The sequence below is a fragment of the Ostrea edulis genome, chromosome 7 (assembly GCF_947568905.1).
Source record: "Ostrea edulis chromosome 7, xbOstEdul1.1, whole genome shotgun sequence".
NCBI classification, from domain to species: domain Eukaryota; kingdom Metazoa; phylum Mollusca; class Bivalvia; order Ostreida; family Ostreidae; genus Ostrea; species Ostrea edulis.
In genome coordinates, this window is record NC_079170.1 from 65,410,753 (window position 1) to 65,471,700 (window position 60,948).

General features: G+C 34.9%; 2 protein-coding genes across 3 annotated transcripts in view; one reads left to right on the plus strand and one right to left on the minus strand.

The window, feature by feature from the left end:
* The window catches only part of LOC125655207 (uncharacterized), a 13,033-nt gene extending 2,182 nt beyond the window's left edge, over positions 1-10,851 (plus strand). The window contains exons 2-3 of the mRNA XM_048885402.2: positions 9,569-9,985; positions 10,289-10,851. Of these exons, the coding sequence (XP_048741359.1) occupies positions 9,586-9,985; positions 10,289-10,725 (837 nt within the window). The 5' untranslated portion in view covers positions 9,569-9,585 and the 3' untranslated portion in view covers positions 10,726-10,851. The remainder of the gene's footprint in view (positions 1-9,568; positions 9,986-10,288) is intronic.
* Positions 10,852-31,509: 20,658 nt separating this feature from the next.
* Positions 31,510-59,647, minus strand: LOC125653770 (hepatocyte growth factor receptor-like). Of its 2 annotated transcripts, XM_056145105.1 has the most exons (20): positions 59,220-59,647; positions 52,856-53,900; positions 52,529-52,723; positions 50,852-50,977; positions 48,125-48,289; positions 47,658-47,797; positions 45,791-45,929; positions 45,263-45,387; positions 42,755-42,961; positions 42,322-42,418; positions 41,551-41,775; positions 40,747-40,908; positions 40,219-40,510; positions 39,018-39,170; positions 37,019-37,102; positions 34,766-34,944; positions 34,161-34,270; positions 33,537-33,696; positions 32,873-33,009; positions 31,510-32,524 (listed from the first exon to the last, which is right to left on the minus strand). In XM_056145105.1, exons 2-20 carry the CDS (start codon positions 53,879-53,881, stop codon positions 32,284-32,286), a joined length of 3,963 nt encoding a protein of 1,320 aa, XP_056001080.1. In that variant the 5' UTR covers positions 53,882-53,900; positions 59,220-59,647; the 3' UTR covers positions 31,510-32,283. The 2 variants fall into 2 exon arrangements, 1 of the variants encoding a protein (XP_056001080.1); XR_008797213.1 differs by lacking the exons at positions 31,510-32,524; positions 32,873-33,009; positions 33,537-33,696 and having other exon boundaries at positions 34,625-34,944.
* Positions 59,648-60,948: the final 1,301 nt, after the last annotated feature.

Here is a 60,948-nt window from a genome sequence, read left to right on the forward strand (position 1 = left end):
AAATATTCTGTGAATTATGGATTCATTGACCTCAAGTGTTGCGATCATCACTTTAAAGGCCCATGCCTTTAACCACACAGCATCAACATATCAAATGGGCATAAACTCTCTTCAAACTTTCGTACCAAATACGAATTCCAGCTATGTTGGCCCCCACTAGTTCACCAGTGTATCAACAATATTGCTTTCTTAAGTGCCACCTAAATATTGTTTTCAACAGCTACGTGCACTAGTTAAAACATTCAGTTAGAGGGCGGTATCGACAACACAAAACATTCATAGTAAGCTAAATCCTACAGGGATTCCATAGGCTGAACCTAATAAAGTATGCCCGTTTCCCTATCACTCTTCGTATACTGAACCTAGTTAATATCTATCCTACCAATAGTTTGTTCAAGTTCATACGAAGCCGCCACGTTTCCCATCGCATTTCAGTTGGCATTTGTTGCATTGTTGCAGGTTGTTACTAGTCATGCCGCTCCTACACTATTGTACAATCACGTATCAATAGGCGATGCACATATTTCGTTGTTTATAACTGGCTCAAAACACCAATGCAATAGGGGCTCTACGTTGCACATTTCACTCAACTCACGAGCAGATTCATTGTTCAAGCACATGCACAACTTTTTGTCCATTTGACCAATCACGTGGCCCATTTTACTGCCACCTTAATGTCAAACCCTCACAAATATCAACTTGCATCATTATTGCACAGGCCTATTGAATTCATCGGTCTAAATCCCCAACACGAAATTGAGGCTAGAGGCAGATGGAAACGTGAATTATTTAATGCCTTTATCAGAGCCTAAAATTTAAATTAAGTAGACCTGCAATATTGTGTGTCCTAATTCAATACTACTCTCTGGATTATTGCTCAATTGAATTAAGGCGTCCCATACAAAAATAAAGTAAAACAGATGCATAAAATGGCCTTTCGTGTTTTATATGGAAAATATTTAATGGAAAATATCCGAGAACGAAACGACGTTTAAACCGATACCCAGTAGGCTTCCATATATTTTCATCGAGGCATGTGTTTATCATCACGAGACTATCACGTGACATTATATATTTAGAACCAACAAAAATTATTGTGATAATTACAAAAGTGCAACGATATCGGTTATATACAGGCCGACCCTTTTAATATTGAAAAACAGAGCCTCCTTTACATTAACTGAAAAGTTTTGGGAGCAAGTTCTCCGATAGAAGGAGGGAAGTTTAAAATGCATCTAATGCAGCATATTTCTTAATTTTCGAGAGTATGCAAGAGTTTATCAGATGCGGAAAGGGGTTTCTTTTTGTGTCAGAAGTTGATCTCAACACTTTTCTGATATATCAATGTAATAAGCATATGAATATATAAACATCAAGCACCACCATACACTGTACATCGTTGCAGTTTTACATTTACTGCAGCTGGTCACAATAATTATGTAAATTAAACGCAGTGCTAATCCGAATCAGGGGCGCGTTTTACAAAAGACCTTACGATTTACGACCAACTTTACATACTGGAATTTTCCAGTTTATTGTAAAATAGTTCACTCCAAATGCAAAAGATCTTTTTTAAAATGTTGAAAATTAAGCCTCAGAAAAGTTTTACTTCACTCACTCAAAGTAATAACAGTGTAATACAATTTAAGACTTGCGACTTTGTCGTAAGTTGTTTTGTAAAACGGGCCCCAGGAGAATATGTAGGGGCGATTTCAAGGTAACAATATAAAATGAACATCACCTTCGTGCAAACTAGATATGATAAATGCAGAGTGATTTGATATGAAAAAAAAAAAATATGATTATATGATAAGCATTTGACAAGAAAATTTTTCCGGTATACTGCTTATCACTTGATAACGGTAGTAAATAACGACATACTATTATGACACTTTCCCCGCGATACAACTGTAAGAACTTGTACGTCGTGACGTACGTTTTTATTGTGACATCATATGGTGCGAAGTGCATCAAGGTACATTTATATACAGCACTGTAATTCTTCTCGGGAAGCCTTAACTGAACTGAGTGCCTCTTCCATTATTCATTATCCTGCCCGCCGTGTATGTATTTACTACAGCACATCTTTTTTGTGTGGTAAGAGTGGTATGGTGTGGAAGGAGGTGGAACCTATTGTTGCACAAAGGGGCAAGCCTGATGTTATATCAATTAATTAATTGGGGAGGGGGCCATATTGGTACCATTGGCTAGATTGCAAAAATTTCTGAAATTAACTATTGTCAGGATGACTATTTACAAACTTCTTCCACAAACTCGGTTCATATCGTCCCAGATCCTCCCCAGGCATTACGATACACATACGTTCTCAATATTGCAGCAGACAACACACGTACGAATATTATCAAATCTTTAGCTCCATTCGTAACATCACACAATGCCGAATATATAAAATACCTAGGTCTTCAACAATGCTCTTCCAAATTTCACAGACACAGTATGCAATGTCTGATATTGCTCAGGTTATGTTTTTAAACATTATCCGGGATGTATTGCTCAGCTTTGTCCAAAGAAACGCTACAATATTTCCTTAACCTAACTACTATTTAATAAACAGTCTCCCTGTCATGGCTCGAGCAAAATTTTGCCCGCTTGTGGCGGATTTCTTCATGTACGTTAACATTTCTTATACATACATGAAGACATATGGCCGAATTTTGCTAAGCCTGCCACGGATTTTGTTTCAGTCCAGGTCCGTTGCCAATAATTGGGCTTATTGACATTGAATGATTGATTGATATATTGATTGATTGACACATTTGTGGATTGAAATATTGATTGATTGATTGGAAATATTGAATGAATTATTGATTGATATATTGATTGATTGACACATTGGTGGATTGAAATATTGATTGATTGAAAATATTGTGTGAATTATTGATTGATTGACTCAGACATGCATGGACTATTGATGCTACAACATAAGTATCCAAAAGTTGTTGTAGATCATGCATTTCATTACAGAGTGTATATGATATACATACTAATGGTTTGTATTGATATGAACATTGTCGTTGAATTGGAAATATGTTTTTATTAAGTAAAGCCATGACAAAGACTGCCAATACGTGTTATCGTTCTGTTCTATTGAATTAACCCCTGTCACTTCCAAATACACACCCATGATAAAACGATCATAACGTTTTCATAATAAAACTTTTACGAGTGAAAATTTGGAATTAGTTTCATATAATGATTACTGGATTTTAAAATTTATTATTTTTTTATCATTTGCTGCTAGTAAAAAATCAATTTCGTTGGAATGATTGATACATCTAACTTGGGTAGTATACAAACACCGTATTCACTAACACAGTTTTGGAAGCTGTGTTTTATGCTCCGTTTACCTGATCAAGATATAGGGCTTGCGGCGGGTGTGACCGGTCGACAGGGAATGCCTACCCTTCCTAGGCACCTGATTCCACCTCTGGTGTGTCCAGGGGTCCGTGTTTGCCCAACTATCTATTTTGTATTGCTTATGGGATTTATGAGATTGATCACTGCTCGTTATCTTCACCTTTATGCATACGAAATGTGTCCTGTGTATAAATATTCTTTATTGCATCATCTATGCAAAATTGTTATTTCTATAATTTTCAACGATCTAAAATCATGTCGCTTTAAAAGAAGTGATAGTGATATAAGGTTGGGCAAGTCCTTCGTATTACAAACTTGACTTGATTTTATGACCTTTTTGATAAGAATAAACAGTTCGTATGTAACGTACGTTGTAACATGACTTGATGACATTTGCGATACGAATTTGGGATACGTCGGTAAGGAAATTAGAATCTTCAACATAAAGACTATAAAATGGCATTGTTAAAAGACTCATTATAGAAAATGCACTTTTGGTATCAGTTACAAATTGAAAATATATATTTATGTAGTAATATTTCATTATGACCTTTAAAATATTATGGGTGTTTATATCACCTGATTCGATACGCAAGAACTTGCTCTACGTATGGCAATGTTTTAAATCGAGGTAGGTTACTACTGACGAACAAGTTCATGTTACTGGGGTTTCAGCAGTCTCGTTTAAAGTCAGCAGTTCGCAAATTCTATCATAATGGTCGCAATAACGATCTAGTTTGTCAATGCAACCTGTCAGTGGGTCAAATGTTGTCTGACGTGTTTCATGTAAGATCGTTTGTTACATTCTGATTTTAACTACGAATTGCTCTGTTTACTTGATCCAAATATATGACTCACGGAGGGTGTGACTGAACGACAGGGGATGCTTATTTCCCCTTGGTACATGACTGCAGCTCTGATGTATCCAGGGGTCTGTGTTTGTCCTTCTCTTAATGTTATATTCCTGATAGGAGTTATGAGATTGATCACTGTTTGTTATGTTCACCATTGCATTTATTTTACTTGGATATTATGATTTAGTGATAATCATAGTCACAGAGTAGTGTTCATGAGAATTATTTACGTATGAAAATTGAAAACAAATGCATGTTTCAGTTGATTCGATCCCAATACTCATCGAATAGTATAATATTTTGTAGATTGTGCAACACGTCGTTAACTTATGAACAACTAACCATGGTAGCTCAGTGGTATAGCGTTCGCTTCATAAACGGAATGTCGTGATTTCGAGCCCCGTTCGTGCCATGGCGGTCAAACCTTAGACGTTAATATAGGTAGTGATTGTTCCTTTGCCAAACGCTCGACATTTAGAAGTGAGAATCATGGGTCTTTCGGGTATGATCTTAAAAACAGAGGTACTGTGTCACGGCAGGAGTTGGCACGTTAAAGAACATTCACTGCTACGATCGTAAGCGCCAACCATAGGTCTAAAGAACCAGAGCCAAAGTACTAAAATTTGCCCTTTCGCCAAAATAAATGATACTTTCACAGTTGATGCGCTCGGATTTATAGGTTATAGAACAATTTATTTTACAACTATATCTTTTCTAGTTTTCGTTTTACAGTCGTTTAAACTTGGTGTTGTTTTTCAACAGAAAAGCTATATAACGTCATGATGTTGACGTTATGAGATTCACAGTGTAATGCACAAATAATGGACTCATAGGTTAATATATATTTTTGGGGCTTATTCTGGTTGTTAATCACAATTGTTTAGGAACTTGTATATTTTCTATCACGATGTTTAAATTTGTGATATATCCCCCCTCCCCATTACATAACACTTTACAATTTTTTCCCGCTGTATTGGACATAAGTGAAAAATCGTGATCAAAAATTAAAATTCCTTGCAGTGAGAGGACCACAGCAAATAGTATTGTTTTACCGTCTATCTCAAAGACGAGTTTATATTTTCAAGTTGCATATACATGTATCTATTCGTATCAATTTCCATTAAAATTTATATTAATTAACGATAAAAAAAAAAAGAGAGACAACTATATAATTTTGGTTAAACTTGAGTAATTATAGTAACTAATTAGAAAAATGGATTTTTTGAACATCCACCTCGTAAACCATTAAAAAAAAATAAATAATAAAACACGGTGGACCTTTAAAATTGTCGGCACCTCTGAAGTCTTAATTTTCTGAGCGAGGTAGACCTTTAAGTCTACGGAGGATCTAAGTGGATATCTGACATATGTGCCTCCTTTGTGCCACCGTGCACCTTCGTGTGATAAATAAATAAATAAATTTATACTAAACGAAATATTATAGTGGGTGAAAATTAAAACGTATAAAACAGCGACTTGTATATATTCATATCATTTAATGATGTATATTATTGTAAATTTGAAATAGTAATTTCAATTTAAAAAAATGTACCTTCACTGTCTATCTTTAAAGAATTATCATACTGATTTAATACCTTACTTAAATTGTTTACGTGTTGGAGTTTGCTATTCGAAACAATTCATCTTAATTACTCTTAAGTTATGACGTTCGTTATGTATTGATTTTTCACGTTTATATGTTTGAAGCAGATAAATTGTTTTTAAAACCCCCAGAAATAGAGTCGACAGTGTCGTTAAATGGATTTTAATTATCTCTAAGTAGAAACCTCAACATGTTTGTATATCGGGATTATTTCTTGTAGATAGATATATCAAGATATTGATGCATATCCGTATGCAGACTTCCCCGCAGACGTTCACACTTTTATGAAACGCCCAAATTCTCGACATCCCGTTCACAAACACCTGTACGTGTTAGTCGGCACATAGTTTCACAGCACGAGCAGCACGAGTTCACCAAATAAGAGAAGGATCATTTGACTTTGAAAATGAACAAACGAATATCACATGGTATAAATTGGCAATGATTTCAATTTGATAAATACATGTAGCATGAATTATACTAGGTCAAAGAAATGTGGACCATAAAATGACAAATAAAAGCTTTGAGATTTGGTCCATTGTGCTCTTTGTGGACTGAACAGCTGAATATTTGTTATCGAAGATGGAAAAAATTATTTTAAAAATGCCTAGATTTTCCGCTTGCAAAAACATGCATTACGGTGGTAAAAAAATTCTAGTAAATCCAATGAAGTTGTAGTAATATAGATTATATATCTATTTTATTTTTGACTGAGAGAGCGTTAGATAGCTAGGCACGTAACATCGGTTTAAAAAAGAGAGGGGGCAGTCCTAACTTGCGCTAGCCGAATAATAATTTAACACGGAAAAAAGGGAAATTAAATATATCAGAATGAAGTGGAATGGTTAATTAGAATATTGTTCATTTCAAGATTTGATTAAACTTCCCGTACCTCTCTCTCTCTCTCTCTCTCTCTCTCTCTCTCTCTCTCAATTATAGATTCAGTACTGTTGTATGAATAGAAGCAATGCAAATCATCCAATCATTTTGTCTATATATATTTTTTTGTGTGTAAACTAGTTGCATTTGACACCGAGATTTCGAAACATCCTTACAGCAGACTTGGATGGGTCGATGTGGCGATCTATCCACTGGACACTTAAAGAAATTAAATTCGGGAGGGGGATTGGGACAGTTTGAGTGGATGAAGACCACCACCCACCACCGCCACCACACACATGTACATAATTTAAGGTTTTGAAGATTAGACAATTTAAGCACAATTTCCTGTTGCAGACTGGATTATTAAATTAAGATATATTTATTGGCAAAACACATGTCCAGTTTATTAATTGGCAAAACATATATAATATAGCATTCAGCCCGTCTGTCTTAATTTAATTTTACTTGTATCACGCAATTTGACTTGTTGAGCACGCTGAAAAAAATATTTGTTTATATTGTATAAATGTAACTTGGTATGGGGACACACCTCCTTGACAACCAAGACGACACTACTTTTCCTTTTCTAATTTTGCATTGGACAATGGAACACTGATACGTTGATAGGCCTTCGAAGTAGGCCTATGAAATAGAAAATCAACGAAATTAAACATGCACAATAAATACTGTATTGTCTTATCCCCCCTCCCCTAAAAAAAAAACAACAAAAAAAAAACAAAAAAAAAAACAACAACCGCATAGTCTTTGTTTACAAGTAAAGTTACATAAAAAAAATAAAAAAAACTCTTGACATGTACGACGATATCATATGTGAAATTAAAAAAAACCACCCAGTATATCGAGTATTTTCATAAGGGGGTTACTTGATCCGCCTATCGAAGCATATAATGCGTCATGAATGTCTTACAACAGATGACGTCATGTCTCATCGATAACATGTGGATTGCTATAATTATATCTATGAATTGCTTACATAATTTACTGTGTCGGATTTAACTGGCGGCAATGCTGCATGTTAAGGTAAGTCATATTGTAGTTTAAAAATGTTATTTTGAATTCCTTTTTGCCTGACCAGGTCATGCTAATATTCAGCCCGAAACTTGGATGTACTGTAAATCAAAGAAGGACTCGCTACCAATGTACGTAAAGTTAGGTTAAATAAAGCAGTTATTTCGAATGTTGACAGTCTAAAGCTGCGTAGTAACAATTTTGTAAAATAAATAAAGCAAAAATTATTCGATATGATATCAGTACCATACAAGAATACTTACGTGAAGCCTGAATATTTTCCGATATATCCCAAACGTGACAGAAGACGTCATGTACATTTCAGTCACTAGGCCCAGGCCTAACAGTTTCGGTAACTCGTTTCGTTCAATGATAATGTTTATGATAATAATGTAAAACTACCAAAAATTGTACACAGTTTTAAAGCAACGATGCAATGAAAATGCTTTGTGAACGACTTTAAAAGATGAAAACAACTAGGTATTGAAAATGAACATCTATAACCTAGTAAAAGGACAAAACAAGCTACAACCGAAAACTAGGCCATTAGGTGAGGGAATTTCCCTTGCTTTAAAAATAAACACCGAACTAAAAATGACCTATATACATGACACGAAATAAAAAACGTAGTTTCTTTCTCCATAAGATACTTAAAGCAGCCATATTATCTGTATAATTCAAGTTTAACACCACCAGCGCATTATAACCGTGATATTTTTCAGCAATCTGGAAATATATTTTTTTGAAAAATAAAAATAGTGCTCCTAGTTCGCCCTAAAATATTTTTCCATTTATGGTCAATTGAAAAGATGTATGTTATAAAAATACTTTAAATATTTTGGGCGAGATGAAACCAGTATGGCAAAACCTTTACAAAATAACCAGTTTTTGGTGAAAAATGACAAAAACCAGGTACCATATCCGGTTCCAGTATGTATACAGCTTTAGTTGTGCTCCTATTTTTAAAATCTAACATGTTTTTTTTAAACCCCGGATTCTGATACATATTTATAACACCAATACTCCTATTCAACATTAACTTTCATTTTTATATATCTTAAGGGCCATAATATGGGGTTTGTGAATCAGGTATGATATTTCACGTTTTCTTGATCAAAATAGAGGGCTCACGGCGGACGTGGCCGGTCGATAGGGAATGCTTACTCCTCCTAGGATCCCTCGACACACCAGAGGTGGGATATAGTGCCTAGAAGGAGTAAGAACCCATTTGGGACCTGTCACACCTGCCGTGAGCCCTATACATGTATCTTGATCAGGTAAACGAAGGTATCCGTAGACAAAATCAGTGTGCCAAGAACTGTCTAACAATCGGTATGAAACATGTCAGACAGCATTTGACCCAATGATGGGTGATAATGGCAAACTAGAGCGTTATAACGACCATAGAATTAGCAAACTACTGATTTGAAATGAGACTGATGACACCTCTGCACCATCAACTTGTTTGTCAATAGCCTGCCTCGGTTTGAAAACTGCCTATACACAGAACAATCTCTTGTGTATCGAATCAGTTGAGATATATACACACCATATGCATGTGATAATGAAATATTGGTACATAGATATTGGAAGTTGACGATGGGGAAGCTGAAATCATCCGCTCTGTCATGAAGTTGAGTTGTTAGTTTTCTTTTAATAGCTATTCTCGATAGAGTATCTAAATATGATGCAGAGGTGGACGACTCTGTGATGTCTTTATTTCGAGTTCACAGCGATATATCAAATCGACATATGAATGATAATGAGGATATTAATTGCCATGCATGCATTAATTTTGACGGTTATTAGCTTTCTATTGTAGCTACAAACACCAACGATATGTTCAAAATGAAAGTCTCCGTTTTGATGCTAGCACTGTTTCTGTGTTCACCATTGATTAAGTGTGAAGATGGACTGCAGTTACAAATGTCTGCTCTTAACAACAGACTCCAGCAGTTAGAAAAAATTGTATTCATGCAAAATGATCGCATAATTAACCTCGAAAAATCAAATGAGCATTTGAAAAACATTATCCTTGAGAAGTCTGAAAAGATGGACGATTTGGAAAACATTGCAAAGAAACTACAAGCTCAAGCAATACTGCCTGTTGCCGATAAAGATGTGGATATCACGATTGAAGAGTCAAATACAAGTAGACATTTGGTAGGAAAAAGGTCGGGTATAGTCAACATGCACGGTTCTGGGAATCTAGACAAAAGAGAACACATCAATCGACAAGGTACAATATCATCAGTGAGTGATTCTCGATATATATATATATATATATATATATATATATATATATATATATATATACGTTTCTATCAATGGTAGCGGTCTGCACTGGACTTGCTAGCAGATCTAGACATCAAGAATAATAGTATTTCGCAGATAATGATAGTTTGCTACAAATCAAAAAAGTTGTTTTCATATATTAATCAATAAAAGGAGTAATTTTAATTGAATATGTGTGGGTAATTTCAATTGGCACCTCTGAAGACGTCGTAGGAACTAAACCTTGTGTTATGTTTTTGAATTGTAGATCGCCTATTGTCTCCTCGTCCAACAACTGCTCCAAACGCCGTAGCTTTCTATGCTGTAATGTCCAGATCATTGACAAATCCAGGGGATCAACACACTTTTATCTTTGACGAAGTGAAAGTAAATGCTGGAAATGGATATCACCCACACTCTGGTATATTCATTGCTCCAAGCACAGGTATCTACGTCTTCACTTGGTCCATGCGTCTCATTGGAAACGAACACCATAGCGCCCAGCTCATGATTGATGGTAAAGAACATGGTGCAGTGTATCTTGCTGTTGGCGGAGACAGTAATAATGACAACGTCAGCGGCACTGGTGTTGCTTTCCTGAATCAAGGGGATGATGCGTTTATCAGAACATCTACCATTAATTTGGGCGGTATCGAGAGTGATATTTGGGGATACACCTCCTTTGGTGGATGGCTCATCAAATAGAACCTCAGTCAAGTTATCCCGAACTATTATGGTCTTCTTCTACATTGTCATACAGTATAAGGAACATGAGAAATTAATGCTTTTGTCCTGCTGTCGAAAAGAACGGTTAAATGAAAGTTAAGCATATGAAAGGGCAAAATTAAAGGATATAGCAACAGACTTGTAAATTGTTTGGTAACAGGAAGTGCTTAGTCATTATGGGGGAAATATAGTTATAATAAATATGTGCTAAATGGGATGCAATATGTTCATGGTATAGTTCAAATTAAAATTGTCCAAGTGCAACATAGTGAATATATATAAAACTTTTTTAAAAGGGAGTGATTGGCTTATCAATATGAATTGGCAATTTAGAAAAACGCATTTACGTTTGGTCCATGAATTAACAATGTGTCTGTATTTGTATTCATTTGTCCAGTGTCCAGTGTCAATAATTTGCATTTAGCTGGATTTTCTGATTTAGAGTTTTAATTCTCTGGAAACATTCCATTAAGCCTGATGAATACGCGGGTACATTAAGGCATGTACTTTTGAAAACTATTTTGGTTGTTTACATGAGAACATTTTGTATCATAACAACATGACAAACATGCGCTTCCGTATGGCATCAATGCATGACTGTTATAAATAGATCATGGATGTACCTTATTAGAGAATGGAAAAGCAGCACACTACCCCAGGATTTAAATATTGGTCTAACAGGCAATAATGACGGTAAAACACCAATAGTTTATCAGAATTATTGATAGAATCCTACCACTTTAGTAAGGAATAATTATTGAACATTTAAACAAGAAACCATCTAGCCTATGTTTTACATTTTGCACTGATGTTATGCATTTTCTTTGAAGATTTTCTTAACAGACGATTATATCAGTAATTCCCGTGTACATTGGTTTATGACCTTTCACACGGTGTGTAAAAACGCTCTAAAAGTGTGGGGGCCTCCGTGACCAAGTGATTAGAGCATCGCGCTCAAAATCACACGGCCTCTCACCTCTGTCGGCGCGGGTTCGAATCCTGCTCGTGCCGGTAAGTGAGAAAGTTTCCCAGTTTACTTTCGGAAGGTCGGTGGTCTCTTCCCAGGTGCATTGTATCTGGGTTCTCTCTTCCACCAAAAAAAAAACTGGGCGCCACCATATAACTGAAAAATTGTTGAGTGTGGCGGAAAACATAAAAAAAATAATTCAATCAATCTAAAAGTATGCGGCGTGGTGCGCTACTTTTACAGTTTTATCTCAGTGTGTGACAGAGGAAAATCGGATCGACATGCTAAATGGAATGTTGTCCCTGTTAAACAAAGTTGTCAATGAATGAAATCAACATACCTTCATAATATCAAGACATTCTAAGCGTTTTTCATATATCCCATGTCACACTGTATGTTTCAAATAATCCACATTTTGTTGACAATTTCACGGCACACCTTAATGAATTCTTTACATGTGTCAACGTCACTCGATGTTTAGTTATGACGTCTTCGGTTTACTTTCTTATTGATCAGAAATTATACGAGAGCAGTATATCATTTCGAATTTCTTTGGATCTTAGTTGCATGGTTTATTTTATGCATAAATAAAACTTACATAAAAATAAAATCGGATTTGATATATACTTAGCGACATACTTATTTCAATTATGACGTCACAATGTTTCACGGATTTTATCCCAGTAAAGATTTTCATAACCTGCCTTAACGTATCCGCGTATTGATTGATGTTTTCCGCCACGCTCAACAATTTTTTAGTTATATGGTGGCACCCAGTTTTTATTAGTAGAAGAGAGAACCCAGATACAATGTACCTAGGTAGAAATCATCGACCTTCTGCAAGTAAACTGGGAAACTTACTCACTTACCGGCGCGAGCGGGATTCGAACCCGCGCCGAGCAGAGATGAGAGGCCGTGTGATTTTGAGCGTGATGCTCTAACCACCACGCCATGGAGGTGAATACGCCCCTCCCACGTGACAATGACATTTCAAAGTCAAAACATGGTATTGATTAGTTTCTTGAGGTATAAAATGGAAATCTATAGAATGTATGATTTTTTCCCCCTTGCGAATGACCTCTGGCCATAATGCTTCTAACTACCTATCTTATTGAGACGTCACAGAAATGTATATTTTTGTCTCAAGGGGATGGCAACCCTAAGATATATGACATTATGAATAGAAGATTTTCTCCAGAACCTTTATCAGAAAATTGATAACGAATATAGATCATAATTTTGCAACGTCCATTTTCCGTGCAGCTTAATCAATATCATCACCTGTTATGCAGTCTTGACCTATGGTTATTCATGCAATATATTTTCTTAAAGCTTGTCTAACTTATATGAATATCACACTTTATTCTGAACCCATCTTCAGTTATAAAAAGCCAATGTATAAGGGTGTGTACGTGTGTTGCTGTAATCAAACCGATTTCTGTTTTGTTATACCAACTTTACTGACTCTCTTGTTCCCCATTGTAGAGAAAGTATAAACAAAACAATCAAATGGAGTTAAATAATTAAAAAAAGGAGTTCCTGGTCTTACATAAACATTTGTTTAATGTTTCGTACTGACCAAGTCTGATGGCAAACTGAAATTTGAATAATCGTAAAACCAAAGCTCTTTATCAGCCATATTTTGAAAAGGAAAACAGTTTCCCAAGTTGGTCATTGTGCGTTTTCGGTTTGTATCCGTGGTGATTTTCTTTTCATTGCTTTATTGCTCCGAAATGGGACAACTCATTGCAATGTATTAGAACAGATGTTTCATTCGGAAAAATAACCCAGTAGTGAGCTCAAGTAGCTGCTAGTGTAACAAATGGGAAAGTTGATTCTTTTGTTGGTCAAAGACAAAAACTTTTATTTACTGTTGATATCCACTTACGTTTTTGAGGTTTTAACAATGAATATCAGCAATTAAAAATATTAATAGATCTTCACAGTGATAGTACAAGTAATCTCGGAACATAAAATAAGGAGTTGAATAATGTTTTGCATGTACTTGAGGAATATGTAGAGGAAACAGCAGAATTGTGGAGGAACCAAAAGCTTGTAGTCAATGAAAATGTAACTAAGAATGGGAAGGAGAACGTTTTCGAGCCGAACACATCTTTTAATTAGTTGGACACTTTCATAGTTCTCAGAGATTAGAGAAAAGACGTATAAATCGGCAGGTAAGGTACATCACCATTAATTGGCCATCGACAGATTGTCGGTATTTTCAAAAGTTGAAGATAATGAAATGCAATAAAAACCAACAGCCGATGAATACAAAGCCTGCTACAGTAAATCAAACAGTTGAAAATACGCAATCATCAATAAACAACAGTTTCGTCAGCTATATTATTTAGAAGAATTTCACCAGGTATTATCTTGAAGACATCTTTTGGATTTAAATTTTAAGGATTTATGGAAAAAGATCAGGCCTGGATTTCTCGAAAAGAACTTAAGTCGAAATTAGGACTTAAGTCTGAGATTTTACTCAAATCGTGACTGATCAAATAGAAGAAAACTCAAACTTAAGTTTGAGATTTTTTCGAGAAATCCAAGCCAGGATTCACAGGACTAGAATTCACATGTACGTGTACAATTGACCTCGACATATACGCACCTTAGCCTTTCTACATATGTAAACATGTACTCGAAAAGTTTTGCATTTTCCACCTCAATGACTAATACTGAGAGAGAGAGAGCGTAATTATAATTATTCACTTTGTAGCGAATGGAAATCTTCTCAACAAAAATGATAATATGACAAAAGGCTTTAATGTTTTTTTTTATTTCCATATATTTGCAAATTTAACAAAATTGTTTATAAAACACCAATGACAGTTCAAGACTGTCCTGTGGTACCGCTCAGGCTCTATGCTATGGGAGACCAAAGTGTAAAAATACAAAAATGGGCAAGTTATGACCATCATTCTAATTCAACTTACAGGTAGATAAACCGATTTCTTTCAAATATGCTGGTGATTGATCATTGTTCTGAATTGAAAAAAAGCAAGTAGAATATCAACCATGAACACATAGTAATCCCCGAGGAAGTTGAGCACACTTTTGGAATTGTTTGAAGACATTTTGGTGATAGGTGCCCATCACTGAATGATCATTCTGATGTGTATTTTGAACTGTTAATAAGGGATGTATATGTAATCACTGAAAGCACATATTTGTAGTTCAATAGGAAACAATACCCCTTAATCACTAATGAAACGTTCCATCTTAAAATCTGCAAACATTGCCAATGAAAAGCAAATTTTCAGACATGAAATAGCGCAAGATAAAATGAAAGTATTAAACATATTCAAAAAATTGAGAGATTAACAAAACAAAGTCCATCTCCAATCTAACTTATATCTATCGACGATCATCTGAACATCTGACAATATTCCTCTACATATTTCATTTGATAAATTCCTGCAGCAGACGACAACTGCCAAAGTATTGGAGCACAACCCTCCATGCCTCTCACTAGTAAAGTACAACCCCATTCTTGACAGATTTCCTACATCGGATTTTACAGCAAAGCGGCATCCTCAGATGACAGACCATTTGGTACTCAGGCTTCGTTACCGGGCAAGACTCATCTCATGCATATAATGATGTTGTGTGCACCTCTCCACTTGAGTGTCGCCGGCCAATTTACTGTTGTTTTTTTATTTCTATAAGTCGTTCGATTTCTTCCCTCAATCGACTAAATGTGGGGCGTTGTGCTATATCTTCTTGCCAACACATTCGCATGAGTCGAAACCTGTAACAAAAAGAAACCATTACATCAGTAACTGTGAAATATGTTACTGAAACAAATTTATTATCGTTTCATTATGAATACACTATACAGTGTAGTGTTGACTGAAATTGTTTAGATATACGCAATATTGCAATTTATCATTCCTAGGTTTTAATTGGAATTGCTGTTTCCATGTTTGTTTTTGCATCCCGTCAATAATTCATTGTTCATATCGATACTCTTACGGTCATATCCAAAAGACACGTGACTCTTTCTTCTAAATGCCGAACGATCGGTGCAGTCACTACCTATGGTTACGCCCTAGGTTTGACGTGACCATGGCACGAACAGGGCTTGAACTTAAACAACCCGGATACGATGCGAACGCCCTACTGCTGAGCTACTGTGACTGGTGTTTCCATAATGCAATGATGAAAATGCTACATTTTTGCATATACAAATTTTGATATTTCATTCCCTAATGCTTAATCATTTGATTTTGACTGTGGTTCGTGTTGTATTCCCATCCTGCTTGTGATTTTTTTTCAAATACAAGGTTTACCTTTTCAGTAAATGAATTCTTAATATATTAATTTACGAAGAAAACGTATAGACAACATTAAAAATCTCCATGAATTATCTTTGATGCGGAATTCGTATTTGAATAATTCTTCTGAATTTCAGGATATACACCATTGATACTAAACACCACAATGATTATTTGTAAGATTTGTTTTGAAAAAGCACTGCTTATTGTATTATTTTAACTGAACTGTTTTTAAACATATCCTTGTAGAAGATAATTGAGAATACCAATATTCATACAGATGCAGCGGGCAATATTCTGGTCTGGGTAGTCGCCTTCCAGTTTTTATGTATGTGCAGACATCTCAGTTGTCAACCTCCGGGTATGGAATGGCTCCTCTTGTCATCAGTTCCCATAGTAAAATCCCAGAGGACCACTAGAGAAAAGATTAGTGACAAAATTTGCAGGGATGCAATACAGACAGTTTTGAATCACGTTTCTGTGTAAAGTAGACAATTGAGAAAACAAGCATGATATAAGAGTTGTCGTTCTTTATGAAATTTTCCTTCTTGCTGTTCATTACAGATTTTTAGACGTGTCCGTATAACAATAGCAAGGAGAGTAGAAATCTTACGAGGAAACCCATTTTAAAGTATCACTACTTCTCTCAGGTTTATGTAGATTTAGATATAAAGTTATTTATGTGTCTAAGTGAATTCCTTTAGCATTACTTTATTTAAAATAAAAATGGCTCTTAGCCCAAACATAAGCGACAATTCTTTGTAATAGGTCACCAGAAGCTTGACAGATGACATCCGCTAATTAAAGAAAAAATAAAATTCATACGCACTACATCAATCAAGTTTCATCAAAAAAGTCATAACGATTTTAGACCATCCGTTGAATCTTGTATATTAGAAGTTGATTTGAGAAAAGTGCAAGCCGGAAAATAAAACTCTTTTGTATTGCTCGAAATGGTACAGATACAAATAACACATAGTGAAGATTTTGAGGCCCTGGTATGGATAAGATAATACACTGTAATGTCTATAGGAAAGTTTGACATACATGAAACAAATATATTATAGTAGATACAGATGTGGCGATAATATTAGACAAGGTTTTGTATAAAAAAAAACTGGGACATGTGCAGTGCAACACTGGAGCAAATTTTTACGTACACACCATTTTAATCCGCTATACTTTACGCAGAGGTAAAGACATCTTTTCATTTCTGAAGGTATTGCATATGTAGTCAGGTATTCGATAAAAGTAGCATCAACAGAATAGTTCTAAAGCGATATAGGACGAATTGAATATAACGAACAGTGGTAAATCTCACGATTCCTATAAAGAATACAAATTTAAACGTTGGACGAACACGGACCACCTGGATATGTCAGAGGTGGGATAAGATGCCTAGGAGGAGTAAGCATTACCTGTAGACCGCTCATACCCGCCGTGAGTTCTATATCTTGATCAGGTAAACGGAGTAATCCGTAGTTAAAATCAGTATCTAACAACGGCCTAACCATTAGTATGAAACACGTCAGACACTATCCCACCCAATGCCATATTGTATTTGCAAACAGATCATTATAACGACCTTAGAATTTTGAAGGGGGACTTTGGGTGAGACTGTTGAAACCCTGTAACATTATCGAATTTAAATAGCCTGTTTCCATTTAGAAATTGATCATACATACATACAACATTTTCTCCCGTATTGAATCAGAGCAGGAATAAAACACCATCTACAAGCTGTATGGAGTATTGTGATAGGGATTTGGGATATAAAAAACCCATCTATAAGCTATACGAGATATTGTTATTTGGTTTGTTGACGATCGGGAAGCTGAAGTCATCCAGTTTAATAGAAATTTTAACTGTAAGTTTACCTATAATGGCAAATAAAATATTAAAAAAGAAGTATATGTGGCTTGTTTTCATCTGTCCATATCAAGCAAAGTGAGTGAGCATTATTTATGAATATAAAAACAGGTCCAGTAATAAAAGAGCGTAATTCGTGTCCATGGGGATTTCAACAAACTGTTGGAAGGCATGATCGCCAAAGACTACGAAGATATTGTTAGTGACGAGCTCCATCATCTTCAAAGGAATTGATCGTAGAATCAGAGTGGTGATTAACAAAGTAAATGTTTTAATCATTGAATAATAGCTGAGTTTCATTTTTATTGACGAAAACATTGTCTATGATGTTAAAACCTTAGTTTGTAAGTTATTGTGAGGAATGGTGCTGTATAGTGTTAAAAAGTCGAATATTTTGTGATTTCCAAAGATTCTTTTATAAAAAAAAGATTATATGTACCACCATTTGGTCTTAACAATCACAGAAGATAGATATTGCATGCTCCCTTCCATGTTTAACAACTTTTGAAAACATATTTCCTGTAATCCCTTTCGTTATTAACACTCACATGATACAGATAATATATATTCTCTCCTGTTACAGAATACAAAAATAGAAGATTTTCTAGAAAGGGGAACATATGTAATAAGAAATATAACCAATGTCACAACCTGCTTCTAAATAAAAAAGGGAAGATGAAAATGTAACCATTTGTTAGTGTTACTATATCTAGATCACTGGTTCAAGCTAACCACGATCGAAGATCCGCCTTTGTCACAAGAAAGTAAACTATCATATAAAGCATTTTTTCAGCAAGAAATGACTACTTATTATAGTTTTCACGGCCACTACAAGTTCAAGGGTATCTCCAGATCTCTTGAGGAATGCTTTGTACACACACCCGAAGTTTGCTGAAATCGAAAAAATACACTGATGAAAAATGTAGAAACGCATAGTAATAATTTTTGTGATTTTCAAACAAAGTTTTCCTAGATATTCTTTTTATATCTAGAATGAATATCCTAATTATTTGTTTCTTTTTCCATCTTACTCTATTGTGTACTGGATATATATTCTTACATAGACTTTGAGGACAATAAAACTTGTATTTAAAAAATCTTAAACTCAATCTCTGTAACTCTTGATTGTTGTGACGTTCTAATGTACGTGATTCAAGCACCGGTAGTCTATCAAATGAACGGCATTTCAATACTTGGTTGCATTGTTTCTAAATAAAGCATTTCTTTGAGAAATGATGATAAATGTTACACGACTATAAGCAGGTGTATCACAATTTGCTGTTACAAGATATTTCAATGTTGTACAATTTGTGTATCAAAGCACAATAGCTCGCGTTTGGAACACACATCAACAGAATGATTCAACAAATGATCGTCAAAGATCAGATAGAACACACGTGACGTCAGCAGTAAAGGGTCACTTCATCTTATTGCGTCATCTATTAACAACAGCACCATCTACATCATGCACCTGCCATCCCTGTGAGTCGCATAATATCATATCAGAATATAGGCAATTGACCATGATATATTGGTAATAGAACGGACAGATCCGTTCCTTGCATATGGACAGCAATATCCTATACAGAAAGGACAACATTGGTTCAGATACAGGGTACTTCGACAACCAAATGCTATAATGATGAAATACTAGTCACATATGATGTGATGTTCTGTTAAGATACGATGTCCAGGCCATACAAAGCACTATATTTGAACCCTATAGCACATGCACCTTTTCCCAAACTAGAACAATTCAGAACAAATCGTAAAGAATCTCCCTGGATCAGAAGTTTTTGTTTCTCAAGTACTGCAACCGTGTCTTTGAAATAATTATATAGGCCTTCAAACGTCTGCTCCAGTATCCCACCGAAATCTCCAATGTAGTCTAAAACAGAAATATGTAGTGTAATACTCGCAAGAAAGTTGCAACAGAGTAGAAAGACAGTGCTTTATCATTGACGTCACCAGTTTCCTCTATGTTCTGGTGTACTATGAAATTACTTGTTTTCGCAGGATTATATTTATGTGTTACGCAGAATAAAAAAACAACAACAGTGCGTTATTCATGTATCTAAATATTCAGGTTTTGTCGGTCTTCTATCAGTTCTAGTTTTATATTCGTGTAGAAAATACGATGTGCAGGTCTTTACCACAAAACAACTAGAAATGGTACAAATGATTTAACAGCAATGCATACTTAGGATTGTTTTCTCTTTTATTTCTACAGTCTTAGAAAATTTGTTTGATCAAATATACCAAATATATGCCCTTTGCAAGATATGGGCATGATGGGAGAATTCAAACCCTCTTTGGAATTCATCTCTGAAACATGCAGATATATTTCTTTTTTCAAATTGTAGCAAAATTATTTTTTGTAGCACAATTGTCTGATTTATACAACACTACAAAGTTTTAACATCTTACTGTGCATGTATGGACATCGATTAAGCTGATTTTCATGACTTATTATGAATAACAATATGGTGCGTAGAATTAAGCTATAAGTAAACTCCATATCAAATTGGATTTTGTCCAACATGTCGATCTTTAGGAGTTTGACTTTATTGTCCAGGGGTCCGTGTTTGCCCAACTATCTAATTTGTATTGCTTATAGGAGTTTTGAGATTGATCATTGTTCGTTATCTTCACCTTTCATTGTGTGAAATCATAATTAACAGAAGGTCCCATGAAATAGAATGAAAGGAAATATTTAAGAAATAAATTATGGTATTAAGGTATTATGGTATACGACGCTGCGTATTTTATAAAATGCGCTTGTGCTTCATGAAACGTATGTCAGCTTGAAGCATTGCAATTAATACCTTCGTGTATTTACGAAACTGAAAGTATGTGAATGTTTTGTACAGACAATAAATTGTTTTTGATCACAAATTAGCAGCAAATTTACTCCTGTTACAAGGTTATCTGACTGAAACTGCTACATTCAGTGTCCTACACGTGAATTGTAACCCCCGTCACTTCCAAACACATACCCATGATAAAGCGATCATAACTTTTTGATAATAAAACTTTTAAGAGTGAAAATTTTGATTTAGTTTCATATAATGATTACTGGATTTTAAAAGCTTTTTTTTTTTATCAATTGCTACTAGTAAAAAAAAAAAAATCAAAGTTCGCTGGAATGTCTGATTTATTTAACTTTGGTTGTATACAAACACCGTATTCACTAACACGGTTTTGGAAACTGTGCTTTATGCTCCGTTTATCTGATCAATATATAGGGCTCTCGGCAGGTGTGACCTGTCGAGAGTGAATGCTTACTCTTCTTAGGCATCTGATCCCACCTCTGGTATGTCCAGGGGTCCATGTGTGCCCAACTATCTATTTTGTATTGTTTATGGGATTAATAAGATTGATCACTGCTCGATATTTTCACCTTTATGCATACGAAGTGTGTCCTGCGTAGAAATATTCTTTATTGAATTATCTATGCAAAATCGTTATTTCTATTATTTTCAACGATCAAAAATCACGTCGCTTTAAAAGAAGTGATAGTGATATAAGGTTGGACAAGTCCTTCGTATTACAAACTTGACCTGATTTTATGACCTTATCGATAAGAATAAACAGTTCCTATGTAACATGTACGTTGTAACATGACTTTATGACCTGTGCGATGAGAATTTGGGGATACTTCGGTAAGGAAATTAGAATCTTCAACATAAAGACTTTAAAATTGCATTGTTAAATGACTTATTATAGAAAATGTACTTTTGGTATCAGTTACAACTTGAAAAAATCAATATATGCACCCAGGGGTGCATAAGCCGAGTTGTATGGGATACATTGTAAAGTCAGGAATGATGTGGCATATTTATAATTGTGAAGAACTAATTTCAGTTTTAAACTTTTCATGTTACTGTCCAGAAACCATATTTGTCCGAAGTTTTCAATCTATTTTTGGTCACTGTGACCTTGACCTTTGACTTTTTTCTCCAAAATCAATAGGGGCCTTGCTTTGCTGGTATCCAACAATATAAACAAGTTTCATTTAATTGAAATTAAAAAAATTCAAGTTATGTTCCAGAAACTAGTTTTTTTTTTGAATTTTACATCTATTTTCGGTCACTGTGACCTTGACCTTTGACCCATTTTCTCCAAAATTAATAGGGGGTTTCCTTGTCTAGTACTCAACAATATATGAAAGTTTTTTTTTGATTCGGATTTATACTTTTTGAGTTATCATCCGGAAACCAAATTTTTCTGAAATTTTCATTCTATATTCGGTCACTGTGACCTTGACCTTTGACCTTTTTTTCTCCAAAATCAATAGTGGTCTTTCTTACCTAGTACCCAACAATATATCAAAGTTTCATTTGATTCAGATTTAAGCCTTTTGAGTTATCATCCGGAAACCAAATTTTTCTGAAATTTTCATTCTATATTCGGTCACTGTGACCTTGACCTTTGACCTTTTTTTCTCCAAAATCAATAGGGGTTTTCCTTATCTGGTACCCAACAATATATCAAAGTTTCATTTGATTAGATTGTAAACTCTTTGAGTTATCATCCGGAAACCAATTGTTGACGCCCGCCCGCCCGCCCGCCCGCATCACCAAACCAATAGCCGAGTTCAACTTCGTTGCGACTCGGCTAAAATATATTTATGTAGCAATATTTCATTATGACCTTCAAAATATTATGGGTGTTTATATCAACTGATTCGATACGCAAGAACTTGCTCTACGTATGGCAATGTTTTAAATCGAGGTAGGTTACTACTAACAAACAAGTTCATGTTACTGGGGTTTCAGCAGTCTCATTTAAAGCCAGCATTTCACAAATTCTATTATAATGGTCGCAATAACGATCTAGTTTGTCAATGCAACCTGTCAGTGGGTCAAATGTTGTCTGACGTGTTTGATGTCAGACCGTTTGTTACACACTGATTTTGACTACGAATTGCTCTGTTTACCTGATCAAGATATAGGACTCAAGGTGGGTGTGACTGATCGACAAGAGATGCTTACTTCCCCATGGTACAGGACTGCAGCTCTGATGTATTCAGGGGTCCGTGTTTGTCCTTCTCTTAATGCTATATTCCTGATAGGAGTTATGGGATTGATCACTATTTGTTATGTTCACCTTTTCCTTTCCTTACTTGGATATTATGATTTAGTGATAATCAGAGTCACAGAGTAGTGTTCATGAGAGTTCTTTACGTTTGAAAATTGAAAACAAATGCATGTTTCAATTGATTCGATCCCAATACTCATCGAATGGTATAATATTTTGTAGATTATGCAACACATGTCGTTAACTAACCATGGTAGCTCAGTGGTAGAGCGTTTGCTTCATAACCGGAATGTCGTGAGTTCGAGCCCCGCTTGTGCCATGACCGCATCAAACCTTAGACGTTAATATAGGTAGTGATTGTTCCGTCGCCAAACGCTCGGCATTAAGAAGTGAGAATCATGGGACTTTTGGGTATGATCTTAAAAACAGAGATTCCTTGTCACGACAGGCGTTGGCACGTTAAAGAACACTCAATGTTACGCCCGTAAGCGCTAAACATAGGTCTAAATTTATGGTACTTCACGTTTTCCTGATCAAGATCTAGAATGTGACCGGTCGACAGGGGATGCTTACTCCTCCTAGAATCTCTCGACACACTAGAGGTTGGATAGAGTGCCTAGGAGGAGTAATCATTCCTTTTCGACCGGTTACACCTGCGTGGGCCTTATATCTTAATCAGGTAAACGGAGGTATCCGTCGTCAAAATCAGTATGCTAAGAACTGCCTAAAAATAGGCATGGAGACACCAGACAGCATTTGACGCAATGATAACTTGTATTGGCAAACTAGATCGTTATAACAACCATATATTTCACAAAATGCTGACTTTAAACCCCTCCACAATCAACTTGTTTGTCAATAGCCTGCATCGATTTAAAAACTGCTTATACACAGAGCAATCTCTTGCATATATAATCAGGTGAGAGATATACACACCACATGCAGGTGAAAATGAAATATTGGTACATAAATATTGGAAGTTGACGATGGGGGAGCTGAAATCACCCCTTTTGTCATAAAGTTTAGTTGTTAGTTTTCTGTTAATATCTATTCTCAATAAAATATCTAAGTATGATGCAGAAGTGGACGACTCTGTCATGTCTTTTATTTCGAGTTCACAGCGATGTATCAAATCGACATATGAATGATAATTAGTACATTAATAACCATACGTGCATTAATTTTGACGTGTATGTTGCTTTCTATTGTATCTACACATACCAACAATATGTTAAAGATGAAAATGTCCCTTTTTATGTTAATGCTATTCCTGTGTTCAACAGTGATTAAGTGTGAAGATGGACTACAGTTACAAATGTCTGCTCTTAACAACAGACTCCAGTAGTTAGAAGAAATTGTGCTTTCGCAAAACGATGGCATAATTTACCTTGAAAAACCAAATAAGGATTTGAAAAACATTATCCTTGAGAAGTCTGAAAAAGTGGAATATTTGGAAACCATTACAAGGAAACTACAAGCGCAGGCAATGCCGCAGGTTCCCGATGAAAATGTGAATATCATGATGAAAGAGTCAAATACAAGTAAACCGTTGGTGGAAAATGGGTCGGTTATCGGCATCATACACAGTTCTGGGAATCTAAACAAAAGACAACAGATAAATCGACAAGGTACAACAGCATCCTCGAACCTGATAAGTTGCTATCAATGGTAGCGGTCTGCACTGGACTTGATAGCAGGCATAAAGAATAATAGTATTTAGCAGATAATGATAGTTTGCTACAAATAAAAAAAAACTGTTTTCATACATTAATCAATAAGAAGTAATTTCATTTTGTATATTTGTGGGTAATTTCAATGGGCACCTCTTAAGACGTCGTTGGAACTAAACATTATGGCATCTCTTTTTGAATTGTAGATCGCTTATTGTCTCCTCTTCCAACAACTGCTCCAAACGCCGTAGCTTTCTATGCTGTAATGTCCAGATCATTGACAAATCCAGGAGACCAACATACTCTTATTTTTGATGAAGTGAAAGTAAATGCTGGGAATGGATATCACCCACTCTACGGGATCTACGCATTTACTTGGTCCATGCGTCTTTTTGGAACTGAACATAATGGTGTTCAGCTGATGAGTACACGGTGTAGTCTTTCTTACTGTTGATGGAGGCAGTAATACTAATGAAAACGTCAGCGGCACTGGTGTTGATTTCCTGAATCAAGGGTATGATGTATTTATCAGAACAAATGCCTATAATTTGGGGAACATTGAGAGTGACATTAATGGATACACTACCTTTGATGGATGGCTTATCAAATAAAATATCGGTCTCATTATCAAATCATGGCTGTCTTCTACATTGCCATTTCGTATGAAGAAAGTGAGAAATCAATACTTTAATCCTGCTATCGAAAAGAAGAGTTAACAGAAAGGGTTAATTATTTAGTTTAACAATGTAAGGATAGCTAATCTTGGTTAGTACAATGTTCTTAAAGTTCTGTCCAATTAGGAAATGACTATCATTGAATACCTAAATTACCAATTATCAGCAATTTCATCGTAGAATGTTAACAAAGCAATACATGTTATACTCCTTAAGACAACAGTATTGTATTGGAATGTGTGGTTTGTTGAACCAATATGTTGCCATCCCACAATGAAATTGGTGATGGGCTGTTATGCTTAACATTTCACGTTCACATTACCTATTAACTAATCATTCTTTAATCAAAGGATTATTTCCCAGTGCATTTCATATATTTGAAGGAGAAGGCAACCCCCCAAATATTTACATGATAAATGATAGGACGAATGATATAATACAAATTTGTAATGCTATTCTGTTGGTATATGGCCTAGATAAGCTTCAGTTCTAATTCAAAAACGATTAAAATTGAAATTCTCACCATCTTCATGTATAGAGGGTGCCTTGATGTAGAACTCTTTTGTATTCAAGACCACACAAATAAATAATTTTGACGTAACACCGTCTGTTCCGGTTTTCATGAGATTCCACGATCGTCCAAGATGTACATGTCGTAGATTTTACGAATAAATAGGTTGATGATGTCTGTCAAGTTGATAATTGCATGAATGCGAAGGAAAGGTGAGAAAAATGTTTTTTCTCTCGAAATTCCTGACCCAACTTCCGAAAAGAAAAGACTAAGTAAACTGTGGATCTATCAGTTGACAAATTGAAGTTCGAGACATTTGTTTGAAGAAACGTGTACCGTCTGCTTGTCTGCGACTCGACTGAACGTCTTCTTTTCTCAATTTCTTCTTGCGAAAGAACGGGCTCAAATCTACACGGCTCTAAACTTAACTGTTCGTGACTTGTCATATTTACAGTGCTGCTGATGAAATAAACAGGAAACGACGGTGTGACGTCATAAATTAACATTCAATGGCTGCTCTCTAAGCGGCGGGTAATTTAGAATATATGACAGATTAATATTGATTTAATCGTTAAGCAAGGGTTTTTGTTTTTAAAGACTGTCATTTACGATATAAGTAATACCGTATTCATGAATGCAGCAATGTGGTTAGGGTTGTCTTTCCCTTTGATATTTCAGCATATGCATGTATATGCAACTGTAAAATCAAACGTAAAATATGATTCAAGAACTTTCATCAATTCTTTCCGACCAATTTCATTTTTTATCCTTTTTCATGCTGGCAAACTGTGCGCAAATAAGTATACCTTGTTTATATTTTATCAATATGTGATGAAGTTAATTTTCATTTTAGTTAGTTTTTGTGGTGTTGTCTCTAAGGTGTTTCCGTAGGTGAGTATTAGTCGATAGAGGTAATTTTAGTATACCGGTTTGATCAGTCAGAGTAGCGGCTGTTTGTCAAACATGTGGCCACCTTTACATGCTGTCCAACAGGGGTCTTTTCTTTGCGAATTCCAGAAGTTAGTCTGGGTAATGGGTAGCCAGGGAGACAAGCATTTCACTTTGTGGGCATTGGTGTCTTCCAGCCGGTAAGCTATTTTTGTGTGAAATATTTGCGGTTTTGGTTTAATTTTCTCGTGTATAGTCTTTTCAAATTTTGTTGTTAACCAATTCGCTTTGTGTATATGTTTTAGGTTAAGCAATTGCTATTTCAGTGCAGAGGGGTTTTAAAAAACTAACTGGGTCATATCAGGCAGTGCTCCAAGCGTTCAGAAGGTGCTCAAAGTGTGTTCACCAGTCTATGGAATCAGAACACGTGATACCGCGTTGTACATGGGTGTTTCACGTGACGGATTCCGCAACTATTTTGGGAGTTTAGTGTTCACATTGGTTTGAAGTCGGCGTTACCAAGTATCATTGTCCAGCGGGAGACCTGTGAGTCCGGGACTCAAAGTGGAGGGGCTGTTAGCGCTGTATTGTGTATGGAGACCTGGTTGTGCCAAGTGTGACGTGACGTTTAATACGCAAGTTCCGAGTTCCCCAAAAGTTATTTCCCTTTGTCGAACTCTTTCGCATTTTATGATGTATGGTGGGTACACAATGTATACATTATGTCGTAGACTGGCATTGTACATAACGATTACGTACGATTAATGTAATAAAAGCGTAACTTTTGTTTATATCAATCACTGGTATGCATATTCTGGTCATATCAAGCATACTTTGTTTGAATAAGATGATCAGATTGGCTATTGAATCATTATTCGTTTCCTCTTCTACATGAGTGACGCTTTTATCAAAGAAAGATGAAAATTAACAATATTTGTTTGAGCCATTTTGTTATCCAATACTCATAAACTCACTAAAGTTGCCTTTTCCCTGAGATAGGATGGTATCAGAAACTCTGGATATCATCTTTTAAGAAATAATATAACGATAGTAATTAGCAAATGTACCCACTGTCATCATATTTTACGTCATAATTTTCGGAAGAGTTCGGCAAAGGGAAATAACTCTTGGGGAACTCGGAACTTCCGTATTGAATTGTGCTAAGTAGCCAAACTTTCATTTTGAGTTTCAGTAAATTAACGTTTTATCAAAAAGGAATTTGAAAAATTTTGTATTTTGTATTTATAAAAAGTAATTTACTACTGTTTAACTTTTTCTGTAGTTAGCGGAATTTGTTACTATTTGAACCATTTTGTAATACATTTATTACCAGCTACATTTTCAGTCTAGACTAACATATTAGTTGCATTGACTATTGAATTGTCTTGACATTTATACGTTATATTCATTGTCAATATTACCTGGTTTATTATATCATTTTATATTTTCTTTCTCGGTGAAAGAATGGGTGTGTGTATGTGATCAGTTTGTATTTTTCAAACATCTTTATAGTTCTTATTTCATTGCTACACAAAATCCAAAAGAACTTCATTACACAATGAAAAGAGGATCATTTTCTTTGTCTCAGTATGATGCAAAAAGTAACTTTCATGATATAACATGGAGCTATTAGAGTGCTTCGTCTACTAGACACATTGCCCCTATAAATATAGCCCCATAACTCGAACAAACTAGCCATTAATCAATGTCAAAAATGAAATTGGACAAATTATGCACAAAAAAGAAACCAAGAAAAAAGAGGTGATTATTTTCCTAAATTACTTAACTTCAGTCAAATTACCCCGTGGGGATCCGGGTTAGAATAGGTCCTCAGAACCCCTTGCTTGTCGTAAGAGGCGACTAAATGGGGCGGTCCTTCGAATGAGACCGCAAAAACTGAGGCCCTGTGTCACAGCAGGTGTGGCATGATGAAGATCCCTCCCTGCTCAAAGCGCCGAGCATAGGCCTAAATTTTGCAGCCCTTTACCGGCAATGCTGACGTCTCCATTTCAGTGAAAGATTCTCGAGCGTCCCGCTCTAGTTCAACAATATAAAATCAATCTGTCAAACTCATGAACAGAGAAAATTTAAGGATATAGCAACAACAACTGTAAATTATTTGGAAACAGCATTCAAATACTTGTGCTTATGGGGGAGACATAGTTATAAAGGGTGTGTACTAATATATGTTATCTATTAACAATGATAACTTTCATTCATATGTCAACTCGATATATATGTATCCATGGGAGCTCGAAATAAAATACACCACAAAGTCGTTCACTTCTGCTCCATGCTTAGATATTTTATTGAAAGTAGATATTGACGGCAGGCAAACTAACCAATCAACTGTATGGCAAACGGGATGATTTAAGCTTCTCCATCGTCAATTCCCTATGCTAATGTAGCAATATTCCAGTATGGAGTTTATATCTCTCAATTGATTCGATACGCAATAGCTTGTTCTGTGTATAATCAGTTTTTATATCGAGTCAAGCATCTGGCAAACAAGTTGACGGTGCAGAGGTTTCAACAGTCTTGTTTAAAGTAAGCATTTCGCAAATTATATGGTCGTTATAACGATCTAGTTTGTCAATACAACCTATCAATTGGTGAAATGGTATCTGACGTGTTTCATACCGATTGTTAGAACATTCTTGGTAGACTGATTTTGACTACAAATAACTCCGTTTGCCTGATCAAGATATATGGCTCATGGCGGGTGTGATCGGTCGACAGGCGATGCTTACTCCTCCTAGGTTGATGATCCAACTTCTGGTGTGTACAGAGCTCTGTGTTTGCCCAACTATCTATTATGAGATTTGATTACTGTTCGTTATCGTCACCTTTCTTGCTTTATATTTTCTTAAAGCTTGTCTAATTTATAATAATATCACACATGTTGCTCATTCTGAAGCCATCTTCAATTATAAGAAACAAATGGATAAGGGTTCATACGTGTGTTGCTGTAATCAAACTACCTCTGCTTTGCTATATCAAACGGAGGTTAGTAATAAAAAAAACCCAGTTCTTTGTTTTACACAAACGTTTGTTTAATGCTTGATACTGACCAAGTCTGATGGCAAATAGTGTTTGGAATATCAAAGATCTTTATTAGCCATATTGCAATGAAAACAAACACTTTCCCAAGTTGGTCATTGTGCATTTTCGGTTAGTATCCTTGGTGAATTTTCATTGCTTCATTGCTCTGAAATGGGACAACTAATTACACCTGATTAGAACGGAAGTTTCATTTAAGGCAAGATTGCTACACGTAGCCATGTCCCCCACCGCCACAAAAAAGTTGAAGCACAAAAGTCCCATAACTCCTGTAAAATTTGTCGAATGAAAATGACGGCGTAATACGATCAACTACTTATAGTGACAAACAATCCTACAAAAGTTGGAGGAAATCGGATGAGCGGTTTCTGAGGAGTTGCGTCCACAATGTGTTACTATAGTGTACTATGTACAAATCCAACAAAATCCCATAACTCATATAACATTTGTCGAATCAAAATGGTTGCACAATATGATCAACTACACATGGTGACTAACAATCCCACAAAATATGAACAAAATCCATTGTGCGGTTTCTGAGGAGTTGCGTCCACAAAGTGTTCCTTTAGTGTAGCGTGTACAAATTCAGCAAAATCCCATAATTCCTGTCAAAATTGTCGAATCAAAATTGCAGCATAATATGATCAACTACACATGGTGACTAACAATCCTACAAATTATGAACAAAATTTGTTGAGCGGTTTTGGAGGAGTTTCGTCCACAAAGTGTTCCTATAGTGTAGCATGTACAAATTCAACAAAGTCCCATAACTCCTGCAAAAATTGTCGAATCATAATGGAAGCGAAATATGATCAACTACACATGGTGACTAACAATCCTACTTAATATGAACAAAATCCGTTGAGCGGTTTCTGAGGAGTTGCGTCCACAGTGTGAAGTAGGACGGATGGACGCACGGACACCGGTATTTCTATGTCCCCTTCCGCATTACAAAAATAACCCAATAGTGAGCTTAAGTTGCTGATAGTGTAACAGATGGGAAAGTTGATTCTTTTGGTGGTCAAAGACAGTTTTATTTACTGTTAATATATACTTTTCTTTGGTTTTAACGATAAGTGTCAGCAGTTAAGAATAGGTCTTCATACAAATAAAGTCGGACATAAGGGACTAAATAATGTTTTGCATGTACTTGAAAAATCTTTACAGGAAACAACAAAATTGTGGAGGAGCCAAAAGCTTGTAGTCAATGAAAATGTAACTAACAATGGGAAGGAGACTGTTTCCGAGCCGAATGCATCTTTTAATTAGTTGGATACCTTTCATAGTTCTCCGAGATAGAGAGAAGACGCATAAATCGGCAGGCAAGGTACGTCACCGTTAATTAACTATCAAAAGATTGTGGACATTTTCAAAATTTTAAGAAAATGTAATCCAATGAAAACCAACAGCCGATGAATACAAAGCCTGCTACAGTAAATTAAAGAGTTGAAAATACGCAATCACCAATAAACGGCAGTTTCTGCAGATATATTATTTAGAAGATTTTCGCCAGGTACTATCTTTTGGATATAAATTTTGAGGATTTATGGAAAATGATCAGAATTCAGAGGATTGAAATTCACATATACGTGTATACCTGATCAGGATATATACGCACCTTAGCTTTTCTATGTTATGCAAATATAAGTACCTAATGCAAATATAAGTACCTATGTAAACATGTACTCGAAAATACTTGCATTTTCAATATCAACGACTGATATTAATAGAGAGAGAGCATACTTTTTATTATTCATTTTGTAGCAAATGGAAATCTTCTCAAGAAAAATGATAATATGACAAAACGCTTTAATGTTTTTTTTATTTCAATATATTTACAAAATTCTTCATAAAAAACGAATAACAGTTCAAGACTAGCTGTCCTGTGGTCCAGCTCAGGCCCTATGTTATAGGAGATCAAAGTGTAAACAACGAAAATGGGCAAGTTATGAACATCATTCTAATTCAACTTACATGTAGATAAATTGACGTCTTTTAAATATGGAGGTGGAAATATGAAACACAAATTGTAAGTTGGGCATTGCTCTGAATTGACAAAAGCAATGAGAAAAATCAAACGTGAACACATATTAATCCCCGAGGAATTTTAGCACACTTTTTAAATTGTTTGAAGACATTTCGGTGATATGCCGCCCTTATTGAATGATCATTCTGATGTGTATTTTGAACTGTTAATAAGGGATGTATATGTAATCACTGAAAGCACATATTTGTAATCCAATAGTAAACAATACCCCTTAATCACTAATGAAACGTTCCATCTTAAAATCTGCAAACATTGTCAATGAAAAGCAAATTTTCAGATATGAAATAGCGTAAGATAAATTGAAAGTATTAAACTTATTCCAATAATTCACAGGTTAACTAAACACAATCCATATCCAATCTAACTTATATCTATTGACGATTATATGAACATCTGACAATATTCCTCTACATATTTCCTTTGATAATTTCCTGCAGCAGACGATAACTGCCAAAGCAATGGAGCACAACCCTCCATTCCTCTCACTAGTAAAGTACAACCCCATTCTTGACAGATTTCCTACATCGGATTTTACAGCAAAGCAGCATCCTCAGATGACACAGACCATTTGGTACTCAGGCTTCGTTGCCGGGCAAGACTCATCTCGTCCATATAATGATAGTGTGTGCACCTCTCCAGCTCCACTTGAGTGTCGCCGGCCAATTTACTGTTGTTTTTGATATCTATAAGTCGTTCGATTTCTTCCCTCAGTCGACTAAATGTGGGGCGTTGTGCTAGATCTTCTTGCCAACACATTCGCATGAGTCGATACCTGTATCAGAAAGAAACCATTACATCAGTAACTGTGAAAGATATACGTAAAATAGTTTTATTATCGTTTCATTATGAATTTGTGATAATGTGTACATGTACGATAACATCCTTTGCAATATCATTGAGAACACTATGCAGTGTACTATTGATTGAAAATGTTTATAAATAAAAATGTTTAGAAATAAAATTGATATATAGAACATTAAAAATCTCCATTAATTATGTTTGATGCGGAATTTGTGAATAAATATTTGTTCTGACTTAGGAGAAAGCACGGTATGATTTAAACTGAACTGCTTTTAAACATATCCTTGTACAAAATAATTGGGACTATCAATATTCATACAGATGCGGCGGGCAATATTCCGGTCTGGGCAGTCTCCTTCCGGTTTTTATGTATGTGCAGACATCCCAGTTATCAACCTCCGGGTACGGGATGGCTCCTCTTGTCATCAATTCCCATAGTAAAATCCCAAAGGACCACTAGAAAAAACAATTTAAAAAATTTGCAGGGATGCAATACAGTTTTGAATCTCGTTGCTGTAGGGGAAAGTAAACTGAGGACACTAGTATGATTTAAGAATTGTCGTTCTTTATGAAATTTGCTTTCTTGCTGTTCATTGCAGATTTTGATTTTTAAACATGTCTGGACAACAATAGCAACGAAAGTAGGACTTCTACGAGGAAACCGACTTTGAAAGTACATTGTACCACTATATGTAGATTAAGATATAAAGTTATTTGTGTTTCTAAATGGACTCATTTAGAGTGCTTTGTTTGAAATAGAAATTATCTAATAAGCCTAAACATAAGCGACGACTCTTTGTTATAAAGGAAAAGTTTTGGAACTCTTGATACTATGCTCTTTATCAAATGATACTTGTATAAAAGTGATCTTATAAATTCATCTTTAGCAACACAATCATACATATATGGTGATAGTTTGTTATTTGTTTAATTTTGAGTGTTTAGATAAATATTTTTTAAGATAGAAGACAACTTGTACATACGACATCTGATTTAGCAGAGTATTTGCCTTGTTCCAGGCTCTCGGGGGCCATCCATTTTACCGGAAGTCGTTGTTTGTTTTCACTGCTGTAATATTCTTTTGAATAAACATCCCGGGTCAATCCAAAATCTGCAACTTTTACAATGAAGTCGGAATCCATCCTGCTCAAGAAATATTAAAGAAAAAAAATATAAAAATAACGTTGAACGATATTTCTAAAACATGTTTTGATGTACCAAATAACCGGGATAAAAAATTGTTGGGCTTCTTATTGCAGCCTATTGTGGCGATAAGGCCAAACAATTATCACGTGATTTTAGTGATTTCATATAAATATAGATTGAATCACCATATTTACAACCGTTAAAATTACCTATATCTTTATATTGAAATATGCAAACATGCCCACTATATAACGACCTAAACCAAATTAGTACCGTTATGATATTTTAAAACAGACTCTTTTTTGAAAATAATGTTCTTAAATTGCTTGTACACGTTGTTCACCTGAACATGTATATGGGATATCGTGGGAATACAGCATACATATCCTATGCCAAGTTCTTTAAACTACACTAAATTCCCTACAGTAGATAACATATCAATATAAAATTAACTGTCATACATGCAATTCCTTGCCGCTAAATCTCTGTGGACAAACTTGTTTTCTGCCATGTATTCCATTCCACGCGCTATGTGGAGGCCATAGGTCACCAGAAGCTTGACAGTTGGCATCTGATAATTACAGGAAAAATTAAAATTCATACGCGTTACATCCACCAAGTTTTATCAAGAAAGTCATAATGATTTTAGACCATACGATGTATCTTGTATATTAGAAGCTGATTTGATAAAATTATATTATGCAAGCCGGACGTTTACGTTTACGTTCCAAATGTAGTTCAAGATTCTTGTATAGGAAAACGAATAGATTGATAAATTGATTTGTGTTTTTTTACCACAATCAACTATTTTTCAGTTATTTGGCGGCGCCCAGTTTTTATTAGTGGAAGAGAAGACCTAGATACAATGTGCCTGGGAATAGATCACCGACTTTTCGAAAATAAACTGGGAAACTTTCTCACTTACCTGCGCCAACCAAAGGTGAGACGCCGTGTGATATTGAGCGCAATGCTCTAACCACTCGGCCACGGAAACCCCTGAAACCGAATTGAGAAAATAATATTCCAATCATTTTGTTTTTAATTCCTATTCTACAAATAAACTTACATTGTCCTCATTCCTGATAAAAGACAACAAAGACCCATTCTGCATGAATGGTAGGATGACCATGGGGAATTCCCCTTTGTCCAGAGTGATTCCGATCAATGTGAGAACATTGGGGTGGTTAAAGTCTTTCATGATCAGTGCTTCATTCAAGAACGCATTGATGTCGGCGTCAGTGGATCCTTGGAAATAAGAATAAAAACAATAATAGATCAATTATATATAAAGATTTAAATTACCGAACAGACAACTATTTATTGTGAAAAAATATTATAAATAATATTTCACCTGTTACACTCTATAGCTTGAAATATTTCATTTTGAAATGTAGATACATATAACATATAGTGAAGATTTTGAGGCCCTGGTATGGATAAGATAATACACTTCAATGTGTATAGGAAAGTTTGACATGCATGAAATAAATATATTATAGTAGATACAGATGTGGTGATGATATTAGACGAGGTTCTGTAAAAACAACTGCGACATGTACAGTGCAACACTGGAGTAAATTATACGTACACACCATTTTGATCCGCTGTACTTTACTTAGTGTTAAACACACCTTTTCATTTCTGAAGGTATTATATATGTAGTGAGGTATAAGATAAAAGTAGCATCAACAGAATATTTCTAAAGCGATATATATGAAGAAGTGAATATAACGAATAGTGGCTAATTTCACGATTCCTATAAAGAATACAAATTTAAACGTTGGACGAACACGGATCCCCTGAACACGTCAGAGGTGAGATCAGATGCCTAGGAGGAGTAAGCATCATCTGTAGACCGGTCATACCGCAGTGAGCTCTATATCTTGATCAGGTAAACGGAGTAATCCGTAATTAAAATCAGTATCTAACAACGGCCTAACCATTAGTATGAAACACGTCAGACAGTATCACACTTAACGACATGTTGTATTTGCTGATAAGTCATTATAACGACCTTAGAATTTTGAAGGAGGACTTTGGATGATACTTTTGAAACCCCTGTAACATTAACGAATTCATGAATAGCCTGTCTCCATTTAAAAATTGATCATACATGCAACATTTTCTCCCGTATTGAATCAGTTGAGGAATAAAAACATCATCTACAAGCTATATGATATATTGTTATAGGGATTTGGGAAATAAAAACACCATCTACAAGCTATATGAGACATTGTTATAGAGATTTGGGAAGTTGACAATCGAGAAGCTGAAGTAATCCAGTTTGTGATAAATTTGAAGTTTTAGTTTACCTATAATGTCTATGGCCAACAACATATTAAAAAATGAAGTATATGTGGTATCTTTTGTTTCCTGTGCATTGGGATATATTGAAGCGAGTGAGCATTGTTTATGAATAAAATGTCGTCAGTGTATCTGAATAAAATGTTGCCGATGTATTTAAATGTCGAGTTGAAAGCCACAACATTTTTCATATAGAAGTCTTTGAATAAACTATGACTCATACGGATACAAGGAACATGTCAGCTAATAAAAGAGCGCAATTGGTGCCCATGGAAATTTCAAAGAACTGTTGGAAGACATGATCACAAAAGACTACAAAGATATTGTCAGTGAGGAGCTTCAGTATCTTTTCAATATCATCAACAAAGTAATTGTGCGTAGAATTAGAGTGGCGATTAGCAAAGTAAATGTTTGGATGATTGAACATAAGCTGAGTTTCATTTTTATTGACGAAAAAGTTTTGTCTATAATGTTCAAAATCTTAGTTTATAAATTATTGTGAAGAATGTTGCTGTAAATTGTTGAAAAGTCGAATATTTTGTAATTTCCAACGATCCTTTTATAGAAAAGATTATATGTACTTTCGTTTAGCCTTACCAAGCACAGAAGATAGATATAGCATGCTCCTTTCCATCTTTAACAACCATAGAAAACAGATATCCTGTAATTCCTTTCGTTATTAACACTCACATGATACAAATGTTATATACGCTCTCCAGTTACAGAATACAAGATTTCTAGAAAGGGGAACATGTCTAATAATAAATCTAACTAATTTCACAACCTGCTTCTAAATTAAAAAAAGGCAAGATGAAAATGTAACCATTTGTTAGTGTTACTATATTTAAATCACCGGTTCAAGCTACCCACGAATGAAGATCCGCCCTTGTCACGAGAAAGTAAACTATCATATACATCAGCTGAGCAAGAACATAAAATCACAAGGACGTATCCTTTTTAAGTAATTTACTTGCATGAAAATCACAAATTTTAGATTATCTAAAGTGGTTCATACTTATTATAGTTTTCACGGCCACTACGAGTTCAAAGGTATCCCCAGGTCTCTGGAGGAATGCTTTGTACACACAACCGAAGTTCCCTGAAATCGAAAAAATACACTGATGAAAAATATAGAAAGGCATAGTAGTAAATTTTCTATGATTTTGAAACAAATTTTTCATAGATATCTTTTTATATTTAGAATGAATCTCCGAATTACTCTTTTTCCATTTCACTCTATTGTGTACTGGATATATATTCTTACATAGAATTTGTGGACAATAAAACTTGTTTTTGAAAAATCCTAAAATCAATCTCTGTAACTTTCGATTATTGTAAGTTCCCAATGTACGTGATTCAGGCACCGGTAGTCTATCAAGTGAACAGGATTTCATTATTTTGTTGCATTGTCTTAAAATAAAGCAGTTCTTCGTGAAATGATGATTAATGTCACAACGCAATTTGACGATTTGAAGCAGGTGTGTCATAATTTGCTGTTGCAAGATATTTCAATATTGTACAATTTGTGTGTCAAAGCACCGTATCTCGCGTTTGGAACAGACATCAACAGCATGATTCAACAAATGATCGTCAAAGAGCAGATATAACACAGGATAGGATCGCTTCATCTTATTGCGCCATATATTCCCTACAGCGTCATCTACATCATGCATCTGACATCTCTGTGAGTCGCATAATATCAGATCAGAATGTTCGCAATCGACTATGGGATATTGGGATCAGAACGCGCATACCCGCTCATGGCATTGTTCTGACTCCTCAGCATGTGTGCAATGATATCCTATGCAAGCAGGACAACAGTGGTTCAGATACAGGGTATTTTGACAACTAAACGTATATTGATGAAGTAGTAGATCCGCATATCATGTGACGTTCTGCTAAGACACGATATCCAGGTTCTTCCGTGACCGTACAAATCACCATATCGCACATGCATGGGACGAATCGTTAGGGGCATCCGCGAAAGACAACCGCAGCCTAAGACTCTGCAATAACAGGCCCAACATCTGCATTTAAAGTGGAACACCCTTACCAGGCTCTAGAGACTTAAATTGCGTCCATGGGGAGGCATTACCAAGCAGTCATTAGTGCTGGTGGGGACCTATTGCATATTGAACAGTCTTGGGTGATCGTCAACTGTTAATTACTGTAGTTTGAAATTATACTGCATGTATGTGTTTGTATATTTTATCAGTATATCTATAAGGGGTTAAAATCGCACTCAGTAAAGATCGACAGTGTCTCATGTAGAAGAAAATTACAGTCGTATTAAGTCGCAGACTAGAAAATTTAAATTATTCCCGCCAAACGGAACTGTGATTTCCATATGCTATTTCAATGCTATTTGAAAATCAGAAAATCATTCATAGTGGATTGTTTGCGCACTTGACAAAGTTTCCACACAAATATATATTATCAAACAATCTTTCGTCACAATTCTACTAAATAAGAGACTGAACGCACCACATAAACGCATATACAGGTGCTCATGTATATAACATCATGTTGATATCCGCAGGTGTCAATTGTGGAAGATAATATCAATTTAAAATAAATCCACCTCACGGTAGGGAATTTTTTCTTCTAAAAATGAATTGAAACATATTTGAATGAAAATACAGTTGCTCAGGAAGTAATGTATCTATGTTCAGATAACGGGATTGTTTAAAGATATCGTCATCAAATTTCAAAGAAGTATTCATTGTATGTTAAATGTACAGAACTTTCATTTCCTCGAATATAGCGAAAATGTTCCCCGCGAATTCATTCCCTGCAATATTCGTTTGTTGGAATGACAGAACCTATGATGGATTGGGTCTAAACAATTATATATGTACATTCATGTTATTTTAAAATTCAAGAAAATTAAGCAATTATGAAAAAAGGCGTTACCTTACATGTACAATGTATTCGATATAAATGTACTATCGTACGTATCCAACAGTATGAACGTATAAACAGGTTCTTCTAAAGATATTCAACTGTACATGTACCTCGTCCCAAATTAGAGCAATTCCGATCAAATCGTAAAGAATCTCCATCGATCAGAAGGTTTTGTTTCTCAAGCACTGCAACCGTGTCTTTGAAATCATTATAAAGGCCCCCAAACGCCTGCTCCATTTTCCCATCGAAATCTCCAACATAGTCTAAAACAGGAATATGTAGTCTGAAGAAGTTGTAACAGAGTAGAAAAACAATGCTTTATCATTGGCGTCACCATTTTTCTCCATATTCTGGTGTACTATGAAATTACTTGTTTTCGTGGGATTTTATTTTCGTAGCACGGAGAAGAAAGAAAAAGACAATGCGTTATTCGTGTATCTCAAGATTTGCTGTTATTTACAACAAAACAACTAGAAATGGCCCAAATGATTTAACAACAATACATACTTAGGACTCCTTTCTCTTTTATTTATATAGTCTAATACATTTTGTTTGATCAAATATACCAAATGCAGACCATTTCCTTTTGCCAAATATGGACATGAACGGAAAATGCAAACCCTTTTTGGAATTCATCTCTGAAACATGCAGATATATTTCGTTGTTTTTTTTAAATTGCAGCAACATTCTTTTTGCTTCAAAATTGTCTGATTTAAAACTTTACCACACTCCAAAATTCTAGCATCTTGCTGTGCATGCATGGACATTTATTAAACTGATTTTTATGACTTATCATAAAACGCCAAAATGAAAAGTGTAAAATTAAGCTATAAGTAAGCTCCAAAACTAGTTTGGATATATTCCAACATGCCGATCTTTAGGGGTTTGACTTACATGAAATAGAATGAAAAGGAGATATTTAAGAAATAAATTATGGGTATGGCCTACGACGCTGTGTATTTCATGAAACGTGTTTGCGCTTCATGAAAAGTATGTCGGCTTGAAGCATTAATACCTTCGTGTATTTTCGAAAATGAAATTCATTTATTAAATTCACATTCTACTTTCAATTCTGTTCGGATTTCAAGCCGTTGGAATAGCTATACTATATTAATGTGTAGTCATATGCGCATTGTTTATTACTGAGACGAAAGGAACATGGCTATTTTTACAATTCGTAGAAATATAAAAGGCAAAACATCGGATATGTAAATATATACATATGGAAGTCTATATGTCATCTATATCACATACATGATCACGATTATACCACCCCATATTGGCAAATGTGGTGTATGTAGCGTTTTTTACCATTTAATCGGGCACTCGTACTACTCTCGGGTTCGGGATCCGGCATTAGTCTACGGGACATCTGTGGGACAGAACTGTCGGCGTGGAAAATAACTGTCTCGTGGCGCAGTATTCTTCGTTTAAATGGTCCGACCCTTTTCCTGTGCATACATATGACACAAATCAACATTAGAACGATTAATACACTTATCAAAGTTACTGGGACTATCGTCTTGTTCCCTGTAAGATTTAGCTTCGCTTGGTGTTGAATGGTCACGTGTCCAAAAGAAATGGCTAGATTTCCAATTGTTATCTGCAAAAAGAACATACTATCACTATAATGCATTTTGTTTCAATTGCCTGAGATTTTCAGGTAAAGCCTAACATGTGTAAATTTTGAATTACCTTTCTTTATCTTTGCAATACATGTATTCGTATTTTTGGATTGATTTATTAGTGTGCACTAATAAATGACAAACACTAATATTCATGAATGAATGTCATAGCATAAAGTGTTATAAAAATTTTACCCCAATATCTTATAACAACCTTAGTTCTTAGTGCCAAACCCCTCTCCAGAATATGGTATTTATCTATAGCAGTTGTTAAGTCGCACTTCAACGATGTCGGTGTTACATCCACCATAGGGCATTCTATGTCATCTAGTGTAACACGTATATCCTCTGTTTGTAAGCCCTCAAGGTTCCTTCCCTGTGCAATATCATCAACATATTCTTCAATCTTAGCCGCCATTGCACCGGTTTATGATATTTAAACATAAAAAAAAATTCCGATGATAACAGATTCTATTTGCTTAGTACATTTGTTTTGTGCTACATGTACGTATTACTTTTTATTTCATACCACTGCTTCTGAATCGAAATGTACATGAATTTAACAAAGCAAGATATGATCAAATAATCAAATAGCTATTTCATACAGACCCTTAAGGAGGCCTCTGAGAAAAGCAAATGATTGAGAATTAGAAAATGTCGTAGTGTTTATGAAATGACATTTCCATCACTCCAGTATATTCATCTGTAATTTGTGTCCTATATTTCGTATATAAGAAGTAATCATAATACAATATTTAGGCATTATGTGCACAGCAACGTGCTTAAGTTTATATGATTATATATACCATACATACTTTGAATTGGTTTATCTTTAATTTTTCGAAAACTTAGAGTTTTCTAAAAGCACACGGGTACGTCATTTCAGTACAATTATGAACAATATCCAGATTGTATTCAGATTTATTGCATGTTATATATATCGTTATGTATAAAAATGCTAAAAGAGGCAATTCAAAAAAATATCACAGAAATATTTTCTGATCACAGTTGTAACAACCTGTAGCTCCAGAAGATGTGTGTCGTGTAAAATTTCTTTCAAACCCTCGATCTCAGGATCTTGGTGAACTCTTATGTAAAATGGTTTGTCTTTGGTCCACAGTTTCCAATAGAAGTCATCGTTCTCAAGAAGTACAACGACTTGTAAACGACTGTGTTCAATAGACATGTTCGTTAAATCCGGCGTCTCACACACCAGCTCTGTACCATTGGTCTGTGTACAATTCTGCAAGATTAGTAAAAAATGATATACACTCATCATCGAACATCAAAAACCAGGCGCAAAAATAATTATGCTAATGTAATTATGTATAACTGCATAAAACAAAAGTCTTAGTAAATAAGAGTAAACAATTTCAATATGAAAATAATCTGTATCTTGTAGTTTAAAACTGTTTTCATTAAAATTCTTATAATGTTAATCAAGTGTGTTATTGTCTAAGAATTAGTAGAATCAGAGAGCTGTATTGCGTTTGATAAGACAATATGATATTTGTATATCTCCAAGATATTCCTTTATAGTACAACAGTAGGGTTCATTCAGCAGAAGCAGCAGCATCAGCAGCAAAGTGAAGCAAACAGAAAGTTGATAGACACCAGACGACATTACAGTATTTTTATTAAATTGATTTAATATTAGTGGATTTGAGAATGTTCGTAGAGTATGGAAACGGTTGTTTAAATGACAGTCTTTATTCGTCATACAGTTTTGCCAAGTTAGGATATAGTAAAGAGAAATGTGTTATTAAAGAAATAATTCATAGTGTTTTACCATATCTTCATTATGCGTGGTATTTATCACAAAACGAAATACATAATTGTGAACAGAATCAAATTGACGTCCTTTTATTTTGAACTTCAACCCACCACTACAAGAAAGCAATATAAAACCTTCTATGATATGCCGTATACCAAAAGCAGTAATGAAGATAACTTTATATATCCCTTTCAACGACAACTCAAACGAAAATCTCATGTCTGTATACATGTATATGACTTAATTGAAATAGAAGTAGAGACCATGGTTTTAATGACATCCTTCGATAATATAGCTCTTTACTCTTATCCCCCCCCCCAAGTGATTTTTTTTTATTGCGCTGGACCTTTACATGTAATATGACATAGTCATGTATTGCAAAAGCAAATTGTATCTATACAGAAAAGGAAAATGTTACGCTTCATTTCCGCATCACATAACGTCTTACCTTGTGGTGGTACTTGTACGTGAAATTCTTTCGATATGAGGGTTTTGCTTGTAACAAAATGTTCCATTGATAACGGTTTTAAATTTGTCAATCTCCATTATGACGTCATCACAATACGGACACTGTTTGGTGTATTTCATACCAACTCTGCCAGATTGAACAAGCAGACACTCATTTATTTTGCAGACAAGGTTGGAAGAACTTTTCCTGCAATATATTTAGATCAAGTTAGTGGTGTATTTGACACAATGGGAAATGCATACAGTGATATTTACATTGTTATGCTTATTTTACCTTTGATACTTTAGATATTGTAAAGATAGCCATTTTCTCATGAATGCGTTTCCATTGTGAACAATGCGTGTATAAACTTTGATGGATAGAGTACCTCTATTTTCATGAATGGGGATTCCAAGAAAAATGAAAGTAGAATGTAAATATAAGAAATAAAATTCAGCATTAGCGCTTCATGAAGTATGCTGGCGTGAAGCATTACAGTACATACCCTCATATATTTTCAAAAATGAAATAAACTTCAATATACATTTGTTTTATTTGTGTGTTACAACCTGTCGGAAGATCGACTGTCGCCAAACGTGTTTTGCCAGTTGTTGAACCGTTCGTTACAAACTGATTTTTACTACGGATTACTCCGTATATAGGACAAACGGCGGTACCGGTCAAGAACAGTACTTCGACGTCTTAAACACCAGACTCCATCTCTAGATAGCGATTGTTCCTTCACCAAACACTCGGCATTTAGAAGTGAGAATCACGGGTCCTTCGGAAATGACTTTAAAAACGGAAGTACCGCGTCGCGGCAGTCGTTGATACAATAAAGAACTCTCATTGCTACGGCCCTGAGTGCTACGCATAGGTCTAAATTTGCGGTACTTCACCTACAGCTGGTGACATCTCAATATTAGTGACAAAATCGTAACGAGACGTAAAACAATCGATCAATCATTCAGTCTATCTTGATTGGGTAACGAAGTAATCCGTATTCAAAATCAGTGTGTAAAGAACGATCTAGCATGCGCCAGACAACATTCAAAAACCTACGTTAGAATTGTCACGGCAGTCGTGTGATGAATTCTTCTACGATTTTCCATGCTATTTGAAAGGAGTCTGCTTTTATATTTATGTTAGATATGGACACCATGACATTTCTTGGGTCGGGACAAATCTGCACGGTAGCTGTGCGGAGATCGAATACCATGGAATTGTAAATTACTCTCCGTGGGATATCCATGAAAATCGAACGGATCTCACACGATACAGCTACGATATTTATCGTAAGCCCCCAAAAGTCCTGCATTTGTTATGTGATCAGCGCATGAAAAGTGACCATACAGAGATCGTAGGACACGACGTCCTTAAGATGTTTGAACATTTTAGAGTAGACATTTAAGTAAACTAAATCGTAGAGGACACAAAATAAATATATTGAAAATTGAAAAGTCATTATGTTTACTGAAGTCCAAACAGATCAATAATGAGTGTTGTTGGAAATTGCTTTAATTTCTCTACGTATTTGCGACATGTCGCTGGTTGGTTCGCTGTAATATTCCACATACATATACTCTTTCTGTGCATTAATTGACATGTTTTTTAATGAGATCTTCCGAGACGTTTTCTTATTCGGAAAATGTCTTCATGGATTATTCAATGCAATGTGATTGGTCGAGAACCCGGAAACTAGTATAAATAATTGGAACAAACATAATGGGGCCATAAATGGAGCAAAACTGATTAATAATTGAAAAAAAATATGGTTATAGGGATGGAGGCGTTTCAGCAACATTGTTAAAGACCATATCAGTGTTAACTAATATATCACAGACTAAATTTCGTATCATTTCACATACATTGATCAGCAACATCCAACATACTTAAAATTTTATCAGAAACTTAAGCAACCATTTTATAAGTATAATAGAAATACATGTACTAATAATAGTGCATCGTCGGATACCCACGGATGATCTCGTTTTTTACTCATCACCCGTGGGCAAACATGCCGAGATATCATCGTAAAATATGCTAATTTGTTGATTATAGACACCCAATCAAAAAGTTGGAACTCTTCAATTTTGGAAATATCTATTAGTTTGCTATTTATGGTCAATATCTTGGCACTGTTTAAATGTGCATTTTTAAAAAAAACGATTAAAGACAAGTCGTACAGGTCACTTACATCAAATACCAGTCAAACTTACATGGGAGTACCTTTCGCAAACTGCGAAATGCACCCGCCGTGAGTGGATTTATTTGCAATCGCTGTGTTAACTACGGAGAAATTTTTGCCATTGCCAAACATCTATACGTAACATAAACTTTGATTCGTTGATTTGGCATCGCGACTCTGTGCAGCAGCCAACCACCAAATGACCCACGCATATTAATTACATACAATGATTTTTCGGCGAGTTTGCCCACGCGTGATGAGTAAAAGACGAGATCACTCGTGGGTATCCGACGATGATAATAGTGATGATAATAATAAACCTGATAACTTGACACATGGATAGAAAGGTATTGGAACCAATGTCTAGATTGTTCCCAGTGATGGTTACGATGGTATTACCGCGTCGTGGACCAAACGAAGGACTCATAGACGTCACCACCGGAACCTGGAATTATATGATATCATCCAATGATATATGTTTCTTACATTGCATTAAAGCTTGTCATAACTGCATCCTAGTGATATCATACAATAATATTTCTTTTTTACAATGCAATAAAGCTTGTCACTGTTGGAACCTAGGATTATGTGATACCATAATGTGCTCTTTCTTACATTGCAATAAAGCTTGTTACTACTGGAACCTAATGTGTAATCTTATATAACAGCATAAACTCTTATCTATTACGTTGGTTTAAAACCACAAAAGGATGATGAATACTTGAGAATATTTTGAATCACTACATTTAAAATCAATAAATGATTTGCAGTTTAATTTATTAAATACTGCGAACATGTTTGTAAAAACAATATAAGATAATTTCTTTGAGGTAAACAAACAATATTACCTTGAATGAGAAGTTGAATACGCCTACTTCTGATTTTCCTTTAATTTCGTAGCCATTTATAGACTTTTGGGGATGAATTTCTACTATGATTTGACTTGTAAAGGGTCCATTTTCTGACGATGTCAGGTTACAACATATGCTATAAAAACAGAACACATAACACATGCAGAGATTAGTATAAATGATGCTTGATGTATTCAATATTTTCTTTGTGCCCGTAAATAGTAATAGGGATATTGAAAACTAAATTGCCCATTCATTTCGGTCTCAAGAGACCACTCCTGAACTGTGGATTATGGACAGATCTGTGTACAGTTAAAATTAATATTGCATTGCTGTTACAGCGAATTACAAAAGACCAGTTGAGTTTTCAATTGCCTGCTAGATTGATCAATAGACTTTACAATTTGGTCAGCAAAGTATCACATTTGGTCTGAATTTAGGTCACAAAGTTACTCAGGTATGACAAAGAATTGACAACTTTGTTTTCTCAGTGTGAGTGACAACCCTGTAAAATAAGATGATTTTACACTTCAGTTTTACTGATTATTTCAGGAAAAGAATTTCTCTCATTGTATAGGTCAACAATTTCTTTGTTTCTTCAGAAATGTCTTTTCCATTTCTAAAATATCTCCCTATCTTATTTTTTTATGGTTATAAGTTGAATAGGTGTTGTAAAATTCCCAAAGGTAGATGTGCACTAACCAACCCTAAAACTATAAATAGAATACAAGACTGAACCCAAATGGTTTAGCTATAATAACAAGAATTCTATTGGTCAGAATCAGTAACGAAAGAAGAGTATTCAGGAAGTTTTCTTTGTGTGATATGAATGGACTGACCTCAAATATAGATTGACAAACAGATGAATGGTGCATGTACATGTGGACACTTTGTGAGATGTCTAATGAAAAAAAAAATTAAGTGAAATTGGTGAGAGTTTAGTAAAGTTCAGTTTAATCAATAATATAAAAATATATTTGAGAGAGAGAGAGAGAATGCACCCTTTTCTTTACTTAAAGTAATTAAAAGTATTTTTAAAAGAAAAATATAGTCCAATTTTATTTTATCCAAATTTATTGATTTAGAAACACTTGGAATAATGTTTCAAATTAGAGAGAGAAAAAGAGAGAGTGCATCTAATTTTTTTACTTGAACATGTTAAAGTAATCAAATGCATATTTGAGAGGGAAATATATTCAAATTTGATTTAATTGATGTTCACTTTAAAAAAAATATATAGGGAAGTAGCTGCTAAAGACACTGAAATCAACTCAGATTTACCTGTAAAATCAATCTACGCTTGAGTAACTTTGTGACCTAATGTGATTCTTGGCTGACCAAATTGTAAAGTCTATTGATCAATCCAGCAGGCAATTGAAAACTCAACCGGTCTTTTGTAATTCGCTGCAAGACATTTAGTCATCACGCTAATAACAGGAATGGAAGATATAGTACCATTTGATACATCGTGAAGAATCATTCTAATACTTGATGAAGCTTCATGAAACGTTTCGTGAACTACTTTTCTACATTTCGTAAAGTGCCTTTCTAAATTTCATGAAATACCATTTTACATTTCGTAAAGTACATATAACATTCTTAATTTCATGAAATACAATTTTACATTTCATAAAGTACACGTACCATTCTAAATTTCGTGAAGTACCATTAAAAATTTCATTTATACCATTATGAATTTCGTGAATTACAATTATAAATTTCGTGAATTAACATTATATATTTTATGAAGTACCATTCTAAATTTCGTGAAGCACCGTTCTACATTTCGTGAAGCACTATTTTACACTGTGTTACTGGGTTCCGTACTGAGTAGTTATACAGAAAGTAAGCTAATAAAAATTACTTTGTATCGTTCCATTCGATCTCTTCACATTTGGATGTTCCAATGGATACCGAGGAAGACGAAATATTGGGTTTCCCAAAATTTTCTCCCGTCAAATAAAGCACGGTGCCACCCTCTACTGGACCGCTTTCTGGAGAAAGCTGAATTCATACACATAAAACAACATTTGAATAAAGTAGAAAAAAAACTGTGAAAGTTATTTTCATACATGTACGTTGTTTTCAAACACATTATCCACTTTTTGAAGACTACATTAGTGCTTACTCCTCCTAGGCACCTGATCCCATCTCTAATGTGTCCAGGGGTCCGTGTTTGCCCAACTATCTATTTTGTATTGCTCATAAGAGTTATGAGATTGATCACTGTTCGTTATCTTCACCTTTCACCAGTAAAATAAAACCAAAACAGCAAAAATACTTGATAATATCTCTCGAAATTAAAAACTGTCGTAAATTTTCAATATTTACCTTGTGAATGAATGGCGGACAGCTTGTATTGTACCACGTGGTTGCACACTCCCCTTCCTGCAGACAAGCATCTTTACACCAACCACATACCAAAGAATCATTACTCTTTACACATGCTCCACAGGTCGTGTGAAATTGGCACGAGTATAATGGGAATTTCGAAACCTTGAGGAAAATATTAAGCAATTAATAGATGTGGAATACGGTTCAGCGTTGCCATAGAAAATAAAAGAAGTACGGAATGAAATATCATTTAATGGTTCAACAACAATTCACCAAAACTATCCTCCAAAGGATTATGCACGGTAACACCGTTATTCCGGCCGGGTATGACGTGGGTGATCTTAAAAATATGACCGTTTTGGATTTAATTGATACGTAGTGGGTCAGACAAAAAGAAAATATTTTATTTTCTGTAAGTCCTTTGATGGTAATTTTTTTTAAAGTACATCAATTTCTTTTATACATAAGTTAATGAAACATGAAAACACTTTACCCAGCTAACCAACGAATTGTTTATTATAATATAAATGACGCATCCTGAAAATATTCTGTATGGTTTATTTACATGTAGAGAGAATGTCCATGGGAAACTCGAAACACTATCAAACTTTAGTTAAATTTGTAAACGAGTTCATTTCCGAAATATTTTATGAAAATGTCTAGAAATAATCTAATAAAGACCAACAATATTTTCCTGTTACATGAATGCATCATTGAAAAGTTAGATGGGGGTGTTTGAATAAGTGCCAATATAGATTTATATGTACGCGCTGATACGGTATATAGAAAACAATCATAATTGTGATAATGTATTGATATATTTACATTTCAATTTTTTGCCTCTGATGTCTTTACAATGTAAATTGTAACGATAGCTATTTCCTCATAAAGGCGCTGCAAGCGCAAACAATGCGCGTATAAATACAGATCAATATTGTATGTATGTTATATATAAATACTATGGGGTTATTGAACTTATATTGGTGAATATTGGCACGAGTTGGCTGTGAAAATGCACGAGCTTGCGAGTGCATTTTGACAGCCAACGAGTACCAATATTCACCTATATAAGTTCAATAACCCTTTTATTATATAGCTAAAGTATTTAGTTGTTAAATTATATCCCTTTTCACTCAAACTACTCCAAAATAGACGAGAATTCATCAATATTGGCAGTGTGCAATAACAGCATGCATTTCTTAACTGTTCAATATTTAACCCGTCATTAATGCATGAAGCAAACTGATTTTGTAAATGTGGACATAATTTATGTACAGTGAAACATTTTGCTTAAGTAAATATCAAATACCGGCTCTGTCAGATTCGGAAGACCGTCGTCTGCCATTTTGGCTTGTTTACATCGTTACGGTAACGTCAATATTGAACGCTCATACTCGGAATGTTTCGGGAGCATACAATTTACGCAATGCAATGCTAGCGTTCAATAAATTCTCAGGATATTGAACGCTAACATTCTCTAGATTTTACGCAGATTTTATATTAGACTATTTATTAGCTATATAATAAAGATCAATATTGTATGTATGTTATATCGGCTGGAAATCCCAATAGAAATGAAAGTTGAATGTAAATATAAGAACTAAATTATATTATAGAAAATTCATGACAGTGTGGACTAATACTTCGTATTTCATGTTCTACACCGACGTGAAGCGTCGCAGTATTAAATGCTTAAATTCAAAGATAATTCATTTTACAATCTAAAGACACCTGAATCTTTCAGGTGTCAGGTCTGTACATAAATATGGGAAGTTGACGATGGAGAATCTGAAGTCTGTCGTGAAGTTGAGTTGTTAGCTTGTCGTTAACATCTATGTTCAATGAAATGTCTCACTAAGAAGCAGACTAAGACTTGTCACAAAGGCTGGTGTACAAAGGATATTGTGTCAGAACATGTGACAAGGTCATTTTATTAGCGCCAAGGTCACTATTAAAGAACGTTACGCACAATTATAATGCAGAAACATTGAAAATTTCATACTAGCTTAATAATGAATATTGACTCTGGATCACTGTGATTTAAGCAGAGTAACAATGGGAGATCGGATAAGATTGCAATCACTGAAATGTATTTTAAAGACATGTACTAGGATTTATAAAAACTATCGTGTTATTTCTATCATTCAAAAGTACTCTAATATTCTTATCTCAATCTGTTGAGCAGGAGATGGCGGGCACGATTTGTTTGGCATTATATGACTGAAATCTAGCGCCTGTTAGCCGGCAAAAAGTCGGTACTGAAATTTCATTTATCATTCGGTGAAGTATTGCATATCGATGACCGATAAAAAAAATTGAGTTTATATATAGTCGGACAACAATTAATACATGTATATCTAAGACAACATTATCGTATCAATTGCTTTTGTGAGTTTTTACATGTACATAGGATAATACAGAAAGAACATCGTATTGTGGACGTAATATCTATTTCAATTTTCTTAATTTTTTAAAGTAGAAACTACATAAACATCCGTTGATTTCATTAGTAATTAACAATCCATGGTGGGATTCCTATTATATTTAGATTATAGGCTTTGTGTAATTGTTTCCTGGTTTATAGTTCAAGATCCCGTTGCCTGAAAGCCAACCATATTTAACTATAGTTAACTGCAGTCATTTCTCCCCTAACTCATACACAAGAATAACTCTTCATTAAAGTTGATGTGTTATGGGCTCCTTAGAATCAACTCTCGGACTTACCTTATTTCCGTATAAAAAATAAGCGTACGACCCACTCTGATCTGTTTCTACATCCGCTTCTATCTTGATGCTTCTGTTTTTTGTCAGATCAAATCTGCCATATACTTTAGGTGAGTTGCTATCTGCCTGAAACATAAAATCTTTTGTAGTTTCAAAACAAAGGAAAAGTAGTCGATGAATATCGAGTACGTAGTTTTCATTACTATAACTTAATTAACCTAATCATAGTAAGGTGTCCTATATTCTAGTAATATTCACAACCATCGCCTGCATATTGTGTTTATGTCCCTCAACTGATTCAATACGCAAGAGCTTGTTCTGTGTATGGTCAGTTTTTAAATCGAGACAGATTATTAACAAATAATTTGATGTTAAAGGGAAGTCAACAGCCTCGTTTGAAGTCAGTATTTCCCGAATTCCGTGGTCGTTATAACGATCTAATTTACAAATACAACCTCTCATAAGGAAATATTCTTTCAGACATTATTAAAGTAAAAAACGTGGGATAAAAATATTTACTCTCTGTCCAAAGCTGTATATGTAGCAACATATCTGGAATAACAATACCACTGTCCGAAGCCTGGCTGTCATTGTTTCCGGGGTTTTTACATGTACATATGGGATACTACTAACATGAAAACCTGCAAACTTATAAACGATTTTTGATTGAAGTGATCAAAATGCAACATGACTACATGTAATATTGAAACGCGTATGCATAGGTCGATAAATCATATTCGTAAGTCAACTGTTAGAGCTCCCCCCCCCTGAAAACTATCGCTCTGTACAATCAATGGTTAGAGTTGAGTACCCTATGTGTATGCTTGTTTTGTAGAAAATATCATGAAGGTTTTAAATTGCACTGAAATGTTTTTGTTTCGCTTATCTAGAGAACTTTTACGTAAAAGTACCACATACGTTGCAAAATTGTGACATCAAAGTCATCGGAAATAAGATTGCATCTTTGAAAAATAGAGATTCTTGGCTTCTATTACTGAAAATAATATCAAGTTCTGACTAAGGACCATTTTGGCTATCCGTGGCTCTGGGTGTGTTCTCTTTCAATATGAATATGAATAGTATATGCACGAGTTAACAGATTCTGAACACTACTCCCAATAACAGAGACACAAAAAATCACATTCGCAGAAAGCAATCTCATATATCTTATCACAATCATGATTAAGTGAATGTAAATATTGGAATTCAATTTAATAAAAAGATCAAACATGAGTAGTAACTTGGATGTACATAATTAAGTTTATTATTTCATAATGTCGGTCCGTGTTAATGACTGTCGTCATCGCAAATCTCCATCCCTATGGCGGCAGAAATGTGCCATCTGTTCACAAGCAACACATTACATTTAGAGGACTCCTTCACTCTATTGACTACTTTTTGTGTCAACAAAATTACCCTAATTTTACCATCATTTTTATCATTTTTAGTTGATAATTGATTTCATCGATATTTGTTGAACAACAATTCATGTTGCTTTGGAAGTGGTAGAAAATCACGAAAACACATGATTTGCGATGCAGGATGTTTTACTGATAAAGGAAGGACATGGAGAAGAATGTCATGCAGTTTAATACCAATAATGCTATACTTGTTAAGAAATCGCCATTGAATATACAAAAGTAGGCAAAATGCACGCTCTCTTAAAAATCAATATACCTTTAAAAGCAGTCCATCGCTGGTTCCGACCCATAGTATTTCACTTGAATGCCCTGTTAGATTCTGAGCGTAAACGGATGTGAACAATTTACTGTTGTCTGTTTGTATCAATGAAACTCTATGAGGGTTCCAGTGCTCTAAATTTTCAATTCCATCTAAATGCCTATCTTTTGTACAGAAGTTGTCCAGCGTAAACTAAAGTAAATATTGAGAAAAGGTAAATATACGATAGCAGAAATAAGTAGTGCATGTTTTACTTACATTTTGATAATGTATTGCTTCTTTTTATTTGTGCGCCTTGCCTATGTACATGCAGATGTTACTCACATTTTTATTTCTTTTACACATGTATTTTCTGTCATTGTTGCAGTTTTTCCATCTCGGAGGAGTATATCCGGAACTTGTCAAATAGGTGTAACAACTCTTAAAATCATCGTCAAATTGTTCTTTTATATCCCGGAATCTGCAGACTACTGAGGAAGGCCCAGCTTCCAAAGACCCACGTCCTGTTCCGAAAGCCACATACAAATGCTCTTTCGCAGAATAATAAGCAGCAGTTGCAATATTATGCTGATTACACTTTAATATTCTTTCTTGAAACGTGCCCATGTAGTCATCAAGTTTGCAAATCCGCGATATTTTGGTTTCAAAATGCTCTGTTCCACCCTCTTTTCTTATTTTTAGATAGATCGAATACACAAAGTTTTCATCTTGGAATCCATAAATGAATTTCAGATTCGATTGTTGTCGTTCTCGGACGCAAAGCCGAAGTTCAGAATACGCAGTTTCGCGGGAAAAGACTGAATCATCAAACCTCTTAAAAGAAAATTCGTTGTGCGTGTTTTGCTTGAGAGTTCTCCCATCCCAACTCGTTCCAGTAAAATAAACCCAACCTGTTGTTTTCTGAAATGGTACAATAATGGACCCATACTTGCTTCCTAAATAATTTGCAGGTTCTCTGTCAGGTAACGGTTTGATATTATTTTTATACAATAAGCTACAGTTTCCGTACTGCACAGACCCACACATAATGGTTTGGTTTATCGCTGGAAAGTACTCCAAGACTTCTACAACATTATCAGTTAGTGTTGCATTTGCACAAGTGTGTATTTCTGATGGTGGGCAATTTTTACTGTTTTTCCTTGGTCCCACAGAAATACTGAACATTTTTTCAAAATTGGAATTCATTCGCATTAAAGCATTTTTCCCACCGGCAAAAATGTCTCCGGATTTTTTATCAATGGCGATTTTTCTGAGATCCGAAGATGGGTCATCTGTCTCTCTTGTTAGATAAAATGTTTGAATGATTCGGGGAGTATTCAGTAGAAGAACAACAACTAAGTACGTCGTCATAGTGATGATTCCAGTTTCTCTAAAACGAAATAAATCTATGTCAAATCATACGAAATTAATCACAAAATTCTGCAAGAATATGCAGTTTCATCCAGAACGAAACTTTGCAAAATGTGGAGCGGCAATAGCAATGTTCTATATTCATATGACTAATCGTTTGTCATTCTATTCTAAATCTGCATCAGGGTTGAATGTTGTGTATGATGGTATATAAAACATTGGAGATTTCAACTTTACCTCACATGAACCAATTGGGTCCACACTAGCTTTTACTATTAAATTCGGTACGTTTTCTGATATACATATGATAAGGGTATAGACGCTGAACCGCTGACTGGCTGGGAGTAAGGTCGACTATGAAAGAAAGCAAGAAGCACCCATGCAAAATATTTCAAAATAGGTAAGAATGCTGTAAATGTATTACATTTGGCTGTGTATTCTATCTAGCGCCTTTGGCGGAACGCAGCTTCCGCTAAATCAAGTACATCGCTAAATGCCATCCGTAAATCTAGATGTTTAAAGTAATTCAGGAATGTGCTAAATCAAATCTACTCTAACTTGTTGAAAAAACGATTTCCGCCAAATATCGTACACGCCAAATATAATACGTTTACAGTAACTGACGCTGAAGGTCTTTCTTAAAAACAAATGACGTTTTCAACCACAACCCACCAATATACCATATCACAAATCAATATAACATCTCCCACCAATTGACCAGATCATAGGTCAATAAAACACTTTCCACTAATAGACCATATCACAAGTCAATATAGCATTTCCCACTAATGGAAAATATCAGAGCTATAAGAGTAAGCGAATTTGCGAAGATGCACAATAAGGTCATGTCAGTTTTCCAGCCATTTTATTCTAGCTATAAACTATGTAACACATTAACTACATTTCTGAAGCATGTTTAGTTTCTGCAAATTCATCGAAACTCAACATCTGATAATATTCATGTGTGCTGCATTTTCATACCGTCACACTACAATATTTTATAAATCAATTCAGCAATTCACAAGGAATACAGAATTGTGAGTTGGTCAAACATGGACCCCTGGATATACAGATGTGGGATAAAGTGACTAAGAAAAGTAAGCATCCCCTGTCGACCGGTCACACCCGCTGTAAGTCCTATATCTTGATCAGGTAAACAGAGTAATCCGTAGTCAAAATCAGTGTACCAGGAATGGGATAGAACATATGACAATGTGCAAAAAACTGGATAATACAGGTTAGCAATGTTTGATAATTTGTTGGATTGATTGATTGATTGTATATTATTTAACGTCCTTCTTGCGAATTTTTCACTCATATTGAGACGTCAACATTGCTGGAGAAGGGTTGTAAAATGTAGGCCTATGCTTGGCGCTTACGGCCTTTGAGCAGGGAGGGATCTTTATCGTACCACACTTGCTGTGACACGGGGCCTCGGTTTTCGCGGTCTCATCCAAAATACCGTCCAGATTAATCACCACTTACGACAAGCAAGGGATACTGAGGACCTATTCTAACCCGCATCCCCACGGGAAAAAATTAAGAATAAAGATCAAATGTTGACAGTTTCATTTTCTTCATTCAAAGGCTATAGTACTATGGAATGTACCACTCAGTCCTTAGACCTATACAAAATTGACAGAATAGTAACAGGTGACCCAGCTCACTCCATACTGGATTTGACCATTTCTGTTGCTAGAAAACCTCTTGAGCCTTGTGATTTTGACCTTGAATAAGTAAGAAAATTTTAATCTATCTAACAAGGTAAAACTCTCATAATTTGCAAGTAGATTGCCTATGGTAAGGCCTACACTTCATGTATGTTCTTTGACCGTTAGAACTTGACCTTGGAGTTTGACCCAAATTTTAAAACTTAAACATTTCTCATAGCTTTTGAATGGTGAGTGATAGGACTCTCATAATTCATATATACATTCCTTGTGACAAAACAGTTTATCGTATTCAAAGTTTCTAACCTTATGACCTTAACCTTGGAATTGAACGACTTTTAAGAAAATCTAAGGTATCATATATCTCCTGAACTATTTAAGATAATGCTTTCATACTGTGTTTTACATAAATTTCTTATGGCAAGACCTGTTATTGAATGCTATGATATGATGTTTGACCTTGACCTGTTGTTAAAATTAAAACCATACCTACTCAATATCTGATTAACTGACTTACCTAAACGATAGAAGAGTTCTTGAATGGGACGTAAAACAATATGTGAATATAAGTGAAACGAGAAATTAGATTTATATCTAATAGAAATATGCCTAATATGTACTGTTTAGTTATAGAATACTTATCAAGATATTTCTATGATGTGCAAAATAAAGTCCTGACTGAATTATAACAATATATTTGTTGACGCATCAGTTGTTTTCTTTCAAATACTTCATAAATCAGTAAAGCGTTAGCGTAGCGCACCGTAAGTGAATATAGCGTCAATAGATTATGAATATCTATATATAATATATGCATTCCAAAATTGTGAAAGTTTCAATGACATGTAATACTAGATGTTTAAACAATTAATAATGCATGTAACTGCATGTAATTGTTACAGATTTATATAAACATTTAGTTGCCTTGGTCCTTAATTCGAAATCACTTATTTTGTGGAAAAGTGGTCGCAAACACCACCACAACCACGACATTTCGCAATCTATTTTTAGTAACAGCATACGACCAGTAATCCCCAAAATGCGCTTTTTTTAACTTCCCATATGCTTCCAAATGATATATGATACAAAAATCAAATATCTGATATAGAATTTGACTTGTGCATGCTATAATAGCAAGATTTCCGGGTATCAAAACTAAAACTCAGCCAACCTAAACAAGAATTACATTGTGATCTCCCTAATATTTTTAATGAATCTTCTTAAATGTAAACATCATGAAGTAGAAATATAAGGTGGCACCGTAGAATTTTGTCACACAACACACAAATATAATAGCAGAAGAGAAAACAATGAATGCATATCCGTGTGAATGTGAGTGAAAGAGTAGGGATTCTTTAAACCCTATACCCCCTGATCAGGTAAGGTTGTAAGGGTTATGTAAACACCTGACTATATACCTGAATAAATGTTGTTGAAAGGTTAAAAAATACATAAAATGGAAAAATAAGGTGACATCTTAAAATTTTGCCACACAACACACAAACATAACAGCAGGAAAGAGAAGAATCTGTAAAACTGGTAAGTAGTATTTGTGCAAGAGGAAATTCCGCACTATAAATATAAACTAGAGTTGCAAGATTGGGGTGTTGGGGGGGATTTTTTCCTCTATAATCATTTAAAAAACAATGCGTCCTTACACTTGGACAGCTAAAAACAAAGACATGATCACATGACACTTAATCAATATTTCATTGGTTGCTGATGATGGATATAAATAAATCTTCTGATACATAAAATGATTGGTTATGATTACTGTTATATTGCATGATACGATAGGGAATTACTGCAGTAAGTTTAATGTATGTGTTTAAATCACGAGGTCATGCAAAGGATGTTTATGATAATGTTCTAAGTGTTTCTGCAGATTTGCTTCCATACCATCTTACGATCCATTAAATGTACTGTTTGTGACATAATGACGTGACCATTTGCTTGCAAATCCACACCTCTCCCAGCATTGTATGTGTAAAAATACATCAATTGTTTAATCATTATGTTGCAGACAGTATATGATAGTGGGGGCACTTGAATTGGCTCCATAACACAGTCGCTGCTACTTAGAGAATGTACAACTCGCATATGTGCATTAACATACAATATCTGCATATAGCGTGTGGCTGACGTATACAACACAAGTTTAAGAAATATACGCTGAAGTGCAAATTTTTACTCATGCTTTGAGAAGGTTTACTTGTGATAGAGACTAAGAATCGCGAACTTCAGTAATGATGTGTATTTTCACAGTTCAGAGTAACTACCGCATGTAGAATGATAAGTTGTATGTATCGTAGCTGCTCTGGCAGGAAAGAGGGAGATTCTTTGAGCATCATGAAATATTTCATATACATTTAAAGTACTCCTCTGGTATATAGATATGTTAAACATATCTTATGCATGTAAAATGTGTGAAATTGAATATCTGAGTTCCGTGAAGGTATTTTATTACATTCCCCAACCAATTTGTAATTTTTTTTTCAAAAAGAGAACAGTTTTTTATAGGTAGGAATGTACAAAATGGATTCGTATCATTCATTTCGAGAACAACTTCCGGAACATTGGTATACACACATCCCTTTATTTCCTTATGCAAGAATTTGGTTTCATTATTTTTGAGAAATTGAAATTTCATTTGTTTGTCGGCAAAATGTGTATGCATTGATTTGGTATATTAATCTATAGTTATAGTTTTGTGGATGATACGTTGATCTGCATCAATGTTATGATATGTTCATCTGCATCAATGTTATGATACGTTAATCTGCATCAATGTTATGATACGTTAATCTGTATCAATGTTATGATACGTTAATCTGTATCAATGTTATGATATGTTCATTTGTTATGATATGGATAAAAATGAATTTTGTCAATATATGTAAAATCTGTAATATACCTAAAGCCTAACAGTTTTATCAGTCAGTTCGATATAGGTCTATAACTATGATTCCAATTTCCTACAACAATATTGACTAAACGTGTTAACTTCTATCTTAATATCAATAATGGCCCCACCACAAATTTCTAGAATATGCTACAATCTGCACCTGTTGTTAAATGTTTAATAAGCAGACAATTCGTCCTGTTTCTAATAGTAGGAAACTTGAATGTTTGATAGCTCCACCTGTATGGTTATCGGAATTTTCGGAATTTTCCCCATAGGCCTACCAATTAATTAGTTTCATAGTTGTACCCTCTACAGACACACCAACACGCGCATACAAAACAAACACACACAAACAACAAAGGAAGCAGTCGACATAACGTACTGTGTCTTTGTCATATTTTTGTTGATATAAAATCTACCGGTAATGCATGAATCACAGATACGGTCTTGGTGATACCCTATTACATAAAAAGGTGCTCCGAGATAAAAAATAAATAAATATGCATTTCATAGAACACGTGATTCTTGGATAGGCAGCACCATGACAACAACGGAAATTGGCTTTCATCGATAAATGATACTATTAAAGCATTGTTGGATAAGATGAAAATTAAACATCTAGATTCCCCTATAGCAATATTCATGTACTGAATTAGTTAAAGTCATTTCGTTTTCTTCTGTACACTCCGGTTTTATTCTCTTCAGCAAAACCTTTCTTAAATTGAATTAGTTTAAAAGAATAGTAATTTCAAAACGAACTTACCACCACTTTGCTCTCATGCACACTCCATATCGTCGTAAAACTATATGACAAATCCGCTCTTCTGTTTCCGCATCGTTAAGTTTTCAAAGTATCCACTTAAATCATATTTGGAAAGAGGAAGGAAAATCTAACTCATCCTAACTTACACCGACTGGTATCCCCGGAGACAGAGATCGTCCTGGAACATGTCACAGATAGAAATCTGACAATCGCTGAATTACAAATATCCTTTACATACCCAAAACCACAAACTTATTTGAGAGATATTTCAAGTGCAAACAATAGACACACCGCGGTTGAACTGAATAACTTTAATGTACATGACACTTTATAAATTTATCAATAAAACACTTTTATATATATTTCACGAGAAAAAAAACCCAGTTGTAATTCCTTCTGCACATTGTTTACATGAAATTATATCTCTTTGTTTCGATGAACAATTTGAAATGCTTTACGTTACTACTTCTTGTTTTTCTACTCAGGAAATTCATATAAAAACTGACACACAACAGTTTCTTTTTTGTATTGAGGAAAGCACATTTCAAGTGACGCAGAAGTACTTTTTTATCAAGTGTTACAGAGGGGCCCTCTCCTCTGACATTATGAAACAGAACAGACACTTCTCTCTAATATTCCTACGCTCCTTAACACTTATTGCTCTTTACTGTCTGCTTAATCAAGTATTAAACTGACAATTTTAGTTATCTTTTGACATCAATTTTATGAAATTCTTTAGTGGTTCAGAACATTGCGACTCTTATCTAAGCAAGGTTTTCACCCATCTTTTACTTGTAGGGTTGTGCCGAAAAAGGCAATTTTATAAGCATGATTACGGAGTTGATTTGGACACAATGTTGCAGAATAATATTTTTATTCGTAATGACACAGAACACAACTAAAACCTATATGGTCATAACTGTCGGCACACAAACTTAATTTTCATCAATGACGTATTTTCCTTCAGGATTTCACGTTCGTTATTTTTTTTTGGACTTCTCATCTACGGTTCTGATGTCATTCCCTCCGCACATCTCTTGTGTCAATTTAAACACTAGTGCCCTACTAAGAGTTTGATGATCTGATGTGCTTTCCATTTCCCGTTTTGTTTGAGTGAGGGTCAAACCACGATCTATAATTTCTCGTGCGACAAGAATGTCCTTGACGTTGCCATATAACGTAAATGTCATTACAGGTACGTTTAAAATAACACACTTACCTGCCGTTTATGGCGTCGTATGGTTGTAAAACAAGCACATTACACGGGAAACATCACATATTACATTGATAGAAATGTCAATGTGATATATTTCAAAATATGAAACTGTTTGCATTTATCTAATTGAGTGGTACAAAGAAAATATCTACTTAATTTTGTACCCAAACCAAACATGCACATGATTCTCTTTTTATTCAGTGACATCTTACTTATCTCTTTTATTACTTATTTGAAAATTTTCAGGTAAAAATCTGTTGGATTTGATGCATATTTCTAAAATTCTTATCATGGAATCATACTGTCGTTAAATAGACGTAAATTGATCGTCTCATTTCAAGCCATCAAATTGATTATCTGAAAACCGATCGCGGGAGCTAGTGGTTGGGTATTAACTTTACAACAGGGGGCTAGGGTTCGATCCCGGCTCTGCATCAAACCTAAAAGTTCTACGATAGGTAGTAACTGTTTCATCGCCAAGTGCTCCGCGTTAAAAGTGGAATTCACTGATTT

Excerpts from the sequence above, each read along its gene's own strand:
- LOC125653770 (XM_056145105.1), bottom strand. The coding sequence starts at position 53,881 with ATGACGACGTACTTAGTTGTTGTTCTTCTACTGAATACTCCCCGAATC. Across the intron at positions 42,962-45,262 it reads TCCATGTGTCAAGTTATCAG|GAAAAGTTCTTCCAACCTTG; the intron begins GTTTATTATTAT and ends AATATATTGCAG. Across the intron at positions 33,697-34,160 it reads TTAGCGGCAAGGAATTGCAT|GATGGATTCCGACTTCATTG; the intron begins GTATGACAGTTA and ends TTTCTTGAGCAG.